This window comes from Molossus molossus, unplaced genomic scaffold (genome assembly GCF_014108415.1).
Source record: "Molossus molossus isolate mMolMol1 unplaced genomic scaffold, mMolMol1.p scaffold_m16_p_15, whole genome shotgun sequence".
In the NCBI taxonomy this organism is placed as follows: domain Eukaryota; kingdom Metazoa; phylum Chordata; class Mammalia; order Chiroptera; family Molossidae; genus Molossus; species Molossus molossus.
Window position 1 is genome coordinate 80,837,019 of NW_023425350.1, and position 72,089 is coordinate 80,909,107.

General features: G+C 42.9%; 1 protein-coding gene across 1 annotated transcript; it reads left to right on the plus strand.

Moving 5' to 3' along the window:
- Positions 1 to 4,706: 4,706 nt before the first annotated feature.
- CREG2 (cellular repressor of E1A stimulated genes 2) lies at positions 4,707 to 47,159 on the plus strand. Its single transcript, XM_036263623.1, has 4 exons — positions 4,707 to 5,129; positions 7,666 to 7,835; positions 45,998 to 46,111; positions 47,012 to 47,159. The coding sequence occupies exons 1-4, from the start codon at positions 4,707 to 4,709 to the stop codon at positions 47,157 to 47,159; spliced, it is 855 nt and encodes a 284-aa protein (XP_036119516.1).
- The last annotated feature ends 24,930 nt before the right edge of the window (positions 47,160 to 72,089 follow it).

Genomic DNA, 72,089 nt, shown 5'->3' on the forward strand with positions numbered 1-72,089 from the left:
CATCAAATCAACAGATGACAAGTGTTGGTGAAAATGTGGAGAAAAGGGGACCCCTGTGCACTGCTGGTAGAGATGCAGACTGGTGCATGCATTGTGGAAAGCAGTATGGAGTTTCCTCCAAAAATTAAAAATAAAACTGCCTTATGACTCAACCATTCTACTTCTGGGAATTTATTCAAAGAAACCCAAAACACTATTTAGAAAGAATATATGTACCCCTGTGTTCATTGCAGCATTATTTACAACAGCCCAAGAGTCCAGTAGACAGGTGGATAACAAAGCTGCCATACATTTACACAAGGGGCTACTACTCTGTGGTAAAAAGGAAGAAAAATTTTCCCTTTGCGGCAGCATGGATGGACCTAGAGAACATTATGCTCAGTGAAATAAGCCTGTCAGAAGAAGACAAGTATCATATGATCTCATTTGTATGACATGGAATGTAACGAACAAACTGAACAACTAAGCAAAATAGATACAGACCCATAGAGAGCAGGCAGACAGCTCTGGTTGGGGGGGGGAGGTGGAGGAATTGGGCAAAAAAATTTTTAAAAAGAGAGAAAACTCAGGGACATGGACAACAGTGTGGTGATGGATGGGGGCGGGGGGTGAAAGAGGGCACAGAGGGAAGAATGGTGATGGGAAAGACAGAGGGAAGGAAGGAGGAAACACAAATGCTGGCCACAGACTGGGAGCAAATATTTGTGAAGCATATACCCGATAAAGAACTAATATGGAGGATATATAAAATCCCTCTCATTCACAACTCAATAGTAAGAAGACATACAACCAGATTTTTAAATGAGCAAATATTGAAACAGATACTTCAACAAAGAAGAGACAAGTCTCAGCATTTTAAACATGGGGATGTGTTGTGCCAGCAACAGAGACAACACAAGAAGAATGATTTCCATGAAAGTGACTTTGACTGAAAGTACAAAGACACAAAAAAATACATAAATGTTTCTATTTACATAACATTCAGAATAAATCAAACTAATCTATAATATTCAGGGATGTACACACAGGAGACAAGATAGAAGCAAAAGCAAGAACCGGTTTACACGGCCTGTGTGTTGGGCTAAGGAGCTTGGACTTTCTCCTACTGGCAATGAGAAGCCACTGAAGCGTTTCTAGCATGGGAATGATGAGAAATCTAATGAGAAAATATAAAGACGGGACCAAGTTAGTAAGAGAATGCATGAAAAAAAAAAAAGAGAGAACATATTAAGAGATTAAAAATATTGAAGAGATAAAATACTCTGGTCATGGTGAAGGATTGGGTAGATTACATATATTTCTGACAGGAGGTGACTGGTTCCTTTGAGTGACCAGGTCCATAATGGGTGCTAGTGCCACACACTGAGAGGATAGATGCAGGAGGAGCAGTGACTTAGGGGGTCGGATATGACTAGAAGGCTGCCCAACACTGAAGGAGCTGAGATTTTACTCTATGGGAAAAACAACATTATCCTGCCACAGTGTGTGTGTGTGTGTGTGTGTGTGTGTGTGTGTGTGTGTGTGTGTTCATAGAAGTCAAGATTCCTGGGTCAGAGAAATGGCTCACTTATTACTCAAAGAAAACAGCCAGAGCACTATCACAGGACGTTGCAATGAAGGCTAACTATTACCTGCACGTCTACCTGTGAAAAGGAACTCTGAAATTATGAGATGTTGAGCTTCTCTAGGGGCAGCTGTGATGCCCTGCAATATAAGGAAATCTCCAGGTGTCTCTAGGTTTATTAGCCTGAAATGTAAGCAAACGTCTCTGGGGACAATTCTCCTGCTGGCAACCAGAGGGGCTTTACTTACCACCTCGGAAGTCTTGAGGGAAATAGGACTCTAAGCCTCTCCGGAAGGACACACTGTCTCTAGCTTTTTACACCTATTCAACAGGCTCAGACTCTGTACGAATGCAAAAAATCTACAGAGGAGTATCTCCTAAAAGGTAAGTGTGAAAGACCTGTTAGATATTCGGGGCGGAGGGGTGGGGGTGGCAAAAGGCAAATAATAATGGCTAAATAGTGATGGCTGCGCCTTACTGAGAATTTACCAGCTCTCGGCACCGTTTATGTGATGGGGTTTGAAGGGATTATTTCTCGCCTTCTTAAATGCCCTTTGACTCTGGGTCTCATTGGGAAATAAAGCACAAGAATCAGAGAGCTTACGATAATAGACAATTTTGACAAACTATTACCCCTGTTTGGTTCTGCCACTGAACTCACTCACTTCCTCAGTCGCAGACAGAACAGAACAAGCACCCCCCTCACCCAGGGGCAGGCAGCTCAGGCAGGGCAGAAGAGAGGGCACACAGACCATTCAGGAAAGGAAAGAATGAGCCTGCAGAGGCGGAGACAGCGGGTTGGGTTCCTCTCCCCAGACTGGCCCATAGGATGGTCCCTCCTCCCTCCAGGGGCCCAGGAGGAAAGCCCAGGGACTGCAGTGGTCCTCCCATTTCCTTCCCCAGAACCGACATGGATGTCCCGCCTTCTCTGTGGAGGCATGAAGGCTGATGGCATCGTAAGTCCTTCACATCTGGACCCCACTCTACAGCCACTCTTTCCCACTGGAAAGGTTCCACTGAAAAATTCTTCAAATACATTATTGGTTAGACAGTAACAAAGCTCATTTTACTCTCTCTCCCCATCTTTGAAAATCTATGAAAGAAAAAAGCGTTCACCTCATACCTGATGCTACGATACTTCACCAGCCTCTGCCCCGTCCCCTTCTGTGCAGTGTTTTGTTGGGGTTTCTTATTTCATTTTGTTATTGCTTGGTTTTTAGTGGAACAAGATAATAAAGAGTGTGCACTTTGCTTCAAACCTATCAAACTGATAAAATATCCATCACAGCAGGTGTGACTGCACATCAACCCGGAACAGTCAGCACTGGACATTCATTGTTCACGCCAGGCGCCAGGCCTGGCAGAGAGGTCACCCACCTCCACCAGAGCCTCCAAGGAAGAAGTGGTCCCTACGGCCAACGGCCAAGACCGGAGCCTTGGGGGCAAGCAGTCGGCAGCAGGCTCCCCCTATTCCAGCAGAGCACGTGATGGGAGGGGGGCTGTGGTGAGCGTCTTTGCTCCTGCAGGCTCCTGAGACAGATGTGACTCCTATTCTACAGACACGACCGCAGGTGACAGAGCAGGATTTGGACTCATTTGACTCAAGCCTGTGTTTTTAAAGACTTATTAGACTGCTTTTCCCAGTCTATGGGACACATCGTTCTGGGAGCGAGTGGGAGAGAAATCACGCAAGAGCACCAGGGAGGAAATGTGGGTTCGCAAGTCAGCAGCATGAGAGGAAGGCAGAGCCACCAGAGCGACATCACTCAGACAGGACAGAGAAGAAAAGGCAAGAGGCAGAACTCGCAACCAGCCCAACCAGCCGGGAAGAAAGGACCCAAAGGAGGAGCAAGGTCGGTATGTGAAGGCCCTAGGGTGCTCCAGTAAGAAAAAGGCTAGAAAGAGGTCATCCTGGGAAGGGCAGTCAGGTGGGACGGGGGACAGCTTGGAGCTCATTGAGGAGATTAAGCAGAATTTAAGAAAAATGGCTTTGAATAAAGGGGACAGGAGGAGGTAGATGAGTGGGGATGGGGCACATCGTGGATCCTCTGGTTGCCACAGAATGCAACGCTTGCCAAATGCCTTAAAAATTCTAGTGCAGGGTGTCAATGAGGAAAAATGAGAAACATCTGTAACAAAAACAAATTAATAAATAAAAAAGATTCTAGTGCGAGCTCAAGTTATTTCCATGACAAATCTAAAGCGAGACTATTACATTTTAGGTAAAACTCTAGAGAAGGGCATGTTGCCTAGCGGACCACATTATAGATACCATAAGCATGGGTTTAAAGGCATAAATCGATTAAATTATTTTGATATGTATAAAACTTTACTATTGGAAACAGCCCCAATTTCCATCAAAAAGACACTATTTAAAAATTGTGGTGCATTTATGTAGTTCTCTGTCCACTCCATCCCAGTCATGCTCTCTGGGTGCTGGCTGGCCCTCATCGTAGTTTATCTGGAACAAACTTGGTTCTGCGTTTAGATGCACTGGCGGCAACGCCCTCCCGTCCTCGCCAAGTGTAAGGCGGGCATTGTCCTAACAGAGCAAGAGAATGAGCTTTCGCATCAGACGACTTAGTACTAATCTTACCGTCACTTGACTCAGTTTCCTCCTCCATAAAATGATGATAATAATCTCTACCGTTGTCTATTATCAAAATGCAATGCTTGCTTCAGGCCACGCCCTGTTCTAAGTCTCCAAATAGTAACTCTTTAATCTTCCCAGCCCTATGAGTTAAATACGGTTTCTCTCCGTTTTCCCGTGAGGAGCTGGTGCACAAAAGAGGCTGTGGTCGTCAGGGTCACACTGCCGGAACGTGGAGAGTATGAGACGGGACTGGAAGGCCCATTGTCGGGCTGCAGAACCGAAGCGCCCCCCCCCCCCCCCCCCACCGGCCCGCAGCGCGGACTCTGCCCGCACAGCGACTGCGGAGCGGACAGTTTGGGAGCGCAATCCGGACTTGCGGAAGCCTCGGCTTCTCCAGCTGCCAGGGAGGGCACCCCCCAGGGTGGGGGGCTCCTGCCGGGGAGCGAAGTGAACTCCAGTTCCCCGCATCCGCCACCCGGGGGCGCTGCTCCCCTCCCCCGGCCGCTGTAGCGCTGCGGGCAGTCCCGCGGCCGGAGCATCGCCCGCAAGATGTCGGTGCGCCAGGGCCAGCGGCCGGCGCGGCCCGCGACCAGCCTCCCCTGGGTGCTGTGCTGCAGCGCCCTGCTCGTCCCCGCCGCGGGCTACGTGATCGTGAGCTCTTTGTCCTGGGCCGTCCCCACCGAGGTGGACGAGGAGCTGGACCGCGCCTCCACCGAGGAGGCGATGCCCGCGCACCTGGAGGACTCCGGCAGCTTCTGGCAACGGAGGTTCCCGGCCTCGACCTCGGCGCACAAGAAGGACCCGCACCTGCCGCCCGCCGCGGGCACCGCCCGCACGCAGCCGCCTGCCGCGCCGCCTGGGATGTTCTCGTACCCGCACGAGAGCGGCTCGAGGCTGCGCCCCGGCACCGCCCGCTTCCTGGCCCATGCCAGCACCTGGGGCTGTTTGGCCACCGTGTCCGCGCAGGAGAAGGTAAGCCACCTCTCAGGGAGCTGGTGGCAGGTGCGTGCCTCGCAGTGGCCTGGCACCCAGGCGACTCACCCAGGGGACAGGAAGATGCTAGGGAGACGCTGGCGACCACTCACGTACTCGGATGCAGGTTTAACAGATGTGCCCAGTGGGCTGGATTGGCCTGTAGGCACCGTGTAAGCAATGGAACCGGATTTTCCCTTGGGCCTCCTGGCAAAGTGTGTGTGGGGCTGACAGCCAGGCTTTCTGCCAGGTAGATGGGGACTGAAATGCAGTGTTGCGATGCTCACTCGTAGAGACGGACAAATAACCAGCGCCTGACCAGAGACCAGGATACAAGAAACCGCTGGTTGTCCTTTGACAACATGGTAGTTGCAATCAGCCTCTCCCAGCTCACAGGGCGGGCCAGTGGACCCGAACTTCCCTGTCACTAACACAGAACCAAATCGGGGACTGGGAGAAAGAGATATCTTTCTGGGCTTTGGTGGAAATTGACATTTTTTTAAATGAGGGGGGGAATGGAACTCAAGAATTTCTCTGGAATGGAGGCTTATTGTGCCAAGTGTGTAAATGCTGAAATGAGTTGTCACCCACTGCAGATTTTATTGTTCAGTTCACAAATGTTTTCCTCATCTGTTAGACCTGATTCCACCTGAAGCTGAAGCGACATGGGTAAATGGTGAGGGTGTAGCATCCATACATATACATCCTCCAGAAAGCTTTTGGGGCTAAGATAGATGTAAGGGGTTTTCTGCAGGGTAGTAAGTGAACTCTCATGCCAAAAACAGTTACTGTATGGAACATCTAGCACATTGTCCAGAGAGCAGGTTCTTGCTCCCAGAGTGGGTCTCACTAGCTCTGAGACTGTAGCCAAATCATTGGGTTCTCCATTTTGCTGTCCTCATCTATGAATTTAAGAGATTGACTAGGTAGTTTTGAAAGCCCTGTTTAGCTTAAAAACATTATCTAAATGGCAACCTGATTCTGATTATGGCAATGACCTCGCCCTCTCCCACAGCATCCAAACGGTTCTTCAAGGTCATGTTAGCTCCTAAAACACACCTTGAGAGATACAAAGCTTAAACATGAAGCTGACCTTGGTTTAAAATGCAGATCGTTTCAAGCAATTAAATCTGGTGCCAATGTATTAAAGCAATTTTGACTTCTTTTTTTCTTCATTGATTTTAGAGAGGGAGAGAGAGATAGAAACATTGATGAGAGAGAACATCTACTGACCGCCTCCTGCATGCCCCCTACTGGGGATTTGGCCTACAACCTGGGCATGTGCCCTGACCGGAATTGAATTTTGACTTTTGACATCCCTTTTCTTAGCTTCATTAGGAGTTCCCCTTTCCAATACTGGTGTTTAACCTAAACTCAGTGAATTCGGAGAACATTTACATGGTGCCTGCCATGTGTGCAAAGCATGACTCTAGGCTGTTTGTGACTAAGTAGAAAATAGAATATGTGAATGAACTCATATTACCATTTTGAAGGACTCTTTAACATTTTGTTTTCTTAAAAAATTCAAGCCATCCTTTATTACAGTTCTACACGCTGTTGTCTTGCCACACTTCAAAGACAAAGACAGCCCCTGAGTTTTGAGCTAAGTTACAATGAGGAACACTGTGTCCAGGGAGTTCATGGGGATGCTGGACCCAGCAGGGCTTTAGAAGACCTAAGAAATATTTATGTATGTCTGAAAATCTCACCTACTCTACTAGATGATCATGAACAAAAATTGGCATAACACAGTTCTGTGAGTTCCTGTAAGCTAAAAGGATGAGAAATTAATTTCCCAAAAGTCAGTGAATTATATAATGATTTTGTAAAAAAATTTTAAAGTTGATTTGAGAGCAAGCGAGAGAGATTGATTTTTTGTTCCACTTATTTATGCTTTCATTGGTTGCTTCTTGTATGTGCCCTGACTGGGGATCAAACTTGCAACATTGGTGTAGCAGGACGATGCTCTAATCAACTGAGCTACCCAGCCCAGGCAATGACTTGTTATTGATCAATTAAAAAATATGACTAGTACGTGAGAAAGTGGTATGGCCCTAAAGAAATAGTAATAGAAAGTTCCTGGAGTCCAAAGACCAGGTAAGATGTCAAAGTCAATCCTAACCCCAAAGTTACCAAACACTTGGAGGAGGCAGTGAAGCCAGTGGGTGTCCAGGGTCACTGGTGGGGAGGGTTTTAGTAGCCCTCCATAAATTTCATTTTCCCTCCCCAAATAACTTCAGATTTAGTACAGTGAGTGTGTTTTTGTACATACTTACAGCTTCAAGACTAACCTCCTAGCCACCCTCCCAAGCAGAAGTTCACGCTGAGCTCCTCTGCAGGAATTCTGGAGCATCACGGGGCGAACTGGGCGGAAGGGAACCACCACACCCTGACTACTCCCCTCAGGACCACCATGCAGCCATGCTCCCTTCACATCCCTGGCACTGCCCTTCCTGGTCAGGGACACAAGCTGAGCTCCCAGCTCAGGGCAATCCACAACCATGCAGTGAAAAAGTCTTCTTTTCATGTTTGCTAGATCGCAGGACTGCCATTTGGGAACTGCGTGCCCATCAGTGATGGTCCCTTGGACAACAGCACTGGGATTCCTTACTTCTATGTGACACCCAAGGACTCCATGGTGGCCGACCTGATGAAGAACCCCGTGGCCTCACTCCTGCTGCCAGAATCGGAAGGAGAGTTCTGCAGGTAGACAGGGATTTGGTCTCCCTAACACAGGTCTTCTACATAAAACAGAGAGATTGGGGGTGGGAGGGCCCTCTGTGAGTCGAATGACTTGAATAGGGCCCTGAGATGCAACCTGATGTCTTCGCCAGTAGGAAGTGGGCAGTGTAGGGTGCCCTTGGGATTGAATCAGTAGAATTCCACAAGTCACCAAACTGTGTGATTTGAGACATGGTACTTTACCTTTGAGAGTCTTCACTGTCTTATCTGTAAAATGGGAATAATAATGTCTGCCTCATTGGGTTATTGGGAGTGTTGAACTAAAAATAACAAGGACTTTCAAAGTGAGACACAAGAAGCATTTATGGAGATCAGTGAGAACAGCCATTGAGATGCACTGATTGAGCCCAAATAGTATTCCGATTAGGAGACAAAGCAAGTGTATTTATGAGAAAGGGGAGGGGAACAATAACATCATAGAAGGAAGACTTTTCTATTGGTGCAGGTAACATAACATAGTGATGGCAATTCTAAACAATTTCAGTCCGGTAGTCATCAGTCCAGTTGTTGTAGTATCTGCTTTCTTGTTATCTTTGCAAACTCTTCTTTGGGACTTAGTGTTGCTTTAGGTCCAGTCCAAAGGTGATTTTCCCATTTTAACATTTCAAGGATTTGAGACATAAGACATGCAGGGCAGTGCCTCTGACATGCAACTCCAGCTCCATTTTAAAGTGGCTCTATTATTATCAAGTTTTATATGAGGGTTGGAAATACTTGCAAAGTGTTTTTGGACAATACCAGGTAGAAAAATGGCAGCTCTTATTAGAAAAGGGCAGGGATGGAGGTGGGAGGAGGTTGGGGAAACAAGAGCCACAGTGGTTTTCTCCAAGGCACAGGTAGCGTAGAGTCTATTTATTGTTTTTCAAATGAATTTCTATTCCCCCAGAAAGGAGATGTGTGTAATAAAAACCGGGACTCCTATAATACACTTCCTCAAACACTGTCTAAATAAAGACACTTAAGCCTAAATGGAACATTGATCTAACACCTTTGTGTGAATTTAAATGTAGAGCATGAAATCAAATCCTGCCAGGGAGATGTCCACAGTGAGCTGGTGTGAGGGCTGCAAGTGTGCCCCCCACCCCCAATATGCAGGAGCAGCAAATGCAGCAGATGGCCTCAGGTGAGTCCTTCCCCCCAGGGCCTCAGTCACCTCACCTGTAAAATGTAATGACACTTTAGAAGCTTGGGTAAGATTCATCTCAACTCCAAAATTATATTATTTTTGAGCAAACCACAAAAAACATGTTAAGCAAACAAATCTATTAGTTCTTTGAGAAGGGGAGTGGTAATGATCAAAGCAACGATGCACTGTGAAATGAAGTCTGGATTAAATGCTGTTGCTCACCTCAGGATGCTGACCACGAGAGACTCCATAGGGCTGGAGGTAGTTCAACTGACCCAGCTCCCTACTGGGAATGGTAAGAAGTCAGGAAAGGGAATATTTCCTTTTTCATGGAATATTTTCCCTGTTCTTGGCCAGTCAAACTTGCTGTTACTAGAAGTACATTCCCAAAGTACCTTTCTAAGTGTCTGAGGGGTTCCTAATTCAAGCTTTTCAAAAGCAGTCACTAAGATGGAACCTGTTGATCCCAGAGCCCACAGCACACCTGCTCTTGGAGACAGGCTATAGAACAGAACAGTGAACCAAGCTTCTGCGGCACTCCTATTGTGGGAGAAATTGTCTACTGGAAGGTCCAGTAGACAGCTGCAGGAGCTGGAGGCTGGGAGTGGGGACAAATCCATCTTACAGATGTCCTCACCAGAGAGTGAGATTCCTGAGAACGTGACATGCTCACCATGTAGCCACGTGTGCGGGCTGTCTTCATGGCCACACACAGAAAGTACAAACATCTGTGCTGCATGCTAGGGTAGCCAGATGTGGCAGCTTATGGCTAGAAGTGACCACCAAGGGCATTAGTGTCTCAGCACACTCGTCACTCTGGCCTGGAGGAGGAGGGATGAGCCTTCACCCATTGGCACCCCGATGTCTAGATCCTCCTATGAAACTGCTTCTTAGAACTGCTGACCCCTTGCACTGTTTAAGTTTCTGAAGCATTAAAATGTAACTTAAATATCTACACAATTAAGTTTAGCCTCAGTAAGCTTCAAAGCAAAGGTTCCCAGAACATGGGGCTTGTGATCACCCCAGAGTCCACCAGTTCCCATGCTGAAGCCCAGGAGCATGTACCATGTGAGGTTCACATTCCAAGTTCACCACCACACGTTGGGTTTCACTTCCAGAATCTTGATAATGTTGAGCACAGAGACTTAACTGCCAAAGATGGGCAGACACCAGTGCCCCAAACAAACAAACCAAGCAGCAGCTGCTCTGGTCCCAGAGCACAGCGGCATCAGGTAGAAATGTCCACAGTGCAGAACTGCCCTGACAAGCACATGCATGAGGACACACCCCATGGGAAGGAAGCCCCCCGACAAACAGTGGTCAAACATAATTCAGGCCCAAGGAAGAGAGGAATGTAAGTCTGAGTGGGCTGCAAGAGCAGACTGGATGGCCCTCTGCACTCTCAGAGCTTCATTTGGTAGGGAAGGCAGCTACACGTGGGGTGAGTGCGTCTGGTAAGCAGACAGGTAGCTGCTAGGTAGATAGATAGATGACTGATTGATGATAGATGGATGATAGATTAGATTAGATAGATAGATAGGTAGATAGATAGATAGATAGATAGATAGATAGATAGATAGATAGATAGATTAGATAGATGATAGATTAGATAGATGATAGATAGATAGATAGATAGATAGATAGATAGATAGATAGATAGATAGATGATAGATTTATGTATATGTGTGTATTTTCACATATTCAACTATTATTTATGAGAGAACACATACTACACTTGCCCCCCAAATGATCTTTCTACTCCATTCTGTATCATTTTGAATTTATCCTCAATCTAGTAGCTGCAGTAATCTTTCAAAACCCAAATCAGATCCTGGGATTCCCTGACTTAAACTCTTTCATTAGGAAAAACATAATCTTTAATATGGCCTAGGAGGGCCTGCACCACAGGGTGCCTGACTTCCTTTCAAAATAGATAATAGTGCTTGATCCTTTGTTGATTGATTAATATTTTATTTGTAGCCTAGTTTTATTAACTTCAGAGTGTTAACGGGAAAGCTTGTTGTAATCAAAGCTGATATATGTGCTTTGCAGTGTAGCTAAGAAATGCTTTTTGACTGTGATCTAATTATTGACGTAGAACTTTATGTAAGTTTAAGGTGTTGATTTGATTCATTTATATATTGCAATATGATTACCACTGTAGCATCAGCTAATCCCTCTATCACGTCACATAATTATAAGTTCTTTGTGGTGAGAACATTTCAGATTGAGTCTCTTAGCAACTTTGAAGTTGATACTAAAGTACTGTTGATTATAACCACCATGCTGTGCATTAAATCTCTAGAACTTACTCATCTTCCAACTGCCAAATTTGTACCCTTTGACCAACATCTCTTTATGTCCCCACACCCCAGCCCCTGATAAACACCATTCTACTCTCTGTTTGTGAAAGTTCAGGATTTTTGGATTTCACGTAGAAGTGGGATCATACCTGTCTTTGTCTGACATGTTCACATAGCATAATGCCCTCACAGTCTATCCATGTTGTCACAAATGGCAGGATTTCCTTCTTCCTCAGGGCTAAGGAATATTCCATTGTATATATATAAGAAATGCTTTGCACTAAGTAACATGTATATTGATACATATCATATCTCCCAAAAATGATACTTTGGTCCATTAACTGGCCTATGTATTAAAGAGAAGTTTAGATCCAAACTGATAGGGGTGAAAAACATTGAGTAGCCAAAAATCTCAGGAAGTTTAAGGATGAAGAGAATACACAGCAGACTTCATTTCCTTAACTGCAGCTGGGAGAAGCCAATATCTTAAGAATAACAATAATCAAAATGGAAAGGCTACCCATTATATGGGAGAGCATAATTGCCAATGATATATCAGATAAGGAGTTAATTTCCAATATATATAGAGTGCTCATGCAACTCAACACATGGAAGACAAAGAACCCAATTTAAAAATGGGCAGAGGAACTAAATAGACACCTCTCCAAACAGGACATACAAAGGGCCAAGAGACATATGAAAAAATGCTCAACATCACTAATCATCAGAGAGATGCAAATTAAAACAACAATGAGGTATCACCTCACACCTGTCAGAATGGCCGCCATCAACAAATCATCAAACAACAAGTGTTGGCAAGGGTGTGGAGAAAAGGGGACTCTAGTGCACTGCTGGTGGGAATGCAGACTGGTGCAGCCACTATGGAAAACACTGTGGTGTTACCTCAAAAAATTAAAAATTGAACTTCCATTTGACCCAGTGATTCCACTTCTAGGAATATACCCTAAGAAGCCTGAAACACCAATCAGAAAAAATATATGTATCCCCACATTTGTAGCAGCACTATTCACAATAGCTAAGATCCGGAAACAGCCCAAATGTCCGTCAGTAGACAAATGGCTAAAAAAAGCCATGGTACATATACACAATGGAGTACTATGCAGCTGTAAGAAAGAAAGATCTTTTATCCTTTGAGACGACATAGAGGGACCTGGAAAGTATCATCCTAAGCAAAACAGAGAAAGACAAATATCACATAATCTCACTTATTTGTGGAATATAATGAACATAACAGTCTGAGGAATGGGGTAGTCCCAGAGATGTGGAAGTGGGGTACAGACTGACAATCCCCAGAAGTGGGGGTGGTGGGGGAGAGATAAACCACAGAACTTATATGCATGTGTGCATGAACAATGGACATGGACAACAAGGCTGGGAGGGAGGGGAAGGGGGGAATCAGTGGGGGGAAAAGGAGATACATATGTAACAAAAATAAATTAATTAATTAAATTTTAAAAAATAAATAAAAAATAATAATAAAGAATCCTTTACTTCAAAAAAAAAAAAAAAGAATAACGAAAGGAAGAAGTATGTCTGCATATTTTTTATAAGCTTCATATAAACCTCAAAGAGTTTTTAAATGAATCTGTAAAATTCAACCTGGGATAGTCTATTCCATCTGGGTATAGATTTTTCCCAAAACTATTCATTACCCCGATCCACTAGTCTCTGAACTTTCCCTAAAATGTCACAATAAAATTACTGGATTAAATTGGACACTGTTGCCCTGACTCCCACCCACGGGCATATTGAATTGGCTGCTATTATTCTTCCCTTCCTCCTGGAGGAGATAATTTGGAAAACCAATCTGACCAGATAATAAGTAGAAGGTGCCTTTCAGGTTTTTGGTTTCCATGAGACCAAGGAACCACGAAAGGTTTCTGGAGTACAGTGAGCTATCTGACCCATTCAGCACCTCACTTTTGCCATTAGTATACTGGAGAGGGAAGGGGATGCTTTCTGAGGACCTTCTGGCTCCACAGTTTATTGGAGACAAGATACTCAAAAATGATAAGACAGAGTAGGTGAGAACAGCACACCTAAGTTGCTATGGAATGTTACTAAGTGGAACTCCCACAAGTTTAGAGTGGTAGCAGGACTCCCAATTGCATGGAGCCAGGAGGGGAGGCCAGATCATGATGACCTGGACAGTCTTGTCCCTCTCCCACCACGAGGACCAGAACCTCTTAGGGGGCCAGTGTTCATAACTGAAGGAGCTTCTGGGTGATTCTGACACTGCCTTAAGATAATAAGGACATTGAGTGGGTGTTATATGCATTTCCTGGGTTTCCAGGAAAAGTCTGCTGAGAAATGGGATTTGGCTGCCAGGATGGCTCATGTCATTTGTAAAATGAAGTCAAGATTGCAGTCTGAGGAACACAGGAAAGTGACTTTTCCACCTCATCTGACCAAAGTGCACCCGTCCACCATTGCATCCATCCAAATCAGAGCCTACAGATATCTTGCCTAATTTGTGTTAGTTTATTTAAATGTTTCATTCCATTGTTCTGTTGACTCCTTGGTGCTGTGACTTTAATTAATTAGATGAATTAGAAATGGGAATCTATTTTCTATCTCAGGTTAAGATGACCAATTGAGAATAATATTTCCGTTTATTGGAGCAACCTCCTCCTCCCCTAGTTTCCTCTCTCTTTAACACATATTAGCATGTACAGAGGCTCCTATGACGAAGTGAATTTATGCTCAGGCCAGAGACCCAGGTGTATGGACATCCAATAAATACTGGAAATTTCTCTTCCATTGAAACATTTTTCCTTATGGAGCTTGAGCACCAAAGGTTTTAGATTTTACATCTTCTTGGCGAGCCCTTGTTGACCTTGTCCTTTTCTCCTCTCCTAGTCTGAACTTCTCTCAGCTCTGCTGAGCCATTGGGACCAGGGAGGGCTCTATTGAATAACATTCTGTTCAGTGGCATTGGGTCAACTTTCATTTTGAAGATCTGGAAATAAATGGAACCAAAACAGGCTCATCAGAAACTTTTCTTGAAATGAAAAAATTCCAGTTGATAGTTTGGACAGATGCTGGGTTTCTAGGTAGACCTAGTTGATTATCAAGAAAGGAGGATCTAAAAACAGTTTCTTCCTCTTCCCCAAAAGGCTTTCAATGGAGATTGTCATGAACAGTGCCCCGTGTCACAGTCCCCTTCACTCTCCCAGTCTGAAAGCATCTCTGTTCAAATGATGAACAGCAGCTCTTGTCAGAGCTAACTGACCACGATTGGCTCGGAGTGGTTTGCCGTCAGAGGACAGGTTAACTCATGGGCGAAGGAATCTAGTTTCTGAAAGGAAGGTGCCAGACTATACACGGATTGAAGCCCAGCAGGTGCATAAAATATAGAATCCAAGACTTTCAACATGATGACCTCTCAGAAGGACTTGTATGGAGGGGTGCACATTGCAAGGGCAACTCAACACTGAAGAATGACACATCACAAAAGGTGTGCTCACACAGAGTTTGGGACAATGTGCTTGGACAGTGACTCCTGCCCAGGCCTATAGCAGTCCCTGTGTTTTATAGGCCAACTGACAGGAGGAGAAACTCCTCTGGTGAAGCAGGACCTCTAAGAGGGTGCCGGTGGGAAGGTTGGTGTGACTTTAGCCATGAGCACAGGACAAACACTTAGCACAGACAACTGAATTACTAGGTACTGAGCTGAATCATTGCTTCTGTATGGAAAGTAAAGAGATTCCAGAAATAGCCCTGGCCGGTTTGGCTCAGCGGTTGGAGCGTCGGCCTGTGGTAGAGAGACCTGGGTTCGGTTCCCGCTAAGGGCGCGTACCTCGGTTGCAGTTTGTCCCCGGCCCTGGTTGGTCATGCGGGTGGCAGCCACTCGATGTGTCCCTTCACATTGATGTTTCTCTCTCTCTCCCTCCCGCTCTATCTGAACAAAAAATGGAAAAATGTCCTCGGGTGAGGATAAAAAAAGAGATTCCAGAAATATAAATGCCTCTTAGCCACTCAGCTCCCTACATCCATCTTTTAAAAAACTGTTCCTGCAATATGCTCAATTAATAGTTGACAAAGGTGGAAAGAGCATAAAGTGGAGTCAAAACAGCCTCTTCAATAAATGATGTTGGGAAAATTGGACAGCTACATGCAAAAAAATGAAGCTGACCACCAACTTACACCATACAAAAGAATAAACTCAAAATGGATAAAAGACTTAAATGTGACTCATGAATCCATAAAAATCCTAGAAGAAACTGTAGGCAACAAAATTTCAGACACACACAGCAGAATTTTCACTAATACATCACCTAAGGCAACAGAAACAAAGGAGAAAATGAACACATGGGACTACATCAAACTAAAAAGCTTCTGCATCGCAAAAGATACAATCATGAAAATGGAAAGGCTACCCACTGTATGGGAGACCATAATTGCCAACGATATATCAGATAAAGGGTTAATTTCCAAAATATATAGAGTGCTCATACAGCTCAACAAAAGGAAGACAAAAAACCCAATTAAAAAATGGGCAGAGAACAAGTTTGAAGATGGTGGGTAGGTAAATGCAGTATGGCGTCCTCCCACACCACATCAAAATTACAACAAAACTACAACACCACCATGGTTCAGAACCACCTAACACTGAGCCGAACAGAAGTCCTACGACTACGACTACAGAATTAAAGAAGCAGCTGCATCGAGACTGGTAGGAGAGGCAGAGGCGGAGGGGCTGGTCCCACACCCACATGTGGCAGATAAAAATCAGGAGGACAACTCGGCTGGGAAGGTCCTCCATGCAGAGTTAGGGGTCCCCATACCACCCTAGGCGCCCAGCTCAGGGTCGCAGTGCCAGGGAGAAAAGTCCCCATCACTTCTGGCTGTAAAATCAGCGGGAACTGAAGAAGAGGCAGGCTATGGCTGCAGAAGCCCGAGCAGTTCCTCTTAAAGGGCCTATGCACAGACTTACTCAGACTCGCTCCCTCTGAGCACCGAGGGGAGGAAGCTTGAGTGGCACCAGAGAACAAGGAAGAACTGAGCTTTTTGGCCTCTGGACGAGGACTGGAGGGGCAGCTTTCTCCTGGATAGACATCCTAGTGGAGGCAATTGTTCCTTTGGTGAGCCCTTCCCCCACAGGGCAGGCAGACAGCCACCATATCTGGGACTCCAGCCACCTGGCTCACACTGTTGGCCCCGCCCTGGTGATTCCCTGAGGCCCTGGCCCATCCAACTTTCAGGCCCACCCAAGCTGTTTCCAAAGGCTTTACCATAGGATTGGCATGTCTTGGATCCTGCTTCAGAGTTTCCTAAAATCTCTCAAATAAGCAGCACCTGGTACCTGAGCCCACCAGTGCACCTGGCACCAGTGGACACCCTGTGTCAACACAGACCAGTGCACAGTAGTGGAGCTGCCAAGGTGCCAGTTGCAGAAACCGCAGGGAGCCCAGCACCATCCCCCACAGTAGCAGCCCAATCAGAGTCGAGATATACCCCCACCAACAGAGGCTGAGGAGCAGACATCCATCCCCAGGCAACAGAAGCACAGACCAGCAGCAGAGAACCACCCCCCCCCCAAAAAAAAAAAAAAAACTACAGCAAAGGATGAGCAGGAGCTGAGCCTTACTGGGCAGCAGCACTGCCCAGCCACCAGATGTGGGACCAGGGGCTTCATAGGGCCCTGTGCAACCCAGCAGCCCACAAGAGCAGAACAGAGCCAGGGCTCGAGGGAAACCAGTCTCAAGGAGCCCATACCTCTCGATAAGTGGCCCCAGGCCTGGCACTAGAAGCAGCTAGCCTTGGTTCACAACTTGGCTTTTCCCGGACACCTCCAAGCCCAGCACAAGAAGCAGCCATCTGCAGATCACTTTGTAGCTTATGCCTGGTGGCCACAGGTAGAACACAGGCAGTGGCTGACCTTGCCCCAGAGCCAGCACATCCAGTGGACAGCTTCAGACCACATCAAAACACCACCACCCAACCACCTCCACAAGTGACATACTCAATGAGTGGATGCAATGGGTACCAGAGCCCTGCTGAAATAAGTCTTGCTCTGTGTGGTGGGCCCCTACATAGCTGATCCTCCAAGGTAGTGGCTAGTGGGCACAGACTGTCCTTGTAGCTGACCAGCCTGAGTAAACCCCTCCCATTGATGTGCCAACAGCAGTCAAAACTCAATTATAAGGGAAGGGTGTATGGTCCACACTAGGAGTACACTCTGAGGGCCCAGCTGGGGTGATCAGGGAGACTATGCCACTGGATCCTACAGGACACCTACAACACTAGACCACCCTAAGAAGCCTAGGAGACATAACGACTCTACCTAATACATAGTAACAATCACAAGGAAGCAGCCAAATTAAGGAGACAAAGAAACATGTCCCAAATGAAAGAAAAGAACAAAACTCCCGGAAAAGAACTAAACAAAATGGAGATAAGCAATCTAACAGATGCAGAGTTCTGAACACAGGTTATAAGATTGCTCAGGGAACTTAGTGAGACATACAAGGGACTTAGTGAGACCTTCAAGGAACTTAAGGAGACCTCTGGGGAACTTAGTGAGAATATCAACAACATAAAAAAGGGCCAGTCAGAAATTAAGGATGCACTAACTAAAATAAAGAATAATTTACAGGGAATCAATAGTAGAGTAGGTAAAGCCAAGAAGCAAACCATCAATTTGGAATATAAGGAAGCAGAAAACACCCAACTAAAACAGCAAAAACAAAAAAGAATCCAAAAAATTGAGGGTAGTGTAAGGAGCCTCTGGGGTAACTGCAAGTGTGCCAACATTCGCATCATAGGGGTGCCTGAAGGAGAAGAGAGAGAGCAGGAAATTTAAAAAACTCTTTGAAACAATAATGACAGAAAACATCCCTAACTTGGTGAAGGAAACAAACATACAAGTTCAGGAAGCACAGAGAGTCCCAAACAAGTTGAACCCAAAGAGGCCCACACCAAGACACATCATCATCAAAATGCCAAAGGTTAAATACAAAGAGATCATCTTAAAAGCAGCAAGAGAAAAGCAGTCCGTTACCTAAAAAGGAGCTGCCATAAGACTGTCAGCTGATTTCTCAAAAGAAACTTTGTAGGCCAGAAAGAAGTGGCAAGAGATATTCAAGGGGATGAAAAAACATGACCTATAACTACCAAGACTACTCTATCCTGCAAAGCTATCATTCAGAACTGGTGGCCATATCAAGAGTTTCCCAGACAAGAAAAAGCTAAAGGAGTTCATCACCACCAAACCAGTATTATATGAAATGTTGAAGGGTCTTCTTGAAGGTGAAGAACAAAAATATGAACAATAAAGTGGCAATTAATACATATCTATGAACAATTAAATTCACAAACAAAATGAGCAAGCAGAACAGAAACAGACTCGTAGATACAGAGAACTTTTGTTGTTTGCCAGATGGGTAGGGGCTTGGACGGTGGGTGAAAAAGATGAAGGAATTAAGAAGTCAAATTGGTTGTTAGACTGATGAACCTCAGAGGAAAAGGGGAAGGGAGGGTGGAATGAGATAAACCAAAGAGCTTCTGTGCATATATGCACAACCAATGGACACCGACAATAGTGTGGGGAAGGCAGGAGGGGGCGGGAATGGGGAGGAGGGGGTTAATGGGGAAAAAAAAAAGGGAGAAACATCTGTAATACATTCAACAATAAAGATGAGTTTAAAAAAAGAAATGGGCAGAGGACCTTAAGAGACACCTCTCCAAACAGGACATACAAATGGCCAAAAGATATATGAAAAAATGCTCAAGGTCACTGATCATCAGAGAGATGCAAATTAAAACAACAATGAGGTATCACCTCACACCTGTCAGAATGGCCACCATCAACAAATCATCAAACAACTAGTGCTGGCGAGGGTGTGGAGAAAAGGGGACACTAGTACAATGCTGGTGCAGCCACTGTGGAAAACACTATGGTATTACCTCAAAAAGTTCAAAATTGAACTGCCATTTGACCCAGTGATCCTACTTCTAGGAAAATATCCTAAGAAGCCTGAAATACCAATCAGAAAGAATATATGTAACCCCATGTTCATAGCAGCACTATTTACTATAGCTAAGATCTGGAAATAGCCCAAGTGTCCATCAGTAGATGAATGGATATAAAAGCTGTAGTACATATGCACAATGGAGTACTACACAGCTGTAAGAAAAAAAGATCTCTTATCTTTTGAGACGACATGGAGGGACCTGGAGAGTATTATCCTAAGCAAAACAAGCCAAGCAGAGAAAGACAAATGTCACATGATGTCACTTAATTGTGGAATGTAATGAACAAAACAAACTGATGAACAAAATAGACCCAGAGACATAGAAGTAGGGTACAGACTGACAAATCTCAGAAGAGGGGATGGAGGGGGAGGGAAGAGATAAACCACAGAACTTACATGCACGTACGCAAATCCAATGGACATGGACAACAAACCTGGAGACGGGATGGGGGAAGGAATGGGGAAGAGGGTATCAATGGGGGAAAATGGAGAAATCTCTGTAACAAAAATAAATTAATAAAAATAATTTTAAAACATAATTAAAAATAAAAATAAAAAACTGTTTTTGCCTGGCCAGTGTTGCTCAGCATCCTGAGCATTGTCCCATGGACTGAAAGGTCCTGGTTCAATTTCCCGTCAAGGCACATGCTCAGCTTATGGGCTCGATCCCCAGTAGGAGGCATGCAGGAAGCAGCCAGCATCACATTGATGTTCCTATCTGTCTCTCCCTTCCTCTCTCTCTAAAAAATTAATTAAAATGTATTTAAAAATAAATAACTGTTCTTGTGAGAAGAAAAGATAGCATTGAGTGATAGATGAAAACCTCAGCCCAGCCAAAGTCCACACGCAGGCTCTGGGATTTGTTCCCCTGGACCTGTGTGTGGTGGATGAGTTGAATTTATAAACCCTGTACTTACAGCTTGCTGACAGCCATGGTGCGTCTCTGTCTGCAGCCTGTCCACCTGAGATGTAATGTGCATTTCAGAGTACAGGGCCTAGCCCTCATCAGGTAGAGAAGCTGAATTCCATTTCTCTTCACTGAATTGTGTTCATTCCCTTTGAAGGTAACATGTAAATCTTCTAAATAAATTGCTCTGTCCAGATTCATGTCGCCTCTTCTTTGCCCACACATTCCTATAATCCTAAAGCTCACATTAACCATATTAGCTTTTTTTTTTCAATTACAGTTGACATTCAATATTATTTCCTCAACCACCACACATGGGAGTGGGACTAGCCCTTTTCACATCTCTGACAATCCTACCATCCTCAACATGGCTGCTGCTTTATATTCTTAGTTATAGGCATTCTGTTCAGCTAGACTTCAGGTGTTTTTTTCAGGTTGATTGCTCTCTAACCTAGTTGTAATTCTGATGTGGTCACGGGAGGAGGCAAGCCCAGCATTTGCCTACTCCCCCATCTTGACCAGAAGTCTTCCTGAGGAGCCTTTGAAAGCTGTGGGAAGAGGCAGAGAACTCTGCAGAGAGGAAGCTCGGTGAGCAGGCATCGGAGTTTCTCTTCCATTGGTCTTTTGCTTCTCTGACCTGCTCTCATAGCAACCTGCAGCTGCTTCCCACTCCCTGATCCTGTTCCAGCTCCATGAAGTTTTGTCCCCACAGCTCCCAGGGGATCCACTCCATGAATTCACTGATGATTTCAGTTCCTGCCTCCTCATACTACTCCTCTCCTCCCCTTCTGACCCCCTCTCCCCATCCGGTTCACAAATGTTTTCCTGCCTTTAGGCAGGGCTCCATCCGGAGCTGGAATGACATGCATCAGTGAGAAGGAGGCCCCCCCTTTAAGTGTATGTCTTCCAGAAAGCTTCTTCGGCCGATAAGACAGAAGTAAGAGTTTTATGGCAAGTCCCTTAGCGTCTGGCAATGTATCTTCTGCATCTATGGATTTGTCATTCTGAACATTTTGTATAAATGGAATCATACAGTATGTGGCTTTTATGACTGACAGCTTTGACATGGCACAGCACTTTCAGGGTTTATTCTGTTGGAGCATGGAGCAATACTTCATTCATTTTTATGGCCATATACTATTCCATTGTGTGAATATGACACATTTTATTTATCCATTTTTATTTATACATCAGTGATGGGCATTTGCTTCCATGTTTTGGCTCTTAGGAATAATGCTGCTATGAATATGTATGCACCAGTGTTTGTGTGGACATATGTTTTTAATTACCTTTGCTGTATTGCTAGGAGTGGAGCTGCTGGGTCCTATGGTAACTCAACGTTTTTCCTGAGCAACTGCAATGTATGAGAGTCCGGGTCTTCTACACCCTCACAACACTTGTTATTATCTGTCTTTCTGAGCATATCCATCCGAATGGGTGAGAAGTGGTATCTCGTTGTGATTTTACATGCACTCCCCCAATGACTAGAGATGCTAGCATCTTTTCAAGTGCTTGTTGGCCATCTGTATAGCTTCTTTAGAGAACTGTCTCTGTGATGCCTTTATCTATTCTTAATTGGGTTATCTCTTTTTATTATTGAGTTGCCACAGTTACTTATATATTCTGGATATGATCCTTATCAGACATATAATTTACCATTATTGACATATATTTACAATATGACATATGTTTTCTAATATATTCTAATTAATTTTCTCTTTTGTCATTACAAGAAGCAGAAAAAATTAGAATTCAGTATTGACATTTTAATTGTTTATATTTTTGGTCAATGTCATTTTGCTTCTATAAGCTGGGATTCTCCTATCAGAAAAGTACATAATTTAAGTAACTTTTTTAAGATAACACAGAAGTATACCCAAATTATCTAGTGTATAGAAATGATAAGAAAATGTCTGACCAAGAAAGAAAGATTTTGCCCTGGCCGGTTTGGCTCAGCGGTTAGAGCGTCGGCCTGCGGTCCGGAGAGACCCAGGTTTGGTTCCCGCTGAGGGCGCGTACCTCGGTTGCAGTTTGTCCCCGGCCCTGGTCGGTTGTGCGGGTGGCAGCCACTCGATGTGTCCCTTTCACATCGATGTTTCTCTCTCTCTCTCTCTCTGTTCCTGTCTCTCTCCCTCCCACTCTACCTGAACAAAAAAATGGAAAATTGTCCTCGGGTGAGGATAAAAAAAAAGAAAAGAAAAGAAAGAAAGAAAGATTTTAATGAATTGGATTACAAAGGAATTTGGGAGGGAAAGCTGTTATTCTAATACCGGAAAGGCAAGGTAGGGAAGTACTGATAATAAATTTAATTACACATTAATTGAATTGAGTGATGGTATATAAAAGAACACTAAATATCATGTGATGAAAATAAAAATTTTTCCTTCAAATGGTCATGTTTGAGCCCTTATTACATGCCAGCCATGTGTAGATAAGACTTAAAGGCACAGGCTCCTCCTGCTATTTATCACCAGTAATTTGAAGTGAATGTAAAGGGTCCCTAATGGTTGACACGACGCCTCTCCACAATCAGATGAGTAAGGTTCCCACTGTAGCTGTCACTGCCACCAGCTCAGCATCTTCCCTTCCCACCCATCTACCCATACACCTACCCATCATTTCCATCTCATCACTCAACCTGACTGTCCTTCAAAATTAAGGCACTAACCTACCGGAAGTTTCTTTCTTTACCTTTTTCTTTTCATCTTAAGGCTGTGTTCAGTTTTTCTAGTCCTAGTAATTATCAATTTGTTACTCGGGATTCTTTTCACTCCTGAGGAGTGACTTGAACTCAGCCCCCTGAGACTGCCCAGTCCTGGGCCCCTGCCTCTTGGCAGTGCACTGGATCCCCTGGTCTGCAGGACGGGGTGTCTGCATGCTCCCCCGTTGCTGATCCTGGTTCACTCACCATTTCCTTTCTGCCCTTTTCTCCTCAGTTCTCCACAGATCAGGCATAGCTGAGGCTAACTGGGCTGCAGGCACTTTGATTCACGAAGCAGCAAAGTTTCCCTGTCAAACAGCATGAGACTCAGCGTGCTGGGAAGTGCTTGCAGCCTGGAAGAGCCCTGGCCATCCACGCCTGCCTTCCATTTTAAAGATCAGGAAACAGGGGCTGAGACCTGGAAGACAAAAAATGGACAGTCCATTGTTTAGTTTCCACAGCCATCCACTCTCTCCAGTGCACGGTCTCTGCAGACAGCTCTAACCCCAACTCAGCTCCCACTGTCTCCGTCTGCTGCTCTCCCTTCTTTCCTTTCAAATGAATGAAGCAACCGAGTCCCAGGCAGCTTCCCTTTTTCAGCTCATTGTTTGAGATACATCTCTAAATGAGAAAACAGTGGGATTTTGGAGAGGACAGCTGAAATTCTGTGCAGGATGTTGTCATTAGATAATGGATGCATTGCAGGTTACACTAGTGATGACTCCTGGACCCACAGTAATGCAGGACAAGGAAGCAGGCACATGTGAGGGCTCCTTTGGTTTATGCATGCCTCCACCGGGACTTGCTGTCCGCTTTCTGATCTATGCCATCAGGCTGAAACAGCAGGAGGCAGAGCGGAGCAGCCAGATCCCAGGACAGAGTCCCTGCCATGCGGGCAAATGAAGAGGCAGCTTGGATGAAACTTGGAAGTGGCTGCAGAGAAGCACCCAGTCAGAGGCTAGCACTGCTGTAATACCCTCCGGCAGGTGAGGAGCTGCCAGGCCCCCTGCCTTCGCCCCAGAGATCACAGATCATGGGGATGAGCCAAGAGGGCTCCCAGAGTGACCCCATGGCCCCACAGCCCCAACTTGGCTGATGGCTCTGGACCTGGGCACATGACTGAGGCTTGTTTCTGGAGCCCTCTGGCAGACCACCATGTAACCAAGCCATGCTCAGGGATAGCCTGAGACCAAGAGAGCTACCAGGTAACTTGTAAATGCAGATTCCTGGGCCCCAGCAGTTTCTGAAGAGTTGGGACTCTCATAGCACATGTGAGTGTGGGCACTGCTACTCTAGAGAGAAGAGCTTCTGAGTTCATGATTAAATCCTAAACCTACCAATTCATATCTGTCTGGCCTTGAACAACTTGCTTAATTTTGTCTGGGCCTCAATTTCTTTACTCTTAAAATGGGAGTAATGGTGCTCAGAAGTGTGCTGTGGGAATGAGAGTTTCAGTGCATGTAAAGTTTCCACCACATGGTCAGTACTAGGAAACGGTAGCTATTGTCACTAACGGCTGTTTCCTCTATGCAGATTTGGGGGAGGCAGAAACAGGAAGAGCTGATGAACATGCACAGTGCCCTATTTACAGTGTGCATCTTATAAGCATAATTTGATCCTTTATCTAGCATTTTTTCTGTGCCAAGCAGTGTTCTGAACAACTGACATATGAGTCTCAGTCCTTATAAGAGTCTCATGGGACAAGTACTATTGGTAGCCTTTTTTTACAGATGGGGAACTGAGGCAAATATGGTGTAAGGAGCTTGCACAAGGGCCCACAGTCCAATTATAGGGCTGGGGTTTGAGCCTGTTTTGGTTCCTCATCCCAGTCTATTACCTGGCACCCCCTGCCTCCCCATACTAGTACAGAGAGAACCTATTCAGAAGCTACAGAAGATACAAAAACAGAGGTATTTTCTAAGTTGTTTTAAGTTGTCCAAATAAGTTCCCATCATATGCGCTGCACTAGAGGCAAGACCTGAAACTTATTTTAAGTTGTTCATGCAGATACAGGTGGGCAGCATTCACTTCAGTGTTGACTGCAATGAACCAGGCCAAGTGCTGCCAGGGACAGAGAAGCAAGATGACAGCATCCACCTCTGAGAGGAGGAAAGGATGGAAGACACACATGGAAATGCTTCTTTCATAAACTGAGTGTTAAATCCTCAAAGGGAAACACTCATGAGGGAGCCTGCATGTGTCCTCACTCTACAGGTTCTCCCTGCTCTATCCCATCTACTCTCAGACACCAACTTTATGTGCCAGAGATGCACAAACTTATATTCTTCTCATCTGAGACTTCTCATCTGAGCTCCAGACCACAAATCCAGCTGCTTCCTAAACATCACCACTTGGGCATTTCAAGGACACCTCAAACTCAGCCTTCTCCTCCTCTCCCAGCAAGCTCCCCACCCACTTGGCCATTTGGAGCAGATGACACCTTCTTCCTCTCATATCTTACAACAAGTCAGCAAGAGTCAACTGGTCTACCTCCCACACTTCTCACCCAGCTGGCTACTTCTCTCCAGCATGCTTCTCTCCACTACCTGCCCAAGTGTGGTATCACAGTCACCACTCACTTTTGCTCACCTGCACTCATTAAATACTCCTGACCTTCCTCCCTGTATTCCCAATTGTCATTTTCCAACTCACTCTCCATCTTGAAGCAGATGGATCTTTTAAAAATGCATACCTCATCATTTCACCTCCCTGCTGAAAATTCATCAATGTTTTCCATTGCTCTTAGGATAAAGTTTCAAAATCTTAATGTGGCCTGGCGGGTGCATCTCTCTGACACCACCAGCCTGCCTTTGTCCTGGTCTCAGTTGTCTTTTGTCTCTTTTCTGCCTGGGGACCTTTGCCTGTGCTCTTCCTTGTATCTAGAGTGAGTTCCCTGCCCCCTCTTCACCTAACAAATCCCACTCATTTTCCAAGTTTCCAGGTTGACGTTATAACATGGAAACCTGACTATGTTGTGAGAGTCAGGAAACATAGGCAGGCTTCCATGTTCTAATAGCAAGTGGATAAGTGATGAATTGTGTAGTGAGCTGTCTGACGTCAGCCTCTGCTGCTAGAGTGCAAGCCTCATGAGTGCAGGAGTGTGTTCTTCTCGCTCTCTCCCGCCCAGTCATTAGCATAGATCCATGGACATAATGAGGCTAAAGGTTTATTTGTTTACTACATGGAGTATTTGAGTTGGACCTTGAGGGGTGGTCTATTAGTTTCCTATTGCTAATAGAAAATTGCCATAGACTTTGTGGCTTAGAACAGCACAGACTTATTCTCTTGTAGTTCTGGACGTCAGAGGTCCGATGTGAGTCTTATGGGGCTACAGTCAAGGTGTTGGCTGGGCTGGTTCCTTCTGAAGACTCTGAGAGAAGATGCCATTTTCTTGCCCTTTTCAGCTCCTACAGGCCATCTGCACTCTTGCATTCCTTGGTGTGTGACCTGTTCCTTGCATCACTCTAACCTGTATCACTCATTGTCCTATACCTACTACTCTGATCGCCAGTCTCTCTCTAAGGACACTTGTAATTACATTGGGCCTAACACATAATCCACAATAATCTTCTCATCTCAATATCATTAATGTAATCACATCTTCAAAGCCGTTTTTGCAATATAAGGTAACATTCACACATTCTGGGGATTAGGACATGGACATCTTTGAGGGGGAGGAGGCATTATTCAACCAAGCACAGATAGATGTACTAATTTAAATGCATTTGTAAGTGTAGACTGAAACCTGGTAATTTATTCTAATGTATACAATGGCTCTTTTTGGCATTTTAGGGGAGTCATGATTTTACTTATTTATAATATAGATGTTTTAAAAATATAGATATCAAAAGGATTTAAACATGTGATATTCAATTGATGACTGTAATTTTTTGTTGTTGTTGTTGATCCTCACCTGAGGATATTTCTCCATTGATTTTTAGGGAGCGTAGAAGGGAGGGAGGGGGAGAGAGAGAGACATTGATGTGAGAAAGACACATCAATTAGTTGCCTCCTGCACAACCACAACCAGGGCCAGGGATCGAACCTGCAACCCGAGTACATGCTTTTGACCAGAATTGAACCCAAGACCCTTCAGTCCATGGGCCGAAAACCACCGAGCCAAACTGGCCAGGGTGATAACTGTGAATTTTAACATACTCTCAGCATATAAAAATGACAGGGAGATGTGGAAACTGCAGAGAAAGGGCTGTAAATTGAACTGCCAGGCTAAATTGTGACTTTCTAATAGAGCAACTGTTTAGCCTTCCTGCTCCTCTCCTGCCTGGAAGTGAACATGTTCCCCCTTTTGCATGTCCTGTCCAGTTGTGTGTGATCATCTCAGGTTTACCAAATCACAACATTTGATGCTGGGTAAGAGAAAACTCTGCCCAGGATGAGTAGAGAAATGCAATGGAGGGGTGCGGGGAAGTGGAAGAGGGCATGGAGGGGATAAATGGTGATTGAAACAATTAGATTAAATTAAATTTTAAAGAAATGCAATGGAATACTCTTTTCTCTAAATACATATGTCCACAGTCTCTCAATGATACAAATTTTATTCTAAGAGTCTTAGAGAATCCATAGATAAAAACTTTGACCTGAAGAGTAGGGAAAGGCATCTAGTTTTTTGTAGAAATGAACATATTTCTCCACAATCACAAAAATCAGAGGCTGGGCAGATTTGTAGACAAACACAGATAACTTTCATAGTTATTCTTGAATATGATGTTTTAAAAAATGGTTTGTGTGCCCTTAAAATAGGAAGAAGTGACCACCTACAGGCAATATTGGTTGAGGATCATGTCACATCAAAAGGCCATCCCTTTTTCTGATATGTTTATTCAGGGGAAAATCAGGAAACTATAGCCTACTCACTATTTGTGGATTTCCCTGAGGAACTGGAAAGAAAACCTGTGTGATGTTCTCATCAACAAGGCAGAATGACATGAATAAAGAAATAATCAAGCTGGATAGACTGATATTTGCTTGCTTCTCTTACAAAGATGTGAAACTGGTGGTGGTCAACTGGTTGAATGCCCCAAAAGGGCTGCTTAACAGGGCAGGGTTTAATCTGAGTGCTAAGTAGAATGCTTCTGGTTCCCTGATCAATTGCAGGCCCTATAAAGTAGAGAGGACCTGGGAGCTAGTGGCAGTATTCTGGGTAGAAATGAGTGGGAGCAATGAGTCCTGTTCGGGAGATAGAGAAAAACTGTCAGCAATATTCACAAATCAATAAATGCGATAAACCACATACAAAATGAAAGGGAAGAAAACCATATAATTATATCAATACATACTGGAAAATCATTCAACAAAATGTAGCACCCATTTCTGATAAAAACACTCAGCAACGTGGGAATAGAGGGATCACATCTTGACATAATAAAGACCATATATGTAAAGCCATCAGCCAACATCATACTCAATGGGCAAAAACTAAAAGCATTTCCCTTAAGAACAAGAAAAAGAGAGGGATGCCCACTTTTGCCACTCTTGTTTAACATAGAACTGGAAGTCTTAGCCACAGCAATCAGACAGGAAGCAAAAATAAAAGAGATCCAAATTGTAAAGGAGGAAGTGAAATTGTCATTATTTGCAGATGACATGATATTATACGTAGAAAACCCTAAAGACGCCATCAAAAATCTGCTAGACTTAATAAATGATTTTTGTAAAGTAGCAGGATACAAATTAACGTAAAAAATTGATGGCATTCTTATACACTCACAGAAAGAGAAACTAAAAAAACAATCCCATTTACCATTGTGGCAAAAAAATTAAGATACGTAGGAATAAACTTAAGAAGTATAGGACCTCTTCACAAAAAAAATTACAGGTCATTGAAAAAAGAAATAAAGAAAGATATAAAAAAGTGGAAGTATATATCTTGCTCTTGGATTGGAAGAATTAACATCATTAAAATGTCCGTACTACCCAAAGCAATCTATAGATTCAATGCAATCCCCATCAAAATACCAACGACCTATTTCACAGAACTGGAACAAACACTCCAAAAGTTTATATTGAACCAAAAAAGACCCTGAATAGCCACAGCAATCTTGAAAAAGAACAAAGTTGGAGAGATCACATTACCAGATTTCAGGTTATACTACAAAGCCACTATAATCAAAACAGCCTTTTCTGGCACAAGAACAGAAATATAGACCAGTGAAACAGAACAGAGAACCCAGAAATTAACCCAAAACAATATGCTCAATGAATATTTGACAAAGGTGGCAAGAGCATACAGTGCAGTAAAGACAGCCTATTTAATAAATGGTATTGGGAAAATTGGTGAGCTACATGCAAAAAAATGAAACTAGACCATCAACTTACACTATACACAAAATAAACTCAAAATGGATAAAAGACTTAAATGTGACTCATGAATACATAAAAATCCTAGAAGAAAATGTAGGCAACAAAGTTTCAGACATCTTTCCTAAGGCAAGACAAACAAAGAAAAAAATGAACACATGGGACTACATCAAACTCAAAAGCTTCTGCACAGCAAAAGAAACAACCATCAAAATGGAAAGGCATTTATAAATGGTGTTGGAAAAATTGGACAGCTACATGCGAAAAAATGAGACTAGACCATCAACTTATACCCTATACAAGAATAAACTCAAAATGGATAAAAGACTTAAATGCGACTCATGAATCCATAAAAATCCTAGAAGAAAATGTAGGCAACAAAATTTCAGACATCAGCCCTGGCCAGTTTGGCTCAGCGGTTAGAGCATCGGCCTATGGTCGGGAGAGACCCGGGTTCGGTTCCGCTAAGGGCATGTACCTCGGTTGTAGTTTGTCCCCGGCCCTGGTTGGTCGTGCGGGTGGCAGCCACTCGATGTGTCCCTTTCACGTCGATGTTTCTCTCTCTCTCTTCCTCTCTCTCCCTCCCACTCTATCTGTACAAAAAATGGAAAAATGTCCTCGGGTGAGGATTAAAAAAAAAAATTTCAGACATCATACGCAGCAGAATTTTCACTGATACATCACCTAAGGCAACAGAAACAAAGGAGAAAATGAACATATGGGACTAAATAAAACTCAAAAGCTTCTGCACAGCAAATGATACAATCATGAAAATGGAAAGGCTACCCACTGTATGGGAGAGCATCATTGCCAATGATGTATCAGATAAGGGGTTAATTTTCAATATACATAGAGTGCTCATACAACTCAAAAAAGGAAGACAAAGAACCCAATTAAAAAATGGGCAGAGGAACTAAATAGACACCTCTCCAAACAGGACATACAAATGGCCAAAAGATATATGAAAAAATGCTCACCATTACTAATCATCAGAGAGATGCAAATTAAAACAACAATGAGGTATCACCTCACACCTGTCAGAATGGCTGCCATCAACAAATCATCAAACAACAAGTGTTGGCAAGGGTGTGGAGAAAAGGGGACTCTAGTACACTGCTGGTGGGAATGCAGACTGGTGCAGCCACTATGGAAAACACTGTGGTGTTACCTCAAAAAATTAAACTTCCATTTGACCCAGTGATCCCACTTCTAGGAATATACCCTAAGAAGCCTGAAACCCCAATCAGATAGAATATATGTACCCCCATGTTTGTAGCAGCACTATTTACAATAGCTAAGATCTAGAAACAGCCCAAGTGTCCATCAGTTGATGAATGAATAAAAAAGCTGTGGTACATATACACAATGGAGTACTACACAGTTGTAAGAAAGAAAGATCTCTTATCCTTTGAGACTACATGGAGGGACCTGGAAAGTATCATCCTAAGTGAAACAAGCCAAACAGAGAAAGACAAGTATCATATGATCTCACTTATTTGTGGAATATAATGAACATAACAGTCTGAGGAATGGGGTAGTCCCAGAGATGTGGAAGTGGGGTACAGACTGACAATCCCCAGAAGAGGGGGTGGTGGGGAAGAGATGAACCACAGAACTTATATGCATGTATGCATGAACAATGGCCATGGATAACAAAGCTGGGGACAGGGCAGGGAGGGAGGGGGCGGGGGGTATCAGTGGGGGGAAAAGGATAAACATCTGTAACAAAAAGTAATTAATAAAAAAATAAAATAAAAAATAAAAAAAGCAGTGGTACATATACACAATGGAGTACTATGCAGCTGTAAGAAAGAAAGATCTCTTATCCTTTGAGATGACATGGAAGGACCTGGAAAGTGTCATCCTAAGCGAAACAAGCCAAACAGAGAAAGACAAGTATCATATGATCTCATTTATTTGTGGAATATAATGAACATAACAGTCTGAGAAATGGGGTAGTCCCAGAGACGTGGAAGTGGGGTACAGAATGACTATCCCCAGAAGAAGGGGTGGGGGGAGAGATAAAACACAGAACTTATATGCATATATGCATGAACAACAGACATGGACAACACAGCTGGGGAGAGGGAGGGGGAGGGGGGAATCAGTGGGGGGAAAAGGATAAACATCTGTTACAAAAATTAATTAATTAAATAAAAAATAAATAAAAATAAATTTTAAAAAAATGGAAAGGCAGCCCACTATATGGGAGAGCATAATTGCCAATGATATATCAGATAAGGGGTTAATTTCCAAAATATATAGAGTACTCATACAACTCAAAAAAAGGAAGAGAAAGAACCCAATTTAAAAATGGGCAAAAGACCTAAAGAGACACCTCTCTAAACAGAACATACAAATGGCCAAGAGACATGTGAAAAAATGCTCGATGTCACTCATCATTAGAGAGATGCAAATTAAACCATATGTCGTATCACCTCACACCTGTCAGAATGGCCACCATCAACAAATCATCAACAGGTGCTGGTGAGAATGTGGAGAAAAGGGGACTCTAGTACACTGCTGGTGGGAATGCAGACTGGTGCAGCCACTATGAAAAACAATATGGTGTTACCTCAAGAAGTTAGAAATTGAACTGCCATTTGACCCAATGATCCCACTTCTAGGACTATACCCTAAGAAGCCTGAAACACCAATCAGAAAGAATATATGTACCCCTATGTTCATAGCAGCACTATTTACAATAGCTAATATCTGGAAACAGCCTATGTGTCCATCAATGGATGCGTGGATAAAACAGCTGTGGTACATATAAACAATGGAATACTATGCAGCTGTAAGAAAGAAAGATCTCTTATCCTTTGAGATGACATGGAGGGACCTGGAGAGTATTATCCTAAGCAAAATGAGCCAAGCAGAGAAAGACAAATATCACATGATGTCACTTAATTGTGGAATGTAATGAACATAGCAAACTAATGAACAAAATAGACTCAGAGACATAGAAGTAGGGTACAGTCTGACAAACTTCTGAAGAGGGGATGGAGGGGGAGGGAAGAAATAAACCACAGAACTTATATGCACGTACACAAATCCAATGGACGTGGACAACAAACCTGGAGACGGGATGTGGGGGGGTGGGGTATCAATGGGGGGAAATGGAGAAACATCTGTAGCAAAGATAAATTAATAAAAAATAATTTTAAAAATAAATAAATAATAAATTATCAGAAAGAGCCAAAGCCAAGACAGTGGGGCCAAGAAGGGTGGAAAAAAGTAGGGGAAAAATTAACTGGAACAGTATAAGGCATTGTACTGGTATGACTTAAAATTAAATTGAGTAAAATAAAAATTAGAATGAAATAACAACATACATGCTTCCTTTAATCACATCTGCAAAGTCCCCTTTGCCACAGAAGGTAACTTTCACACATTCTGGGGATTAGGACGCGGGCTTCTTTGGGGGAGCCATTATTCAACCAGTCAGTTTAAATGTATTTGCAAGTGTAGATAAAAACATGGTAATGTATTTTAAGGCTCTTTTTAGTATTTTGGGAAACTCTTGATTGTACTTATTTATAATATATATGCTTTTGAAATATAATATTCATAAAGATGGAGTAGAGGATGGTAGAGTAGACAGTCCTCTTCCACTTTGCATAGTATCTGGTAGAGCGTCAAGCTCAGTTCTCTATACCATAATTTAACAGGGATATTGACAAGGAAGTCCAAAGACAGCCAGACTGAAAAAAATGTCTTAAGAACAACATGAGTGCTTTCTGAAGATATCTGAAAGGCTAGCCCAGAGAAGGGGATTTTTCTGGGTGACCCTGGAGGACAGAAGTGAAACTAGTAGGTGGGAGCTACAAAGCCCCCCCCCCCCCCGGGCTGCTGCCCTCCTCCCACCCCCAGCAGCATGTGGACAGCCCAGCCCACTCCTCAGCTTCTCCAGCCACTCCCATGGCCACACCCAGGCTCAGTAGCCAATGTGCCACGTCCAGATCTCCATTCTGAGCATCTACCCACACTCTTCTTTCTTTTCTTCTTAATCCTCAAACAAGGATATTTTTTCATTGATTTTAGAGAGTGGAAGGGACGGAAGGGAAGAGAGAGAGAGAGAAACATTCATGTGAGAGAGACACAGCAATTGGTTGCTTCCTACACATGCCTTGACCAGGACGGGGATCAAACCTACAACCTAGGTATGTGCCCTGACCAGGAATGGAACCTGCAGCCTTTCAGTGTACAGAATGAAGCTCTGACCCACTGACGTACACAGGCCGGGCCTGCTCCACACTGCTCTTGCCTGAGTACCGCTTCCGCAACACGCTTGGACCACACGAAGCCAGCTGGTCCTTTGCGCCCATCACCATCTCAGGCCCCGGCAGCGCCTCCTAGTTCCCCTTCCTCTTTGCCCGGGTTAAATTCCATGGTCTAGCTCTGTAATCACCCCAAGACCATCTGCACATCCTCTGCCCCTCTTCCTCTGAGCTCCTGCCTGGCTACACCGACCCTGTTAAACTGTTTCCTCCTGCTCTGTTCCTGCACCCAATGGCTCAGCATTGCAGTGACGGTCCATGTGGCCCAGTTGACACTCCACTTTAAATTCATGACAACATCCTCCCATGCACTGTGAACAGTGCTAGAACGTCCTTCATTTTCCCAGTACGTCCTCTTCCCAGGCCTCCATTCCATGCCTACTCCCCTTCATTTCACACCAGACCTACTCATCCCCTTCCATTCTCCCAGTTGCTTATGACACCAACATTTATTATTATTCATAAATGTATTTCTGTTAGAGATGGTTCTCCTTTTTCCCCCATTGACACCCTCCTCCTGATCCCCCCACCCCGCAGCATAGTTGTTTATGTCTATTGGCTACGCATACGCGAATATAAGTTCTGTGGTGTAACTCCCCCCCAACCACCACCACCCTCCTCTAAGGTTTGTCAGTCTCTACCCCACATCCATGTCTCCGGGTGCATTCTGTTCATTAGTTTGTTTTGTTCATTATATTCCACAAATAAGTGAGATCATGTGATATTTGTCTTTCTCTGGTTGGCTTATTTCACTTAGCATAATACTCTCCAGGTCCCTCCAGGTCCTCTGACAAGGTAAAAGATCTTTCTTTCTTATAGCTGCATAGTGTTCCATTGTGTAGATGTACCACAGCTTTTTTATCCACTCATCTATTAATACTTGGGCTGTTTCCAGATCTTAGAAATTGTAAGTAGTGCTGCTATGAACATGGAGGTACATGTATTTTCATAGCAACACTATTAACACCCACTTTTCTTCAACAATGTAAAACCATATGGAGGAAACTCTCTCCTCTCCCTCCACTAAGTCTGTAAATGTACCTACATGTGCACCAGGGCATCTCAAATGGGAGGCCTGGGACCCTCCCTGGGGGCAGTAGGCGATGTCTGGGGACACCGCTGGCTGTTACAGCCTGATGGCAGTGCCGCTGCAGCAAGCTCGCGGGCAGAGTCTGGGGAGCTGCTAAGTATTCTACAGTGTGCGGTGGCCCCACCACAAGTCTCCCGCTGTGGGTGTCTGTAGTGAGTGGGAAACACTGCTCTGTCCTGCTGTCCTTAATTTACTGACTGACTGGCTACATCCCAGAGGGATGACGTCCAGCAGGTGTCACAGGGGCTCTGCTTTATCTGGGGTTAGGACAGCTTATTATGCAAGAGAGTTCCAAGCATTGCAGGACATTTAGGACTCCTGACCCTGTCCACTAAATGCAAATCAAGACCCAACCCAGTTGCTGTAACATGGAAGAGGCTCCACAGATTTCCACTTGCCTTTCAAGGGGAAGAAGCCTGTCCTGGTTGAGATGAGCCCTGGCCTCAGGTGCACTGGGGAGGGGGACCTGGCCTTGCCTTGATAATCAAGCTCATTAAAGTGCTTCCTAAACACAAGAGGGGCTCTTCCTGAGACAAATTGCTACCCTCCACTCCCACCACCACCCCCTTGACCCCAAACACAGCCAGACGCCCAGACTCAAAACCAGCTGCAGTCAGTGATTTTTCTTTAATAGTGCATGTTTTTATTGCTCCATCAGGAGCCAAGTAATAGAATTAAGCTAGAGTCAGAGGTCAGGAAATGGCAGATGGCATTTCATCTTGGGAGGCTGCGCAAAATGCCCAGCCAAGAACAAGGGACACAGACAGACCTGGAGGAGGTTCAGGAGTTCCCTTTGTGGTCCCATCCCAGTCTTCAGATGGCCTGAGGCCCTGGACCAATCCAGAAGGAGCAAAGCTACCAGTGGACTTCGAACTTTGCACCAGTAAGGGCTCTTTCATTATTTTGCTCTATAGTCCATGTAATATGAAACATTTTTGTCTAAAGAACAGAAAACATGTTAAAAATAATTTATTTCTCCATTTTTATTACTTGAAAAGATAGATGGATGATGATAAATAGATGATAGTTAGATAGATTGATAGATAGATGATAGATAGATGATTGATAGATAGATGATAGATAGATAGATAGATAGATAGATAGATAGATAGATAGATAGATGATAGATAGATAGATGATAGATGATAGATAGATGATGATAGATAGATAGATAGATAGATAGATAGATAGATAGATAGATAGATAGATAATAGATAGAAGTCAGAACTTCTGATCAGCATGATATAAATATTTTTACCTCACTGATTCCAAAGTGATTCAATTCCAACCAAAACAAAGTTAATGTTTTTACATGGTGTCAAGAACTGTGAAGGATCTAAGAGTTTACCCTATTTGCAAAGAAGTTAGCCTTGTTGGTTTTAACTAACAAGTCAGTCTGCCACAGTTCACGGGTGCTGGCAGAAGACATAAGACCCCTGGGTCAAAGACAAAGGGTTTTACTACTCACAGGTATAGCAGTAGCCAGAGCAAGCAGCATTTGATGGCAGGGAGGTCCCCCGGGTCCCAACTCCCACAGGGTGATTCAAACAGGGCCAGGTGACATCTGTGCGCGCAGTGGGCTGCCTTACAGGAGAGGGGCCCTGAGCCTAGAGAACCAAATCTTGTGTAATGGAGGGAAATCCTGTCTGCCCTTTGCCCCAGGTGGATACAGTGTCTCCACCCTGCTGGACAGGACAAGCCTGCCCTCCGCTCCACAGGGGACACTTCATCTTCCAAGGCTGTTTGCTCTATGAATATGTTTGTGAAAAGATGGTCCTCTGCTCACAAGATGTTCAGAAACATGAGAGGCTCATGGAGAACTGTTCCCAACAAGCGGTGCACAGTCTCATCTCAAGGAAATGTGTGAATGTGAACGTTGTGCAGGCCACCCTTGCTTTGCATTCGGTAGCACAGGCCTCTGGGAACCGTGTGCTGCATTCACACGCTGCAGCGTGACTGACGCCTGCACTGAGGACAGCGTGCTCACCCTTGTGACCACGCTGACAGTGAGGCAGTCCCAGAACCGTGAAGCCCCGTTGGTGCAGACCTCTCTTTGCAAGGAAGAGGTCAACAAGCTCAGAACTGCTTAGAGAATTAAAGAAACTTACAGTTTACGTATCTGAAAGTCCCTGGCGGGCTTTTCTTAGGGGCTCTGCACCGTCAGTCAAAATGAGACTTTCCCATCTCTCCTCCCTGCCTTCTCCAGTGTCTGCTTCATCCTAAGGGTGGCCTGCTTGTGACCCAGTGTGGTGCCGGCAACTTCCAGGTAAACACGCTCCCTGTTTGTGTCCAGCAAAAGCGAGCACCTCTCCAGGGAGATGCAGAGGAGAAGGGGGCTGCTGGTCCCCAGTCCCCAGCATGTAACTTCTGGGGCTTTCGTGACCAGCTTTGCCGTCATGCCAATCTCTGCACCCATCACTGTGGCCAAGGACTGGGATATGCCGTGTGGTTTCGATAACCCAGCCTTCGGGATCTGGGGACAGGCTGAGGTGCCCTGAAGCTGTGGGACAGAGAAGTGGATGCCTAAATAAGATTCACTGTGTCGCCAAGAAGGGAGCCTCTCTCCACCCAAGTAGGTTCTCCTAAGTTGGAAGCTATTGATCAGGTCCCCAAGTGCACAGCATCCTCCTTCCTGGCCGCCGTCGCACCACTGACCATTTCGGACAGCCCTGCCAGTGACCTCCGTTATGTCACGTGACTGAGGGTAGGCCTGAGGTCCAACTCCCTACTGATGACGTCTGAGTTGCCTGGTGCCGCTGAAAAAAAATGGCCACAACTTAGTAGCTTAAAACAACACAAATTAATTAGGTGACAGTTCTAGAGGTCAGAAGTCTGAAACAGTATCACTAGGTGAAATCCAAGGTCTAGGCAGGGCCTCATTCCTTTTCAGGGGAGAATCCATCTTCTTGTCTTTCCAGCTCCTGAAGGCGGCGCGTGCTCTGGCCCGTGCCCCTGGGATCCTCAGAGCCAGCTCAGCACTTTGAGTCTTTCTCACACACATCCCTCCACAGGCTTTGCCCCTCTTCCACTTGAAGGGCTCCTGTGACCACTGTGGGCCCAGCCGTGACCCAGAACAGTCTCCCTCTCCCAGTTAGCTGACTGTCAACCTTGATTCCCCTCTGCCATGAAGCGACACAGTTCCAAGCGACACATGTTCCAGAGTTTAGGATGCAGACATCTGTGGGGTGGGCATTGTCCTGTCTAAGTGATAGAAGTTACACTGGGTTTAGCTGGGTTGTCCACTGTGTAAATGAAAAGCTTTCTATTGACTTATTTAAATGTAACCACCACCAGCACAGAAACAAACCTTCCCTATTTAAATGTAATGTATTATTCTATAAACTCTTTTTTTTTAATTTTTTGTTTTTTTTGTTACAGATATTTTACCTTTTTTACCCCATTGGCACCCCCCTCCCCACCCCACCCCCGCCCCGTCCCCGGCTTAGTTGCCCATGTCCATTGGTCATGCATACATGCATATAAGTTCTGTGGTTTATCTCTTCCCACCCCCCCACCCCCTCTTCTGAGGGATGTCAGTCTGTAAACTCTTACTTTTGTAAGTGCTAATGTCATAGCTTTCACAACAGAGCAATTCTGTGAAGAAATTAGCTTTAATAGCGAACAAATAAACTGGGTACAAATGATGACAGTCTGGTTTAGTATATGTAAATTTAGTTCCTATTTACTATTTTCAGTTATTTTCTCCTGTCTCAGGTTTTTTACAAAGTTCAACATAGATTCAACTTTTACACTTATTATGTAGATTGCATCCCATCATCATTTCATCTTAACTCACAAGAAAAATTCTTGGTTCAGCAACTATATTTTTGGAATGTCAAAAACAGCAGATTACAAGCTTTTCAAAGAGGACACGACGTTCTCACATGAAGCAATTTACTTAAAAATCTGGTATGTCCTCTGGTTTATTTGTTACAGCTCAACATGATGTCTAATAAAGAAAAATTTCTAAACAGGTGAAAACAAGTTCCTTAAGTATAAACAAAACATATGCTTTGCTTAGCAGGTGTACCTGTCTCAAAATTTCAGTGCAATACGATGATTGAGAATAAGCTTTCTTTCTTTCTTTCTTTCTTTCTTTCTTTCTTTCTTTCTTTATTTATTTCTTTATTTCCTTATTTCCTTATTTCTTTATTTCTTTTTCTTCTTTCATTGTTGAAAGTATTACAGATGACCCCTTTTTATCCCCCCTTGACCCCCTTCTTCGTGTCCCCACCCCCGTCCTGCTTACCCAGCCTAATGTCTATGTTCATTAGTTGTGCATATATGCATATAAGTTCTTTGGTTTATCTCTTCCCACTTCTCCCCCATCTTCCTTCCTCTGAGGTTTGTCAATCTGTTACCTACTTCTATGTTTTTAGATCTATTTTGATAGATTATTTTGTTCATTATATTCTACAAATAAGTGAGATCATGTGATATTTGTCTTTCTCTGACTGGCTTATTTTGTTTAGCATAATACTCTCCAGGTCCCTCCATGTAGTCTCAAAGGATATGAGATCTTTCTTTCTTACCGCTGCATAGTACTCCATTGTGTAAATGTACCACAGCTTTTTTTTTTTTTTTTTTTTTTTTAAAATTAATTTTTATTTATTTTTTTGTTACATATATTTTACCTTTTTACCCCATTGGCACCCCCCACCCTACCCCCCCTCCACCCTGTCCCCGGCTTAGTTGTCCATGTCCATTGGTCATGCATACATGCATATAAGTTCTGTGGTTTATCTCTTCCCACCCCCCACCCCTCATCCCCTCTTCTGAGGGATGTCAGTCTGTGCCCTACTTCCATGTGTCTGGGTCTACTGTATTCCTCAGACTGTTATGTTCATTATATTCCGTATATAAGTGAGATCATGTGGTATTTGTCTTTTTCTGCTTGGCTTGTTTCACTTAGGAAAATACTTTCCAGGTCCCTCCATGTCGTCTCAAAGGATAAGAGATCTTTCTTTCTTACCGCTGCATAGTACTCCATTGTGTATATGTACCACAGCTTTTTTATCCATTCGTCTACCGGTGGACACTTGGGCTGTTTCCAGATCTTAGCTATTGTAAATAGTGCTGCTATGAACATGGGGGTACATATATTCTTTCTGATTGGTGTTTCAGGCTTCTTAGGGTATATTCCCAGCAGTGAGATCACTGGGTCAAATGGAAGTTCAATTTTTAATTTTTTGAGGTAGCACCATATTGTTTTCCATAGCGGCTGCACCAGTCTGCATTCCCACCAGCAGTGTATTAGAGTCCCCTTTTCTCCACACCCTCGCCAACACTTGTTGTTTGATGATTTGTTGATGGCGGCCATTCTGACAGGTGTGAGGTGATACCTCATTGTTGTTTTAATTTGCATCTCTCTGATGATTAGTGATGTTGAGCATTTCTTCATATGTCTCTTGGCCATTTGTATGTCCTGTTTGGAGAGGTGTCTATTCAGCTCCTCTGCCCATTTTTTAATTGGGTTTCTTGTCTTCCTTTTGTGGAGTTGTAGGAGCACTCTATATATATTGGAAATTAACTCCTTATCTGATATATCATTGGCAATGATGTTCTCCCATACAGTGGGTGCCTTTCCATTTTGATGATTGTTTCTTTTGCTGTGCAGAAGCTTTTTAGTTTGATGTAGTCCCATGTGTTCAATTTTTTCTTTGTTTCTGTTGCCTTAGGTGATGTATCAGAGAAAATTCTGCTCCGTATGATGTCAGAAATTTTGTTGCCTACAGTTTCTTCTAGAATTTTTATGGATTCACGGGTCACATTTAAGTCTTTTATCCATTTTGAGTTTATTTTTGTGTATGGTGTAAGTTGATGGTCTAGTTTATTTTTTTTACATGTAGCTGTCCAATTTTCCCAATACCATTTATTAAAGAGGCTGTCTTTACTCCACTCTATGCTCCTGCCACCTTTGTCAAATATTAATTGAGCATATTGCCTTGGGTCCATTTCTGGGTTCTCTGTTCTGTTCCACTGGTCTATATGCCTGTTCTTGTGCCAGTACCAGGCTGTTTTGATTACAGTCGCTTTGTAGTATAACCTGATATCTGGTATTGTGATCCCACCTACTTTGTCCTACTTTTTCAAAATTGCTGTGGCTATTCGGGGACTTTTTTTGTTCCATATGAACTTTTGAAGTATTTGTTCTAGTTCTGTGAAATATGTCATTGGTATTTTCATAGGGATTGCATTGAATCTATAGATTGCTTTGGGTAGTAAGGTCATTTTAATGATGTTAATTCTCCAATCCATGAACAGAGTATGTGCTTCCATTTTTTTATATCTTCCTCTATTTCTTTTTTCAATGTCCTGTAGTTTTCTGCAAATAGGTCCTTTACTTCTTTGGTTAAGTTTATTCCTAGGTATCTTAATTTTTTTGGCACGATGGTAAATGGGATTGTTTTTACAGTTTCTCTTTCAGTGAGTTCATCATTGATGTACAAGAATGCTGTCGATTTCTTGACGTTAATTTTGTATCCTGCTACTTTGCCAAATTCATTTATTAACTCTAGTAGGTTTTTGATGGAGTCTTTAGGGTTTTCTATGTATAATATCATGTATCTTCAAATAATGGCAGTTTCACTTCCTCCTTTCCAATTTGGATCCCTTTTATTTTTTCTTCCTGTCTGATTGCTGTGGCTAAGACTTCCAGTACTATGTTAAATAAGAGTGGCGAAAGTGGACATCCCTGTCTTGTTCCTGTTCTTAATGGAAATGTTTTTAGTTTCTGCCCATCAAGTATGATGTTGGCTGTAGGTCTTTCATATATGGCCTTTAATATGTTGAGATATGATCCCTCTATTCCCACACTGCTGAGCGTTTTTATCAGAAATGGATGCTGGATTTTGTCGAATGCTTTTTCAGCATCTATTGATATGATCATGTGGTTTTATTCTTCATTTTGTTTATGTAGTGTATCACATTTATTGATTTGCGAATATTGTACCAGCCTTGCATTCCTGGAATGAATCCCACTTGGTCATGGTGAATAATTTTTTTGATGCATTGCTGGATCCAATTTGCTAGTATTTTGTTCAGGATTTTGTCGTCTATGTTCATCAGGGATATTGGCCTGTAGTTTTCCTTCTTTGTAGTGTCTTATTCTGGTTTTGGAATTAGAATTATGCTAGCCTCATAGAACGTCTTTGGAAGTCTTCCTTCTTCTTGAATTTTTTGAAATCGTTTCAGGAGAATGGGTGTTAGTTCTTTTTTGAATGTTTGGTAAATCTCCCCGTGTGGCCATCTGGGACTGGGCTTTTGTTTGCTGGGAGAGTCTTGATTACCTCTTCAATTTCCTTAGTTGTTATTGGTCTGTTCAAGTTTTCTATCTCTTCCAGGTCCAGTTTTGGGACTGTGTGTTTCTAGAAATTTGTCCATTTCGCTTAGATTGTCGAATTTGTTGCCATGTAGTTATTCATAATAGCTGTTAACAATCTTTTGTATTTCTGTGGTGTTCGTTGTTACTTCTCCTCTTTCATTTCTTATTTTGTGTATTTGGGTTCTCTCTCTTTGTTTCTTGGTGAGTCTAGCTAAGGGTCCATCGATCTTGTGTATCTTTTCGAAAAACCAGGTCTTTGTTTCATTGATCCTTTGAATTGCTTTTTTTTTTTTTTTTGGTATCTGTCATTTATTTCTGCTCTGATCTTTACTATTTCCTTTCTTCTACTTGCTCTGGGGTTTTCTTTTGTTTGCTTTCTAATTCTTTAAGTTGTGAGGTTAGACAGTCAATTAGAAAATTTTCTTGTTTCTTGAGGTAGGCCTGTAGTACTATGAACTTCCCTCTCAGAACTGCTTTGGTTGCATCCTAAAGATTTTGTGTTGTTGTGTGTTCATTTTCATTGGTTTCCAGGAAGTTTTTAATTTCTCCTTGATTTCCTTGGTAACCCATTCATTGTTTAATAACATGCTATTTAGCATCCATGTGTTGAAATGTCTTTGCATGTTCTTGTTCCAATTGATTTCTAGTTTCATGCCATTGTGATCTGAGAAGATGCTTGATATGATTTCAATCTTCTTGAACTTGTAGAGATTTAGTTTGTGTCCTATCATGTGGTCTATCTTTGAGAATGTCCCATGTGCACTTGAGAAGAATGTGTATTCTGTAGTTTTGGGGTGTAATTCTCTGTAGATATCTATTAAATCCATTTGGTCTAGTACTTCATTTAGCATCTCTGTTTCCTTGCTAATTTTTTGTCTAGAGGATCTATCCAGTGCTGTCAACAGGGTGTTGAAGTCCCCTGCTATGACTGTATTGCTGTCAATTTCTCCTTTGAAGTCCTCCAGAAGATTTTTAATATATTTTGGTGCTCCTATATTGGGTGCATATATGTTTATCAAGGTTATATCTTCTTGTTGGATGAATCTTTTTAATATTATGTAGTGGCCGTCTTTGTCTCTAGTTATGGCCTTCATTTTGAAATCTATTTTATCAGATATGAGTATTGCTATCCCAGCTTCTTTTTGCTTTCCATTTGCTTGGAAAATTTTGTTCCATCCCTTCACTTTCAACATATATGAGTCTTTTGTTGTGAGGTGGGTCTCTTGTAAACAATATATAGATGTGTCATGCTTTCTTATCCAATCAGCTACTCTGTGTCTTTTGATGGGAGCATTCAATTCATTTACATTTAAGGTGATTATTGATATGTACTTATTTATTGCCATTTTCCTTTAGTGTGGTTCTATTTTTCATCCCATTTTTCCTGCTAATTACAGGAGTCCTTTTAACATTTCTTGCAGTGCTGGTTTGGTGCTAATGTATTCCCTTAGCCTTTTTTTTGTCTGGGATGCTCTTTATTTGACCTTCCAATTTGAATGATAGCCTTGCTGGTTAGAGTAGTCTTGGATTCAGATTCTTGTTTTTCATGACCTTGATTACTTCATGCCATTCCCTTCTGGCCTGTAGTGTTTCTTGTGAGAAGTCAGCTGAGAGTCTTATAGGATTTCCTTTGTAGGTAACCTGTTGCTTATCTCTTGGTGCTTTTAGGATTCTCTCTTTGTCTTTAATTTTTGGCATTTTAATTACTATGTGTCTTGGTGTGGGCCTGTTTGGGTTCTTCTTACTTTGGGCTCTCTGTGCTTTTTGAACTTGAATGCCTTCTTCCTTCACCAAATTAGTGAAGTTTTCTGTCACTATTTTTTTGAATATATTCTCTATCCCTTGCTCATTTTCTTCTTCTCCAGGGACTTCTATGATGCGAATATTATTACGTTTCCAGTTGTCCCACAGTTCTCTTAAGCTGTCTTCCTGTTTTTTAATCGTTTTTGCTTTATGTTTTTCTGATTGGTTGATTTTTTCTACCCTGTCTTCTAATTTACTGATCTCGTCCTCAGCTTCCTCTACTCTGCTTTTTAAACCTTCCAATGTGTTTTTCATTTCGGATATGTCATTTTTTATTTCTTCTTGTTGGTTTTTCATTTCCAATTGGCTTATTTTCAGTGTCTCTATGTCCTTACTCATGCTGTTCAGCTTCCTCAAGATCATGGCTCTGAATTCTAGCTCTGTTAACATGCCTAATTGTTCCACATTGATCTCATCTTCGGTGGATGTCTCTTACTCTTTCATTTGGCTTCTGTTTCTGTGTTTCACCATTTTGGCTATCACTGTGGGCTTTGGAGCCTGTCAAGTTTTCCCTGTGGGTGTTGGTTTTCTGCTTTTTGTGGCTCCCTCTCCTGGGTTTAGATGAGCGAGGGAGGACTCACGTTAAACACCACTGTCAAGTCTTACTTTCCTGGTTAAAGTTGCTAGCCCAGGAAAGGTACTGTTATCCTGTATCTTTTTGCCTGGAGGCTAGCAGTGGAGGTTACTTGATGAGCTATGGATTGTCAGTTGATTGAAAAACTCCCTCAGGTGCTCAGCATAAGGGGATTTCACGAGGGTGGGGCAGATGCTGGTTGTTAATGAGCCTCAATTAGCACTTCAATGGCCCACATGGTGGGGTTGGATCTCCGATGGAGGGGCTGCTGCCTCTCCTCAGAGCCCTGGGAAGGAGCAATGTGGCCACCGTCCTGCGTGGCAGCAACTCAGCAAAAGCTCTGCGTGCCCTCCAAATTCCGAGTGTCCCAACACAGTTTCAGTCCAGTCTGCCCTCCCTCTGCCGGAGCCCAAGGTGAGTGGCTGTGGCTGTTTTAGCCTCTCCCGGCTCTGCACTGTGGAGCTGCCTAGGAGTGTAACCCGAGGGCGCTGTTCACTGCTGAGGCTGTTGCTGAGCTGCTGACTGTGGCCTCCCAGCCCCTGTCTCGTGCCTTCGCAAGCCTACCAGGATGGAGTCAGTGTCCCTGGTTATATGGTCCTCGCAACCTGCTTTTCTGTTGGTTTTTCCCGTCGATTTGTCTGTGTTATAGTTGTAATTCCAGTTTGGTTCTGGGAGATTGTGTGTATAGCTTCCGTTCACTCTGCTGCCATTTTCAGGTAAAGATTTTTTTTAAAAGAAAGAAAAACAACCCTTTATATAGTCGTCCCCAGTGACCCGAGGGCAATGCATTCCAGGCCCCCAGTGAGTGCGTGGGCCTGCAGCCGAGCTCTAAGCCACAGGTCCAGGAACCAGGGCCTCACCGCAGCCAGTGCAGAGCAGGGAGACGCGGGGCCAAGGGGGTGGTGCCTCCGGAGCAGGATAGAGCAGGAGCGCAGGAGGCTTCATGATGCTACTTGTAACACTTGCAATTTAAAACGTAGGCTTTATTTATTTCTGGAATTTCCCATTTGATATTTTAGATCATTGTTGATGATAGGTAACTGAAATCACAGAAGGCAAAACTGTGGATAAGGGGAACCGCGGTTCTTTTGAGAAAAACTGACACTGAAAGCCATGGCCTGTTGTTGGGGGTGTGGCAAAGCCAGGCGTGCTCTGACCAAGGCTGGGGGCCGTGGAGTTGGAAAGCCCCAGGAGGCTGAACTTTTGTGAAGCTCACCAAGCTGGGGCAGAATCTGCCCTGCCATTAACTTCACGGTGTGATGTTAAGCAGGTCACATAAACCAGCTAAGGCACAATTTCTTCATCTGTAAAAGGGGACAGTATAGCAGCTACCTTTGGCCACGGCATCCCGTCCTGTGCTCCCCTGAGCAGCCCGAGTCCGGTGCACATCAGCCGGCCTGACTGATGCAGACCCCGAGGACGGGGCCCGACGGCCCTCCATTCCAAGGCCGTGGCTGAGACGCCCTTTACCTGTGCACAGTGAGGCGCTCCATGCTAACGGCCCTTCTCACAGCCAGGACAACTGCTCCAGGGGGCGTGCTGGGCCCACCAGGTCCAGAAACAATGGACAACTTTTAAAAATCAGAATCTGTTGTTACTTTTTTTCTCTTTTATTTTATTTTCAATTTCTAATAAAATCCTCAGTATTTCCAGCTGATGTTCTATCATCATTTTAATAGATGAAAAATGTTCTTCAAATGCAGAAAAAATGTCGTTGAACCAGAAGACCCTCGATGTGCCCGGCTGACACTAACTGGCCAGATGATTGCAGTGTCTTCAGAAGAAGTAGAATTTGCCAAACAAGCCATGTTTTCAAGGTTTGTATGTGCTTTAACGTTGGTTTGCCCAGAAATATACAGTGATGAGGATCCAAGGTCAGGGCTGTGCCATTCGACACCTCTGAGACGGCGCCAATCCTGGTCTGAGCTGCCCTTGGGCAGCACTGCCAACCTCGCACTGGCTGTCTTAGGTGGTTTTTCCAGTTTGCACTTGGACTTTGGATTTTGTTTATAACATTTTTAGATATAAATAAAATTTTTATTTGCATGAAGTTTTTAAAAAAGTGAGCCACAGCCCCTACCCTTAAGGACAATATGTGTTTAGGGCTATGCATGGGGGGAAAGTCAAGTCAGTAAATAGCAGAAGGCAGAATGTGAGAGATGTCCCTGTCCACTGTGGCTGGCTCTCAAATTGGCCCAGCATTTCCAAGCCTGCTACAGGAATGGAAACCTTCCCATGAACAGATTTAATTCATGGACTCCGAATTCTTTCATCATTTCAAACAGAGATGAAATGCATAATACGATGCCTGAGCACTTCCTCCACACAGGTGCTTTATGTGTGCCTGACTGCTCGCTCACCATGCAGCCTGTGGTCTCAGCACCATCACTGCCATCCCCCCTGATAGGTAAGGAGGCCAGGACTTGTGATGGCCACGAGACCTCACAACTCATCATTCAAACCAGGAGCCCGCCTCCAGTGTTGAGCTGTTTGCCACCCTAGGGAATGACAGTTTCCTGCCTTCCTAAGGCTGTCCCCACCCATCCCTGACCCTTAGCTTCTGCCCTTGGCTAGTTTGACCAGATTTAAGCCCAAATGAGGCCTGAAGTCTGGAGGGCCATGTGACCTGGCCAAACACACAGGAATCTGGAACTGTGCTCTGGGAGGGTGCAGTCTCGGTAAGAGCAGCTTCATCACCCCGTCCTTCCTTCTCACAGACACCCAGTTATGAAGAAGTGGCCCCGTCAGTATGCATGGTTCTTTATGAAAATGAGAATAGAGCACATCTGGTTTCAGAAGTGGTACGGAGGAATATCGGGCATTTCGAGGGAGGACTATTTCAAAGCAGTTCCGAGAAAGGCCTGACGGCGTGAGAAGTTCTCAGTGTTTGCATCAGATGAAATCTTATAAGTGATTCTGCCAGACAGCTGCTGACTGCTGTCTCTCTGTGGAAGGTCTGTAGCAACCTGCCATCCTCGCAGCAGAATGAGAACCCTGTGCTGAGACTGGAGATTAAAGTGGTCCTCTGCAAGTCCCTAATTCCCACAGGTTCCACACGTGTATCATCCTACTTACCTTGTAGTCAATCCAGACTCGCCTGTTTGGGACATGTTGAGACAGTTTTGGTCCCACTCTTCAAGACAAAACATGCCTGTGTGTACAGTGTGGTGGCTTTACATTGTGAGAGTATTTTTATTGTTTGTTGTGTCTTGGCTCGAAGCGCATAGCAACCACAAAGGAACGAAGCAGCCCAGAGCCACAGCCTCGTGTTGGGTGAGGATGCAGGGCTGGGTTGCAAATGCATTATTAAGTCACACTTGCTAGAATGTATTGGTCACTTAGGAGACTTTTTGCCCACTGTAGCATGACGAGCCGTGTGAGGACACAGAGTTTTGCACACAGCCCTACTCTATGCAAACAGGCCATAGAGGTACATTAATAAGGAAGGGAAACTTCAGCAGCAAGTTCCCTGCATCCCCACTACTAATGCTTCTAACAGAAGGTTCCCTCCTCCTTCAGCTCAAGGAATGGAATCCAAAATTTAAAAAGCACCTATTCTGAGGTGCAAATGAGAAGAGGTGAGGGGTGAACGTGGGAAGGAAGCAAAGGCAACATGTAGGAGGAGGAAGGAAAGAGGTCAGTAACTGAAGGCATGCTCCCTGCCAGGCCTCAGGCCAGGCCCTTGACGGGGTCATCTCATTTAAGCCTTACAGTCAGTGAGATGTATATTATCAATGCCATTTGCAGACAAGAAAACTGAAGCTCAGAGAGGCTAAGTCAACATCCCGAGGTCAGACTCCAGCTCTCACTGCACACAAGGGATGGATGCAGTGGTACCTAGGAGATTTCCAGTTTTTGTTTTTGTTTGGTACGTGCCCCTAGCAGAAACAGAACCCGGGACTCTCTGGTCTGTGGGCTCCAACAACTAAGCCAAACTGGCCAGTGCAGATTTCCAGTTTTAAGAATAAAACAAGGAGGGGGGTGAGAGCGGGGAGGAGGGGGTCAATGGAGAAGAAAAGGGGGACATCTGTAATACTTCCAACATTAAAATAAATAAATAAATAAGAACAAGAGTTATTGGAGTGCACAGGTAGTCATGGAAACAGGCAAATCAGTAGAACGATGACTAACCTGCCTGAAGATGATCTAATTGCTTTCAGCAAAAAAGTAAAAGGTGGGAGGAGGACTCTGAAATTTGATTCTTGCTAAAAATTTTAAATTTTCTACAAATTATATTCATAAGCTCTTGGTATTTGCAAGAAACTATATTGTACTTATGTACACATCTAAGACCTCTTATATTGACATCACAAAGCATCTACAGTAGCCAGTTTTCTGTATTTCTACAATGGTTATAAGCCCTCTTTGGTGGGCTAGGTGTGTTGTATAACATAAAGGCACATCATATCACTGTATATAGAAAATATACATTTTAAGTAAATAAAAGTGTTATTAATGGCTATACTTTTTTTTTTTTTTTACAAAATTAAGCCATAAAGAGAGTTTGAGTTCTCCAAATATCTTTAAGTGCCTATTACCAAAATCATAGTAAAATGCACAGAACTTTCAAGAGCCAATTCTCAAGAAGTCCTAATAATAGTAATTTCAATGTGTAAGAATAAGGTAACTGAGGATATTTCATATTTTCAGAGTTTAAAATTATTGTTAACCCCACGTTAGAGGTAAGAAGTGAAAACTGACACACACACCACATCGTCCCCGCAGGGGCTGGCTCCTGTCTACATGTGCGTTCACAATCAGGCTCCACTCAGCTCTTTAAAGGCCACCCTGTTGCTTTGAGGGGCTTTGTAGTATAAATGCCATTTATAACCACTGAGGAATATTCACAGTTATTTACATGAATAACAGAAAATTAAATCTGAACAGGTGAGACGATTAAGAAGAATGTTGGAACTGCATCTGTTTGAGGTTGATGGGCCCCATTCAGGGCAGTAAGTTTCAGCAAATCTTCAGACATTTACATTGACAAAAATTTTAAAGGCTATACTGGAAGTTCTAGACAGCAATAAGGCAAGAAATCAATAAAATGGACTTCCGGTGAAGATAGTAGCATAGGTAAACACAGTATTGCCTCCTCTCACAACCACATGAAAATTATAACTAAACTACAACAAAACCATCATTCAGAGTTGCCTGACATCGAGCTAAATGGAAGTCTTACAACTACAAAATTAAAGTAGCAGAAGCAGCCACACCGAGACTGGTAGGAAGATCAAAAGCAGACGGCTTGGTCCACACCCATGTGTGGTGGATAAAAATCAGGAGGACACCTCAGCTGGGAAGGGCCTCCCTGAGGAGTGATGGGTTCCTGTCCCACACCAGGAGCCCAGCTCAGGGCTCCAGTGCCAGGAAGAGAATCCCCATAACTTCAGGTTGGAAAACCAGTGGGAACTGAGGCTCAGGGAGGCTGAGGCTGCAGGAACCACAGGCAGCTCTTCTTAAAGGGCCCATGCACGGACTTACATGGACATGCTCCCTATAAGCTTAGAGGGGAGGCAGCTTGAGTGGCACCAGAGACATACAAGGAATAAGTGATCTGTTTGGCCTCAGGACGAGGAGGAGAGGCAGCTTTCTTCTGGACCGATGTTCTGGCAGAAGCTGATGTTCCTTTGCTGAGCCTTTCCCTACAACGGCAGACAGCTGCCATATCTGGGACTCCAGCAACCTGGCTCACACTGTTTGCCCCACCCTGGTGATTCCCTGAGGCCCCGCCCCACCCAACTTTCGGGCTCACCCAAGCTGTTTCCAAAGGCTTTACCATAGGACTGGCCTGTGTTGGATCCTGCTTCAGATTTCCTAAAATCTCTCAAACAAACATCATCTGGTCTCAGCGAGCGCCATACTTCTCATTAAGTAGCTCCAGGCCTGGCACTAGAAGCAGCCAGCCTTGGTTCATAACTTGGCTTTTCCTGGGCACCCTCAAGCCCAGCACAAAAAGCATCCATCTGCAGACTGCTTTGCTGCTTAAGCCTGGTGGGCCCAGATAGAACACAGGCAGTGGCTAACCTTGCCCCAGAGCCAGCACATCCAGTGGACAGCTTCAGACCACATTGAAACACCACCACCCAACCACCTCCACAAGTGACACACTCAGTGAGCAGACTCAGTGTGTACCAGAGTCCTGATAAAGTAAGTCTTGCTCTGTGTGGTGGCCCCTACACAACTGATCATTCAAGGTAGTCAGAGGCCTGAGGTCAGTGTGCACAGCTAGTTCTTATAGCTGATCAACCTGAGTATATCCCTCCCATTGATGTGCCAAAAGCAATCAAGACTCAATTAAAACAGAAAGGTATACAGTCCACACCACAGGTGCCCCTCAAGGGCCCAGCTGGGATGATCATGGAGGCTGTGTCACTGGATCCTACAGGACACCTACAACAATAGGCCACCCTACAAAGCCTAGGAGACATAGCAACTTTACCTAATACATAGAAACAATCTTAGGAAAGCAGCTGAAATGAGGAGGCAAAGAAACATGTCCCAAATGAAAAAAAAGAACAAAACTCCAAAAAGAGAATTAAACAAAATGGAGAAAAGCAACCAATCAGATGCAGAGTTCAGAAAACAAATTATAACGTTGCTCAAGGAACTTGGTGAAACATTCAAGGGACTTAGTGAAACCTTCAAGGAACTTAGTGAGAACATCAACAACGTAAAAAAGGACCAGTCAGAAACGAAGAATGCATTAACTAAAATAAAAAATAATTTAAAGGGAATCAATTATAGAGTAGGTAAAAACAAGAAGCAAACCATTGATTTAGAATATAAGGAAGCAAAAAACACGTAATCAGAACATCAAAAAGAAGAAAGAATCCAAAAAAATGAGGATAGTGTAAGGATCCTCTGGGACAACTTCAGACGTGCCAACATTCACATCATAGGGGTTCCAGAAGGAGAAGAGAGAAAACAAGAAATTGAAAACCTATTTGAAACAATGACAAAAAAAACTTCCCTAACTTGGTGAAGGAAACAGACATACAAGTCCAGGAAGTACAGAGAGTCCCAAACAAGATGAACCCAAAGAGGACCAAACCAAGACACATCATCATCAAAATGCCAAAGGTTAAATACAAAGAAAGAATGTTAAAAGCAGCAATAGAAAAGAAGCCTGTAACCTACAAAGGAGCTCCCATAAGACTGTCAGCTGATTTCTCAAAAGAAACTTTGCAGGCCAGAAAGGAATGGCAAGAGATATTCAAGGTGATGAAAAGCAATGACCTGCAACCAAGACTACTCTATCCTGCAAAGCTATCATTTAGAATTGGTGGCGGCCATATCAAGAGTTTCCCAGACAAGAAAAAGCTAAAGAAGTTCATCACCACCAAACCAGTATTATATGAAATGTTGAAGGGTTTTCTTGAAGGAGAATAAGAACAAAAATATAAACAATAAAATGGCAATTAATATATATTTATTAACAATTTAATCTATAAACAAAATGAGCAAGAAGAACAGAAACAGACTCATAGATACAGAGAACATTTTGTTGATTGCCAGATGGGTGAGTGCTGGGGGAATGGGTGAAAAATATAAAGGAATTAAGAAGTACAAATTGGTTGTCAGACTGATGAACCTCAAAGGGAAGGCGGGAGGGAGGGCAAGATGAGATAAACCAAAGAACTTCTGTGCATATATGCATAAAGAATAGACACTGACAATGGTGTGGGGAAAGCTGGAGGGGAGTGGAATTGGGGAGAAGGGGGACAATGGGGAGAAAAGGGGGGACATCTGTAATACATTCAACAATAAAGATAAGTTTAAAAAACTCAATAAAATGCATATGATTGCAAAGAAAAAATAAAAGTATCTCTGTTTACAAGTGACATAATTGTCTACAGAGAAAATTCCAAAGAATATATTTTAAAAAACAGAAACATCCTGTTCTGGCTAGTTTGGCTCAGCAGTTAGAGCATCAGCCCACAGATCAAAGAGTCACAGGTTCAGTTCTGGTCAAGGGCATGTACCTTGGTTGTGGTTTGGTCCCTGGCCCTAGTCGGGGTCATGGTGGAGGCATGTAGTCGTTGATGTGTCTCTCTCACATCTCTCTCTCTCTCTCTCCCTCTCTCTCTCTCAGCTTCCCACTTTATCTGAAGATAAATGGAAAAATATGCTTGAATGAATATTAAAAAAAATAATAATAATTTTAAAAAGCCCAACTAGAGTGGCTAACTGATTGAGCGTTGACCCATTCACCAAGAGGTCACGGGTTTGATTCCTAGTCAGGGTACATGCCCAGGTTGTGGGCCCAATGTCCAGTAGGGAGCATGCAGGAGGCAGCCAATCAGTGTTCTCTCTCGCCAATGTTTGTGTATCTCTTTCCTTCCCTCTCTAAAAGTTAATCAAGAAAAAATATTTTTTTAAACCCCAGAAACTAGTTAATTAAGTTCAGCAAGGTCTCAGGATACAAGATCAGCACCCAAAATATAATCATATTTCTATATATTAACCATTAACAGAGGGGAAACCAAAAATAACAATGTAATACCATTTTCATTCCCATCAAAAAAATACTTAGGTATAAATTTAACAAAACATGTACAAAATCTATATGCTGAAAGGTAAAAGATGCCAAAGACCTAAATAAATGAACAGACATATTATGTTCATGGTTTTGAAGAAACAAAATAGTAGACATATCAATTCTTCTGAGATTGCAAGATGGTGGTGGATTAAGTGAAAGCTACGCTGACTTTACCCCAGGACCAAACTGTAATTACAACTAAAATATAAAAAATTATTCTAAATAACCAACTGAAGTCTATCTGGACAGAACCCTTATAACCAAGGATGTAAAGAGGAGGCCACATAGAAACTGGTAGGAAGTGCAGAGGTGCGGAAAGGTTGGCTGGGTTCCCACAGGCAGCAGCTAAAGTTCTGTAGGTATATTTCAGCTGTGCGGGGTTTTCCCTGAAAAGTCTGGCATCTAAAACCCAAGTTTGGTTCCCAGCTCAGAGTAACAGAACCAGGAAAGATGCCCACATACATCTAGCTGTGAAAAGCACTGGAGGTTCTATCCAGCAGACAGATGTGGCTAGAAACAAGGGCACTGTCTTAAAGGGCCAATGCACTAAATTTCATTTGTAGTCACTCAGCTTGGGCTCTGGGAGAGGGAGGGCAGAGTTGACTGGAGCTATGTGTGGAGAGTCTGGGATTGGTGGCTCTGAAGAGAGAGCTGAGAAGACAATCACCAGGGTCCCTGTGCTAAATCATTATCCATGCAGCAGAAGACATCTTTATCAGGCAGAGCTTTCCAATCAATGCAGTTTCAGCCTGGAGGAAGAAATTGCCCCACCTATTGAAAACCCTCTCACCCCACCCTATGGAGTTTTGCCCTGCTGAGGACTACAGCCTGGGTCTCATTAAGTGACTGAGACCAACAGTCAGCCAGCAGGCAGAAGCAGATCACTGGACACTTTGAGTCCTTGCCTGACCTGCTCCTGGGCCCAAGGCTAGTAAAAACAGACCTTAGTGCATAGCTTGGTCCTTTCCACACACACCCAGCCACAATAGAAGGAGCCACAAGTGGCAGATCACAGATAGTTCTAAACTGGGTACACAGGAACAGTCACAAACAGTGTCTGGCATTGGCCTGCACCAGAGATTCTCTAAAGAGGCCCCAAATCAAGAAATCCAGTGGCCATCTGAGACAACAACAGAACAGAATCCAATAAGCTTCAAAGGCAGTACATTTGTTCCTCACCACTTTGCACTTCAACTTTCGCAGCTTTATTCTATCAGGGTTTTTTCAAATATTTTCATTAAAAAGGTGATCGAGACAGTGAAAATGATACAGTATGTGCTCGGTTGTCTGAGTCAATTATACACCCCTGTATTACAATTACAATTAAAATTACTGTACATATGGACTGTAGGCCTATGTATTCGAGCACCCCAGGAATCCTTCAATGACAGGTGCAACCGCTAGAGTCTGGAACGGATTAACCGCAATAAAAAGGGATGACTATATATCTTAATGAAGATATTGGTGGGCTCCAAACCTGCTGAAGCAAATTCCACTTCTTGTAATAAAGACTTGCATAGCAGCCCGCACACTGGGTTGGGGGTTGAGACTCACTGCCAGCCAGCCTGAGGGTCGAGCCCATGCACAAATGGGCCAATAACAACCCAAACCCAATTACAACAAAGAGTCCACATGCACACACCAGGGACATTATTAAAGCACCCAGGGCTGGTCATCAAGGAGACAGCAGCACTGGGTCCTGCAGGTCACCTACTACATAAAGCCACCCTACCAAAACTGTGAGTTAGAGTAGATCTACCTAATACACAGAAACAAACCCAAAAAGGCAGCCAACTGGAGGGAAAAAGAAACAAGCCCCACATGAAATAACAAGAGCATTCTCCAGAAGAGGAGCTAAATGAAATGGAGATAAGCAATTTATCAGATATAGAGTTCAGAGTAATAAATATCAGAATGCTAAACAGCATAAAAATAGATATAGAAAATATAAAAAACAATCATTTGGAAATGAAGAATGACATAGCAGAAATAAAAATTACCCTGGAAAGAATAAAGAGCAGATTAGAGAAAGCCAAGGATCAAATCATTGAATTAGAAGACAAGGTAAAAACTGATCACTCAATCAGAGAACCAGAAAGAAAAAACAATAACAGAAGGATGGTTTATGAGAGATGTTGGGACACAGAAAATGTAATGATATCCACATCACAAGAGTACCAGAAAGACAAGAAAATGGGCAAGGGATGGAGAATTTATTTGAAGAAATAATGGTGGAAAACTTTTCTTACCTGGTGAAGAAAAAAGTGACACTAGTTCAGGAAGCACAGAGAATTCCAAGCAAGAAGAACCCAAACAGTCCCACACCAAGACACTTCATAATTAAAATGCCAAAAAATTAAAGACAAAGAGAGAATCTTAAAGGCAGCAAGAGAAAAGTAATTAGTTACCTACAAAGGAGCTTCCAAAAGGCCATTAGTTGATTTCTCAACAGAAACACTACAGGCCAGAAGGGAATGGCATGAAGTATTTAAGGTAATAAAAATCAAGGATCAGAAACCAAGACTACTCTATCCAGAAAGGGTATCATTTAAAATTGAAGGTGAAATAAGGAGGTTCCCAGACCAAAAAAAAAAAAAAAAAAGGTTAAACAGTTTATTATCACCAAACCACAATTACAAGAAAGGTTAAAGGGACTACTGTAATAATAAGAAGACATCAAGAGAGAGAAAAAGATAGGCATAAAGTACAAAAATGGAAATAACTAGTACCTATCAATAATAACTTTAAATGTAAATGGATTACATGGTTCAGTCAAAAGACACAGAGTAACTGAATGGGTAAGAAAACATGACCCATATATATATATGCTGTCTACAAGAGACCCACCTCAGAACAAAAGACAAACAGGATGAAAGTGAATGGATGAAAAATAATTTTCCATTCAAATAGAAATGAAAAAAAAGCAGGGTAGCAATACTTATATCTGACAAAATAGACTTCAAAGAAAAGACCATAACAAGAGACAAAGAAGGTCACTACATAATACTCAAAGAATCAATTCAACAAGAAGATATAAGCCTGGTAAACATATATGCACCCAATATAGGAGCACCAAAATATTTTATTAAAATTCTCTTGCAGGACTTTAAGGGAGAGATTGACAGCAATGCAGTCATAGCAGATGACTTTAAAACCCCACTAATTTCACTAGATAGATCTTCCCAACAAGGAAACAGTGACCCTAAATGACACAAGGGATCAGATGACATTTACAGATCATTTCACCCCAAAGCTACAGAATATACATTCCTCTCAAATGCATATGAGTCACTCTCAAAGATAGACCAAACCTTAGAACACAAACTAAATCTACGACTTCAAGAAGATTGATGTCCCCCTGGCCGGCTTGGCTCAGCGGTTAGAGTGTCAGCCTGCAGTCCAGAGGGATCTGGGTTTGGTTCCCGCTAAGGGCGCACACCTCGGTCCCCGGCCCTGGATGGGTCATACAGGTGGCAACCACTTGACGTGTCTCTTTCACATCGATGTTTCTCTCTCTCTCTCTCTTTTTCTCTCTCTCTCTCTCCCACTCTATCTGAACAAAAAATGGAAAAATGTCCTCGGGTGAGAATTAAAAAAAAAAGAAGATTGATGTCATGTCAAACATCTCCTCAGATCACAATGGTGTGAAACTAGAAATCAATTACAACAAAAACACTCAAAAGCATTCAAACATATGGAGGCTAAGTAGCATGTTATTAAACAATAAATGGGTTACCAAGGAGACCAAAGAAAAAATTAAAAACTTCCTGAAAACAAATGAAAGTGAACACACAACAACACAAAATCTATAGGACACAGTGAAAGCAGTCCTGAGAGAGTTCATAAGTAATACAGGCCTACCTCAAGAAACAAGAAAAATCTCTAATAAAATATCTAACCTTACAACTAAAAGAATTAGAAAGAGAACAATATGAAAAGCCCAGAAAAATAGAAGGAAGAAAACAATAAATATCAGAGGAGAAATAAATGACATAGAGACCCCAAAAAATAAAAATACAGAAGATCAATGAAACCAAGAGCTGGTTCTTTGAAAAGATACATGAGATTGATGACCTTTAGCCACACTGATCAAGAAAAAAGAGAGATGACCCAAATAAATAAACTCGTAAACAAAAGAGGTGAAATACTACAGAAATACAACATAAATAATAAGGATTGTAAGAAAATATTACAAACAACTATATGCCAACAATTTGGACAAATTAGGCAAAATGGACAGATTTCCAGAAGTGTACAATCTTCCAAAACAAAGTCATGAAAAATCAGAAAACCTGAAAGGACCAATAACTAATGAAATTAAAGCAGTAATATAAAATTTTAAAAACTCCCAGCAAACAAAAGTCCTGGACCAGCCCAAGCCAGTTTGTCTCAGTAGTGAGAGCATTGACCTGTGGACTGAAAGGTTGCAGGTTCTATTCTGGTCAAGGGCACATACCTGGGTTACAGGTTCAATCTTCGGCCCTGGCCTGGGTGCAAGTGGGAGGCAAACAATGTGTCTCTTTCACATTGATGTCTCTCTCACTCTCCCTCCCTCTCTCCTTCCCTTCTACTCTGCCTAAAAATCAATGGAAAAATATCCTCAGATAAGGATTAACAAAAAAAAATAAAAAGCAAAACACAGTACTGGACCAGATGGCTTCACAGGGAAGATTTACCAAGCATTCAGAGAAGAACTAACACCTATCCTCCTTAAACTATTCAAAAAATACAAGAGGAAGAAAGATTTCCAAGCTTTTTTTATGAGGCCAGCATTGTCCTAATTCCAAAACTATATAAAGACACTACATAGACCAAACCAGTATTATATAAAATGCTTAAGGGTCTTCTTGAAGCAGAAGAACAAAAATATGAACAATAAAATGGCAATTAATACATATCTATCAACAATTAAATCTACAAATAAAATGAGTAAGCAGAACAGAAGCAGACTCATAGATATAGAGAACTTTTTGTCACTTGCCAGATGGGAGGGGGTTGGGGGGATGGGTGAAAAATATGAAGGAATTAAGAAATACAAGTGGTTGTTACACTGATGAACCTCAAAGGGAAGTGAGGGCAGGATGAAATAAACCAAAGAACTTCTATGCATATATGCATAACCAATGGACACAGACAATAGCGTGGGGAAGGAAGGAAGGGGGTGGGGTTGGGGAGGAGGGGATCAATGGGGAAAAATGGGAGAGACATCTGTAATACATTCAACAATAAAGATAAGTTTACAAATAAAAGAAGAGACATAAGGAAGATGGGGGGGGGGGCAGGACCGGAGGAGGGTGAGTGTGTGAGTGAGCTAGTGTGTGAGAGAGTGCGAGTGGACATGAAGGTGGATGACCAAACCTGAGCAGTGCAGAGACATGAAGCTGTGCAGAGACAAGGTTCCTGTGCTGTGGACAGGAGCAGCCAGCTACCCCAGTAAGTGGCTCTTCAGAGCCCTTCTCCCTGTGCAGGGAGGTCCCACCATTTTGGAAGATCCCGGGTCTTCCCTAGGAGAAGGCGGTGGTATCAGCTAGAGTTCAGCAACCTGAGCCCCCAGCAAACCTGGCACCATCATACTAGTGGACACTCTGTGTCAACACAGACCAGTGCACAGTAGCAGAGCTTCCAAGGTGCTGGTCATTGAACCCATGGACAGCCGGGAGCCCAGCACCATCCCCCATAGTAGCAGCCCAATCAGAGTCGAGATATACCCTCAGCAACACAGGCTGGGGACCAGATATCCATTCCCAGGCAATAGAAGCACAGACCAGCAGCTGAGACCCATCCCCCAAAACTACAGCAAAAGCTGAACAGGAGTTGTTGCCCCACAGGGCAGCAGCACTCCCCAGCCACCAGTGGTGGGACCTAGGGCACCACAGAGGCCTGTGTGGTCCAGCAGCTCATAAAAGCAGTGGGAAGCCAGAGCCCAAGAGAGACTGGTGCCATCTAGCTGCCCACCCATGGGAACTGCAGGGTGCAGGGGCACCAGAGAGGCCTGTGTGACCCAGCAGGGACTGGGCAATCTACCTACCCTTGGGACCAGCAGGGTGCTGAAACACCAGGGAGGCCTGTACAACCCAGCAGGGACTGTGCAATTTAGATACCTGCAGGAAATGTGGGGTGCTGAAGCACCAGAAAGGCCTGTGTGACCCAGCAGGGACTGTGCGATTTAGTTACCCTCAGGACCTGTGGGGTGCTGAAGCACCAGAGAGGCCTGTGTGACCCATAACATAGGCATAGACCCAGGTCCCCAAAGGGACTGTGCAATCCAGATACCTTTGGGACCTGCAGGGTACCGGAGCACCAGCGAGGCCTGTGTGACCCAGCTGCACACAAGATAGGCCTAGAGAATGTGAAAATGGAGGTGGAGTGAATGAAAGCTACTCAGACAATCTCCAAACCAAACAGGAATTACAACGAAAATAAAGAAAAATCCTCAGGAAAAAAGCAACAGAAAAGCAGCAGGACAGGACCATATAACCAGGGACACTGGTAGGATCTGTGGAGGAGTAAGAGGGTGGCGAGCTGGGAGCCCATGGACAGCAGCAGTCTCAGCTGTGAGCAGCACCCTTGGGGAATAAAGACCAAGCCTGCTCCACAGTGCACAGAGCTAGAACAGAGCTCTAAAATAGCCACAGCCACTAACCTGGGGGCTACAGCAGAGAGAGGGCCAGCTAGACTGGAACTCTGTGGGGACAACTGGGATTTGAGGGCACTCAGAGTTTTTGCTTAGTTGCAGCCACAAAAGATGGTGGCCAGTGTGGTCCTTCCCAGAGCTGTGGGGAAAAGCAGCACCCTCCCACTGCCCTGCCCACCCCACCCCACCCCAACCCCACCCCCGGAGATTCAGCCTTTTCCAGGCGAGACAAAGAAATACAAATTGAGGCTCTTTAACAACCAGAAAATCATCTTATGTGGAACACCAGGGCTACATTCCAAGGCACTGAGTAACTGAGACAACTAGCCACCAGGAAAAAGCTAGAGGATAACTGAACCTTTCCTGGGCTTGCAAATCTACCCAGGAAAGTAAGACTTCACAGTAGTGTTTAACATGGGTGCACCCAGGCCCTTCCAAATGCAGTAGAGAAAGCCATGAACAGCAGAACAACAACACCCACAGGGAAAATTTGGCAGGCTCCAAAACCCACTGAGATAGCCAAATGGTGAAACAAAAAAAAACAAAATCCCAAATGAAAGAACAAAATAATTCGACAGAAGATGAAATGAATGAAAGGGAATTGAGCAAGATATCAGAGGGAGAGTTGAGAGTAATAATCATGAGAAAGCTCAACAGCATGAGTAAAGATAAAGAAGCACTGAAAACCAACCAATTGGAAATGAAGAATGATATAGCAAAAATGAACAATACATTGCAAGGAATAACCAGCAGAGTACAAGAGGCCAAGGATCAAATAAGTGAATTAGAAAGCGAAGTAGAGAAAATTGCCCAATCAAAGAACCAAAAAATAATAATAATAATGATAATGAAAAAACAGGAAGACAGCCAAAGAGAACTATGGGACAATACTAAATGTAACAAATCCGCATCATAGGAGTTCTAGAAAAGAAGAAAATGAGCAAGGGTTAGAGAATATATTCAAAGAAATAGTGACAGAAGACATTCCAAACTGGGTGAAAGAAGAAGGCATTTGAGTTCAAGAAGCACAGAAAGCCCCATGTAACAAGAACCCAAACAGACCCACACCAAGACACATAGTACTTAAAATGCCAAAAATTAAAGACAAAGAGAGAATTCCATAGACAGCATGAGATAAGCAACAAGTCACCTACAAAGGAAAACCCATAAGGCTCTCAGCTGACTTCTCAACAAAAACACTACAGGCCAGAAGGGAATGGCATGAAGTAATCAAGGTCATGAAAAACAAGGATCTGAATCTAACACTACTCTATCCAGCAAGGCTATCATTCAAAATAGAAGGTCAAATAAAAAGCTTCCCAGACAAAAAAAAAGGTTAATGCAATATATTAACAACAAACCTCCACTGCAAGAAATGTTAAAGGACCGCTGTAATTAGTAGAAGATATAAAAAGAAAAATATAACCACACTAAACAAAAATGGCAATAAAAAAGTACATATCAATTATCACCTAATGTGAATGGTTTCAAGGCTCCAATAAAAAGACACAGAGTACCTGACTGGATAAGAAAGCATGACTCACATATGTGTTGTTTACAAGAGAACCACCTCACAACAAAAGACTCACATAGATTGAAAGTGAAGGGATGGAAAAAAATCTTCCAAGCAAACAGAAAGGGAAAAAAAAGTTGGGGTAGCAATACTCATATCTGATAAAGTAGATTTCAAAATGAAGGCCATAACTAGAGACAAAGAAGGCCACAACATAATATTGAAAGGATCTATCCAACAGGAAGATACAACCTTGATAAACATATATACACCCAGTATAGGCGCACCAACGTATATTAAAAATCTTCTGTAAGACTTCAAAAGAGAAATCAACAGCAATACAATCACAGCAGGGGACTTCAAAACCCATTGACATTACTAGATAGATCATCTAGACAAAAATTAACAGAAAACACAGACTCTAAATGAAGCACTAGATCAAATAAATTTAATAGATATCTACAGAGAATCATGCCCCAAAACTGCAGAAGTCACATTCTTCTCAAGTGCACATGGAACATTCTCAAAGATAGACCACATGTTAGGACACAAACTAAGTCTCTACAAGTTCAAGAAGATTAAAATCATATCAAGCATCTTCTCAGATCACAATGGCATGAAACTAGAAATCAATTGCAACAAGAACACACAGACATTTGTAAACAGGAAGGCTAAATAGCATGTTATTGAAAAATGAATAGGTTACCATGGAGATCAAAAAAGAAATTCAAAATTTCCTGAAACCAATGAAAATGAACACACAACACAAAAATCTATGGGATGCAGCAAAAGCAGTTCTGAGAGGGAAGTTTATTGCACTAGAGGCCTACTTAAAGAAGCAAGAAAATTTTCTAACAATCTAACTTCACAACTTAAAGAACTAGAAAGAAAACAAAAAGAAAACCCCAGAGCAAGGGAAAGAAAGGAAACAGTAAACATCAGAGCAGAAATAAATGACATACAGACCAAAAAAAAAACCAAAAAACAATTCAAAGGATCAATAAAACAAAGAGCTGGTTCTTTGAAAAGATGAACAAGACTGATGGACCCTTAGCTAGACTCACCAAGAAACAAAGAGAGAGAATCCAAATACACAAAATCAGAAATAAAACAGGAGAAATAATAACTGACACCACAGAAATACATAGGATTGTTAACAAATATTATGAACAATTATATGGCAAGAAATTTGACAATCTAAGCAAAATGGACAAATTTCTAGAAAGACACTCTCCCAAAACTAAACCTAGAAGAGATAAAAAACTTGAACAGACCAATAACAACAAAAGAAATTGAAGATGTAATGAAGACTCTCTCAGCAAACAAAAGCCCAGGCCTGGATGGCTTCATGGGGAAATTTTATCAAATAGTCAAAGAAGAACGAATACCCATTCTCATCAAACTATTTCTAAAAATTCAAGAAGAAGGAAGACTTCCAAACTCGTTTTATGAAGCCAGCATAATTCTAATTCCAAAACCAGAAAAAGACACTACAAAGAAAGAAAACTACAGGTCAATATCCCTGATGAACATAGATGCCAAAATCCTTAACAAAATACTAGCAAATTGAATCCAACAATGCATCAAAAAAATGATTCACTATGACCAAGTGGAATTCGGCCCAGGAATGTAAGGCTGGTACAATATTCGCAAATCAATAAATGTGATACACCACATAAACAAAATGAAAGATAAAAATCTTATGATCATATCAACAGACGCTGAAAAAGCATTCAACAAAATGCAGAACCTGTTTCTAATAAAAATGCTCAGCAATTTGGGAATAGAGGGATCATATCTAGACATAATAAAGGCCATATATAAAAGACCTACAGCCAACATCATACTCAATGGGCAAAAACTAAAAGCATTTCCCTTAAGAACAGGAACAAAGCAAGGATGCCCACTTTCGCCACTCCTATTTAACATAGTACTGGAAGTCTTAGCCACAGCAATCAGATAGGAAGAAAAAAATAAAAAGGATCCAAATTGGAAAGGACGAAGTGAAACTGTCATTATTTGCAGATGACATGATACCATTTGTACAAAACCCCAAAGATTCCGTCAAAAATTTAGTAGATTAATAAATAAATTTGGCAAAGTAGCAGAATACAAAATTAATGTCAAGAAATCGATGGCATTCTGATACACCAATGATGAATTCACAGAAAGAGAAACTAAAACAACAATCCCATTTACCATCACGACTAAAAAATTAAGATACCTAGGAATAAACTTAACCAAAGAAATAAAGGACCTATTCACAGAAAACTACAGGTCATTAAAAAAACAAATACAGCAAGATATAAATGAGTGGAAGCACATACATTGTTCATGGACTGGAAGAATCAACATCATTAAAATGTCCATAATACTCAAAGCAATCTATAAACTCAATGCAATCCCTATCAAAATATCAATGACATACTTCACAGAACTAGAACAAATACTTCAAAAGTTCATATGACACCAAAAAAGAGCTCGAATAGCCACAACAATCTTGAAAAAGAAGAACAAAGTAGGAGAGATCACATTACCAGATTTCAGGTCATACTACAAAGCCACTATAATCAAAACAGCCTGGTACTGGCACAAGAACAGGCAGATAGACCAGTGGAACAGAACAGAGAACCCAGAAATGGACCCAAGGCAATATGCTCAATTAATATTTGATAAAAGTGGTAAGAGCATACAGTGGAGTTAAGACAGCCTCTTTAATAAACAGTGTTGGGAAAATTGGACAGCTACATGCAAAAAAATTAAACTAGACCATCAACTTACACCATACACAAGAATAAACTCAAAATGGATAAAAGACTTAAATGTGACCCGTGAATCCATAAAAATCCTAGAAGAAACTGTAGGCAACAAAATTTCAGACATCACACATAGCAGAATTTTCACTGATACATCACCTAAGGCAACAAAACAAAGGAGAAAATGAACACATGGGACTACATCAAACTCAAAAGCTTCTGCACAGCAAAAGATACAATCATCAAAATAAAAATGCAACCCACTGTATCAGAGAGCATAATTTCCAATGATATATCAGATAAGGGGTTACTTTCCAATATATATAGAGTGCTCATACAACTCAACAAACGGAAGACAAAAAACTCAATTAAAAAATAGACAGAGGAACTAAATAAACACCTCTCCAAACAGGACATACAAATGGCTAAGAGACATATGAAGAAATGCTTGACATCACCAATCATCAGAGAGATGCAAATTAAAACAACAATGAGGTACCACCTCACACCTGTCAGAATGACCACCATAAACACAAGTGTTGGTGAGGGTGTGGAGAAAAGGGGAATCTAGTACACAGCTGGTGGGAATGCAGACTGGTGCAGCCACTATGGAAAACAATATGGTGTTACCTCAAAAAATTAAAAATTGAACTTCCATTTGACCCAGTGATCCCACTTCTAGGAATATACCCTAAGAAACTTGCAACGCCAATCAGAAAGAGTATATATACCCCTGTTTGTAGCAGCACTATTTATAATAGCTAAGATCTGGAAACAGCCCAAATGTCCATCGGTTGACAAATGAATAAAAAAGCTATGGTAGGAGACGAAAAAATAGCGGCAGAGTGAATGGAGCTACACAGACCACCTCCCAGGACCAAACTGGATTTACAATGAAAATAAAGACAAATCGTCAGGAAGGGGTGACCGAAAGACACCTTGGAGGACCACATAACCAGGACACCAACTCAATCCTGGTAGGCTTGCGAGGTCGCGAGAGGGGGCCGGGGGCCACGGTCCGCAGTGACCTGGGTTGGGACTAGGGGACTCGGCAGGAAGCTGCTGCCACCTAGGCTGCGACCCTGGCTGAGTCCTGCGAACTCTGCTGCATGCTAAGCCCTCGGCTGATGCCACACAGTCTGGCTGGGACCAGGGGACTCGGCGGGAAGCTGCTGCCACCTCGGTTGCAACCCCGGCTGAGTCCTGCGAACTCTGCTACATGCTAAGCCCTCAGCTGGTGCCGCACAGACTTGCCTGGGACCAGCAGCTGAAAGCTGCTGCCACCTTGGCAGTGTCCCGCTACCGCGGCTTAGTCCTGTGGCTTCTGCTGAGTGCGATGCCCTTGGCTGGTGCCACAGCCGAGGCCGGCCTCCCTTCACTGGAAGAAGTGCCTCAGGTTAAAAGTCCCAGGCGGCTCCACTACTCAGAGTCTAGAAAAAGGCTAAATTGGCAGCAGCCACTCACCTTGGGCTCCGGCACAGGTAAGGCAGACTGGACTGGAACTGTGTGGGGACACTCGGGTTTTGGAGGGTGCTCAGAGCTTTTGCTGAGTGCAGCCACGCAGGACTGTGGTCATCTTACTCCTTCCCAGGGCACTGGGGAGAGGCGGCAGCCCCTCCCTCAGAGATTCAACCCCACCTGGTGGCCATTGAAATGCTAATTGAGGCCATTAACAACCAGCAGCTGCCCCACCCTCAGGAAATCCTCTTACACTGAGCACCTGAGTAGTTTTTCAGACAACAGCAACCAAGATTCTTCAGGTGACCTCTACCAATAGCCTCCAGGCAAAAAAAAAAAGCTAGAGGATAACTACCATTCCCTGGGCTAGCAACTCTAACCAGGAAAGCTAAAACTTCACAGTGCTGTTTAAAGTGGGTCCACCCTGGCTCATCCAAACCCAGGAGAGGGAGCCACAAACAGCAGAACACCAACACCCACAGGGAAAATTTGGCAGACTCCAAAGGTCACTGTGATAGCCAAAATGGTGAAAAACAGAAACAAAAGCCAAATGAAAGAACAAGAGACCTCTACCAAAGATGAGATAAATTAGGTGCAGTTAAGCAAGTTAACAGAACTATAATTTAGAGCCATGATGTTGAGGAAGCTCAACAGCATGTGTAAGGACATGAGCACCATGAGTAAAGACATAGAAATGTTGAAAATCAACCAGTTGGAAATTAAAAACCACCAAGAAGAAATGAAGAATGACATATCAGAAATGAAAAACACATTGGAAGGTCTAAAAAGCAGAGTAGGGGAAGCTGAGGGCCAAATCAGTGAATTAGAAGACAGGGTAGAAAAAATCAACCAATCAGAAAACCAAAAGGAAAAAACGATTAAAAAACAGGAAGACATGCCCTGGCCAGTTTGGCTCAGCGGTTAGAGCGTCGGCCTGCGGTCCTGAGAGACCCGGGTTCGGTTCCCGCTAAGGGCATGTACCTCGGTTGCAGTTTGTCCCCGGCCCTGGTTGGTCGTGCGGGTGGCAGCCACTCGATGTGTCCCTTCACATCGATGTTTCTCTCTCTCTCTCTTCCTCTCTCTCCTTCCCGCTCTAGCTGAACAAAAAATGGAAAAATGTCCTCGGGTGAGGATAAAAAAAAAAACAAAAAAAACAGGAAGACAGCTTAAGAGAACTGTGGGACAACTGGAAATGTAATGATATTTGCATCATAGGAGTCCCTGAAGAAAAAGAAAATGAGCAAGGGTTAGAGAATATATTTGAAGAAATAGTGACAGAAAACTTCCCTAATTTGGAGAAGGAAGAAGGCATTCAAGTTCAAGAAGCACAGAGAGCCCCAAGTAAGAAGAAATCATATCAAGCATCTTTTCAGATCACAGTGGCATGAAACTAGAAATCAATTGCAAGAAGAACATACAAAGACATTTGAACACATGGAAGCTAAATAGCATGTTATTAAACAATGAATGGGTCACCGAGGAGATCAAGGAAGATGAAAACACAACAACACAAAATCTATGGGATGCCGTGAAAGCAGTTCTGAGAGGGAAGTTTATAGCACTACAGGCCTACCTCAAAAAAAAGAAAAAGAAAAATCTCTAATAGATTATCTAACCTCACAATTTAAAGAACTAGAGAGCAAACAAAAAGAAAACCTCAGAGCAATAGGAGGAAGGAAATAGTAAAGATCGGAGCAGAAATAAATGATATAGAGACCAAAAAAACAATTCAAAGGATCAATGAAACAAAGAGCTGGTTTTTCGAAAAGATAAACAAGATTGATGGACCCTTAGCTAGACTCACCAAGAAACAAAGAGAGAGAACCCAAATACACAAAATCAGAAATGAAAGAGGAGAGGTAACAATTGACACCACAGAAATATAAAAGCTCGTTAACAACTACTATGAACAATTATATGGCAACAATTTCGACAATCTAAGTGAAATGGATAAATTTCTAGAAACACATAGTCTCCCAAAGCTGGATCAGGAAGAGATGGAAAACTTGAACAGACCAATAACAACAGAAGAAATTGAAGATGTACTCAAGACTCTCCCATCAAACAAAAGCCCAGGCCCGGATGGCTTCACGGGGGAGTTTTACCAAACATTCAAAGAAGAACTAATACCCATTCTTCTCAAACTATTTCAGAAAATTCAAGGAAAAGGAAGACTTCCAAACTCGTTTTATGAAGCTAGCATAATTCTAATTCCAAAACCAGAAAAAGCCACTATAAAGAAGGAAAACTACAGGCCAATATTCCTGATGAGCATAGATGCCAAAATCCTGAACAAAATACTAGCGAATCGGATCCAGCAATACACCAAAAAAATTATCCACCATGACCAAGTGGGATTCATCCCAGGGATGCAAGGCTGGTATAATATTTGCAAATCAATAAACGTGATACACCACATAAATAAAATGAAGAATAAAAACCACATGATCATAACAATAGATGCCGAAAAAGCCTTCGACAAAATTCAGCATCCATTTCTGGTAAAAACACTCAGCAGTGTGAGAATAGAGGGATCATAATTTAGTTCTGTGTTTTATAATCCTCGCCCGAGGACATTTCTGGATATTTTGTTCAGATAGAGTGGGAGGGAGGAAGGGAGAGAGAGAGAGAGAAAGAGAGAGAGAGAAACATCGACGTGAAAGGGACACATCGAGTGGCTGCCACCCGCACAACCCAACCAGGGCCGGGGACAAACTGCAACCGAGGTACGTGCCCTTAGCGGGAACTGAACCCAGGTCTCTCGGGACCGCAGGCCAATGCTCTAACCGCTGAGCCAAACCAGCCAGGGCGAGGGATCATATCTAGACATAATGAAGGCCATATATGAAAGACCTACAGCCAACATCATACTCACTGGACAAAAACTAAAATCATTTCCCTTAAGAACAGGAACAAGGCAAGGATGCCCACTGTTAGCACTCTTATTTAACATAGTACTGGAAGTCTTAGCCACAGCAATCAGACAGGAAGAAAAAATAAAAGGGATCCAAATTGGAATGGAGGAAGTGAAACTGTTATTATTTGCAGATGACATGATACTATACATAAAAAACCCCAAAGACTCCATCAAAAGTTTAGTAGACTTAATAAATGAATTTGGCAAAGTAGCAGAATACAAAATTAACGTCAAGAAATCAATGGCATTCTTATACACCAATGATGATCTCACAGAAAGAGAAACAAAGAAAACAATCCCATTTACCATTGCGGCAAAAAAATTAAGATACCTAGGAATAAACTTAACCAAAGAAATAAAGGACCTATTCGCAGAAAACTACAGATCATTGAAAAAAGAAATAGAGGAAGATGTAAAAAAGTGGAAGCACCTACCTTGTTCATGGATTGGGAGAATTAACATCATTGAAATATCCATATTACCCAAAGCAATCTATAGATTCAATGCAATCCCCATCAAAATACCAATGGCATACTTCACAGAATTAGAACAATTACTTCAAAAGTTCATATGGAACCAAAAAAGGCCTTGAATAGCCACAGCAATCTTGAAAAGGAAGAACAAAGTTTGAGGGATCACATTACCAGATTTCAGGTTATACTACAAAGCGACTGTAATCAAAACAGCCTGATACTGGCACAAGAACAGGCATATAGACCAGTGGAACAGAACAGAGAACCCAGAAATGGACCCAAGGCAATATGCTCAATTAATATTTGACAAAGGTAGCAAGAGCATACAGTGGAGTAAGGACAGCCTCTTTAATAAATGGTGCAGAGAAAATTGGACAGCTACTTGCAGAAAAATTAAACTAGACCATCAACTTACACCATACACAAGAATAAACTCAAAATGGATAAAAGACTTAAATGTGAGTCATGAATTTATAAAAATCTTAGAAGAAACTGTAGGCAACAAAATTTCAGACATTATACGCAGCAGAATTTTCACTGACACATCACCTAAGGCAATAGAAACAAAGGAGAAAATGAACCCATGGGACTACATCAAACTCAAAAGCTTCTGCACAGTGAAAGATACAATCATCAAAACGGAAAGGCTACCCACTGTATGGGAGAGCTTAATTGCCAATGATATATCAAATAAGGGGTTAATTTCCAATACATATAGAATGCTCATACAACTCCACAAAAGGAAGACAAAGAACCCAATTAAAAAATGGGCAGAGGGCCCTGGCCGGTTTGGCTCAGCGGTTAGAGCGTCGGCCTGCGGTCCAGAGAGACTCGGGTTCGGTTCCCGCTAAGGGCGCGTACCTCGGTTGCAGTTTGTCCCCGGCCCTGGTCGGTCGTGCGGGTGGCAGCCACTCGATGTGTCCCTTTCACGTCGATGTTTCTCTCTCTCTCTCTGTTCCTCTCTCTCCCTCCCACTCTACCTGAACAAAAAATGGAAAAATGTCCTCGGGTGAGGATAAAAAAAAAAAAAAATGGGCAGAGGAACAAATAGACACCTCTCCAAACAGGACATACAAATGGCTAAGAAACATATGAAGAAATGCTCATCATCACTAATCATCATAGAGATGCAAATTAAAACAACAAAGTATCACCTCACACCTGTCAGAATGGCCGCCATCAACAAATCATCAAAAAACAAGTGTTGGCGAGGGTGTGGAGAAAAGGGGACTCTAGTGCACTGCTGGTGGGAATGCAGACTGCTGCAGCCACTATGGAAAACAATATGGTGTTACCTCAAAAAATTAAAAATTGAACTTCCATTTGACCCAGTGATTCCACTTCTAGGAGTATACCCTAAGAAGCCTGAAACATCAATCAGAAAGAATACATGTACCCCCATGTTTATAGCAGCACTATTTACAATAGCTAAGATCTGGAAACAGCCCAAGTGTCCATCAGTAGACGAATGGATAACAAAGCTGTGGTACATAAACACAATGGAGCACTATGCAGCTGTTAGAAAGAAAGATCTCTTATCCTTTGAGACAATATGGAGGGACCTGGAAAGTATTATCCTAAGTGAAACAAGCCAAACAGAGAAAGGCAAGTATCATATGATCTCACTTATTTGTGGAATATAATGAACATAACAGTCTGAGGAATGGGGTAGTCCCAGAGACGTGGAAGTAAGGTACAGACTGACAGTCCCTGGAAGAGGGGGTGTTGGGGGAGAGATAAACCACAGAACTTATATGCATGTGTGCATGAACAGTGGACATGGACAACAAAGCTGGGCACAGGGTGTGGAGGGAGTGGGAGGGGGGAATCAGTGGGGGGGAAAGGGGAAACATCTCTAATAAAAATAAATTAATTAAATTTTTTTTTTTTTTTTATCCTCACCCGAGGACATTTTTCCATTTTTTGTTCAGGTAGAGCGGGAGGGAGAGAGAGGAACAGAGAGAGAGAGAGAAACATCGATGTGAAAGGGACACATCGAGTGGCTGCCACCCGCACGACCGACCAGGGCCGGGGACAAACTGCAATCGAGGTACGCGCCCTAAGCGGGAACCGAACCCGGGTCTCTCAGGACCGCAGGCCGACGCTCTATCCGCTGAGCCAAACCGGCCAGGGCTAAATTAATTAATTTTTTAAAAACAATAAAAAAATTAATAAAAGAATTTCATAAAAGAAAAATGAGTAGGAGAAATCACTCTACCCAATATAAACATTTATTGTGTAACTACAGTAATCAAGACTATATGGTATTGGTTGGAGTATATACACTCAGATCAATGGAACGGAGTAGAGAATCTAGGAATCGATCCAAACAAACATGTTCAATTGATTTTTACAAAGGTACAATAGTAATTCAGTGCAGTAAGGATAGTTTTTCAATAAATGTTCTGAAGCAATTGGATATCCATAGGCAAAAAAAACCAAACCTAAACCTCATACTTTATACAAAAACCAACCCAAAGTAGATCATAACCTTAAACATAAAATGTAAAACTATAAAGCTTTAAAAAAAATTGGGGGAACTTAGGGATAAGAAAAGTGTTTCTAGGCTTCACACCAAAAACACAATACATAAAAGAAAATTTTGGTAAACTAGACTTCATCAAAAAAAATTTTTTTGCAATTTTCATTAATTTATTTTTGTTATAGATGTTTCTTCTTTTTCTCCCCTAGACACCCTCCTCCCAATCTCACCCCCACCCCACAGCATTGTTGTCTGTGTTTATTGAATACACATACATGCATATAAGTTCTTTGGTTTATCTCATCCATCCCTTTCAGCCCCTCCTCTGAGGCTTGTCAGTCTGAACCATACTCCTTTCTATGTCTCTGGGTCTATTTTTTTCATCAGCTTATTTTGTTCACTATATTCCACAGATAAGTGAGATCATGCAATATTTGTCTTTCTCTGACTGGCTTATTTCACTTAGCATAATGCTGTCAAGGCCCCTTCATGTTTTCTCAAAGGATAAGACATCTCTCTTTCTTACAGCTGCATAGTACTCCATTGTATATATGTACGATGGCTTTTTTATTCACTGATCTACTGATGAACACTTCAGCTTGTTCCAGATCTTAGCAGTTGTAAATAGCGCTACTATGAACATAGGGGTACATATATTCTTTCTGATTGGTGTCTCAGGCTTCTTAGGATATATTCCTAGAAGTGGTATCACTGGGCCAAATGGAAGATCAATTTTTAATTTTTGGAGGAAACACCATGTTCTTTTCCACAGTGGCTGCTTCAGTCTGCATTCCCACCAGCAGTGCACTAGAGTCTCCTTTTCTCCACACCCTCGCCAGCACTTGTCTGATGATTTGTTGATGGCAGTCATTCTGGCAGGTGTGATGTGATATCTCATTGTTGTTTTAATTTACATCTCTCTGATGATTAGTGACACTGAACATTTTTTCATATTCCTCTTGACCATTTGTATGTCCTGTTTAGGTCCTCTGCCCATATTTTAATTGGGTTCTTTGTTTT

What these genes read in the sequence shown, in the direction of transcription:
- CREG2 (XM_036263623.1), top strand. Translation starts at nt 4,707, where the DNA reads ATGTCGGTGCGCCAGGGCCAGCGGCCGGCGCGGCCCGCGACCAGCCTC. An exon ending in CCGTGTCCGCGCAGGAGAAG is followed by an intron (nt 5,130 to 7,665) that starts GTAAGCCACCTC and finishes CATGTTTGCTAG; the next exon opens with ATCGCAGGACTGCCATTTGG. An exon ending in AAACAAGCCATGTTTTCAAG is followed by an intron (nt 46,112 to 47,011) that starts GTTTGTATGTGC and finishes TCCTTCTCACAG; the next exon opens with ACACCCAGTTATGAAGAAGT.